We start from the raw sequence: 69,063 nt of genomic DNA, 5'->3' as shown, positions 1-69,063 counted from the left end.
CCCAAGTTTGAAGTGTTGGAAGTCGGTAAGAAGGAGGAGAGTTCCACGCCTCCTCCTACGGTTGAACTTAAACCTCTTCCCTCTTCTTTGAAGTATGAATTTCTAGGAGATAATTCCACTTTTCCCGTCATCATCAATAGTGCACTTGATGACACCCAAACCTCAAAACTCATTTCTTTGCTCAAAAGGTTCAAGGGTGTCCTTGGGTACACTATTGGTGACCTCAAGGGGATTAGTCCCTCTTTGTGTACTCATAAAATTATTCTTGAAAATGAGGATGCATCCTCAATTGAGCCACAAAGAAGGCTTAACCCCATTATGAAAGAGGTTGTAAGGAAAGAAGTCCTTAAGCTACTTGACGCGGGCATTATCTATCCTATTTCGGATAGTAGGTGGGTAAGCCCGGTTCATGTAGTTCCCAAAAAAGGAGGCATGACGGTAGTGCGAAACGACAAGAATGAATTGATTCCTACAAGGACGGTAACCGGGTGGAGAATGTGTGTGGACTATAGGAAGTTGAACAAATCCACCCGGAAGGATCACTTTCCCTTACCGTTCATGGATCAAATGCTAGAAAGATTGGCTCAACACAACTATTTTTGCTTCTTGGATGGCTATTCGGGATTTTTCCAAATCCCCATCCATCCAAGTGACCAAGAAAAGACCACCTTTACTTGTCCATTTGGCACCTATGCATATAGGAGGATGTCATTTGGGTTATGTAATGCTCCATCTACCTTTCAAAGAGCTATGATGTCAATTTTCTCCGATTTCATTGAACAAGAAATGGAAGTTTTCATGGATGATTTCTCGGTTGTTGGGAAAAGTTTTGAAAGTTGTTTAATGAATTTGGAGAAAGTTTTGAGCAAGTGTCAAGAGTCTCACCTTGTGCTTAATGGGGAGAAGTGCCATTTTATGGTACAAGAAGGTGTTGTGTTGGGACACATAGTGTCCAATCGTGGAATAGAAGTTGATAAGGCTAAGATAGAGGTCATTTCTAGTCTCCCACCCCCCACCAATGTCAAGGGGGTGAGAAGTTTCCTTGGACATGCGGGCTTTTACCGCCGTTTCATCAAGGACTTCTCTAAGATTGCGAGACCTTTGACCGAGTTGTTAGCCAAAGATACTCCTTTCGTGTTCTCTAACCGATGTCTTGATGCTTTTAATAGGTTGAAGGAAGGCTTGACAAGTGCTCCAATTATACAACCTCCGGATTGGAGCTTGCCGTTTGAGTTAATGTGTGATGCGAGCGATCATGCCTTGGGCGCGGTATTAGGCCAAAGGAAGGATAGAAAGGTGCATGCAATTCATTATGCAAGCAAAACTCTTGATGATGCTCAAACAAATTACTCAACAACGGAAAAGGAGCTCTTGGCCGTGGTTTTTGCAATGGAAAAGTTCCGGACCTACTTGGTGGGAGCTAAGGTTATAGTGTTCACCGATCATGTTGCCTTGAGACACTTGCTCATCAAGAAGGAGTCCAAGCCTCGATTGATTAGGTGGATATTACTTCTCCAAGAGTTTGACATGGAGATTAGGGATAAGAAAGGAGTTGAAAATGTGGTGGCCGATCATTTATCCCGGCTAATCAACCTCAATGTCGACAATGGGCTCCCTATCAATGATTATTTGCCCGATGACCACTTGTTGTCCCTAAGTTTGGGTGAAGCACCGTGGTATGCGGATATTGTCAATTATTTGGTCTCCGGGATAATACCACATGATTATGACTATCACAAAAAGAAGAAGTTCTTTCATGATATGAAGCACTATTATTGGGATGACCCATGTTTCTATAAGTCTTGTGCCGATGGTATGATAAGAAGGTGTGTTCCAAGAGAGGAAGCTACCTCCATAATGAGCCATTGCCATGACTTACCTTGTGGTGGCCATGCAAGTTCAAAGAAAACGGCCGCTAAAGTACTTCAATGCGGTTTCTTTTGGCCCTCTCTATTCCGTGACGTTGCCTTTTATGTTAAAGGATGTGACAAATGTCAAAGGAGTAGAAATATCACAAGGAAACATAAAATGCCGATGAATTTCATGCTTGAGGTTGAGCTCTTTGATGTGTGGGGGATAGATTATCAAGGTCCCTTCCCATCATCGTTCGGAAATGAGTACATACTTGTGGCGGTCGACTATGTAAGCAAATGGGTTGAGGCGATCCCAACCAAGACTTGTGATGCTAAGGAAGTGATCAAGCTACTTCAAAAGGCCATCTTCCCAAGGTTTGGGGTCCCGAGAGTCCTCATTAGCGATCGTGGTACTCATTTCGGAGAGAGAGCATTGGAAGCTTTGTTGAAAAAGTATGGAAGGCAACAAAGGAAGAGTCTTGCCTACCATCCTCAAGCTAATGGGCAAGCCGAGATTTCCAACCGAGAGTTGAAGACTATACTCGAAAGAACCGTGAACAAGTCAAGAAAAGATTGGTCCTTGAAAATTGATGATGCTTTATGGGCTTACCGGACGGCCTTCAAAACACCGATCGGTACCTCACCATTCCGATTGGTGTATGGCAAGGCTTGTCATTTGCCGGTTGAACTTGAACACAAGGCGTATTGGGCCATCAAGCATCTCAACTATGACTTGAAAACGGCCGGTGAGAAGAGACTTCTTGACTTGAATGAATTGGAAGAATTTAGGCTAGAAGCCTATGAGAATGCTAAGTTGTACAAGGAAAGGACGAAAAGATTTCATGACAAGCGCATAATTAGAAGGGAGTTCAAGGAGGGTGAATTGGTTCTTCTATACGATACCCGTTTGAAATTCTTTTCCGGAAAATTGAGGTCGAAGTGGACCGGACCCTTCACCGTGGTCCGATCTTTTCCTCATGGGGCGGTGGAAATAAGACAAGAAGACCGGACTTTTAAAGTGAATGGTCAAAGACTAAAGCACTATCACGTTGGCAATCCCGTCCAAAAGGAAATGAAGATCCTTGAAACCTTTCTAGTGAGTTAAGATTCTTTTCCGTCCTCATCATGAAAAATTGTTGGCTTGTTTACTTGGTCGAGCCTACGACGTAAAACAAGGGCGCTACATGGGAGGCAACCCATGCAACTTTGTAAATATCATGCATTTAGGTAGAAAATGAGGAATTTTGGACGTATGGTACTTGTCGTTTTGATTGATGTCGGTTACGATTGTTGAAGAATTTGGGATTTTTGTATGAAGAACAAGCGAATTACCATCTATTGGCCTTTATCCGACACCATGAGTCGGGTTTGAAAGTCGAAAACACGGAAGTCGAGGCCAATAAATGATGGGATATGAGATAGGGGCATATTGGTGAAATTGAGATGGAACGTAGTCCCAGCCGGGTGACCGGCGGCCGGTCTTCTGACCGGCTGGGAAGTTCCTGTAACTTATATTGAAATTTTGACATTTTGAAGGTCTAGTTGTCCCAGCCGGCAGGCCGGCAGCCGGTCCACCGGCTGGGAACGCGTATATTGGAAAATCCTTCAAATTTTGACAAAGGAGAGTTGTCCCAGCCGGCCGGCCGGCAGCCGGCCCACCGGCTGGGAGTACGCTTATAGAGGAATTGTGCCAAATTGACTGTTGAGAGAAGTCCCAGCCGGCAGGCCGGCAGCCGGCCCACCGGCTGGGAGTGCGTATATTGAAGGAATTGAAGATAGGTTGTCCTCCCAGCCGGGTGACCGGCGGCCGGTCTTCTGACCGGCTGGGAGTATTCTGTAAATTTCCAAAAAAAATCGAATTGTCACGTTTTCCCAGCCGGGTGACCGGCGGCCGGTCTTCTGACTGGCTGGGAGTCCTCTGATGCTCTAATTTACGCGAAAATCACCTACTTCCTTTCATTATTTCGCATACTTCCTTCTCTCTTCTCTCACTCTAACCCTAATCCCCCTCCTTCATTCCCAACAACAACCACTCCCACCACCCCCTACCACCACCCTACCACCCACAAACCCACAACAACCTCTTTCCTACCCTTAACCCTCCATCAAATCACACAAAATGGCCCCAAAGAAAAGAGTGAGAAAGGGGGATTTGGCACTTCAACAAGCGGAGGCGGTGGCGGCGGCGGCGACCGACATGAGCACCGATCCCGACTTCCCGGATGTCCAATTCACTTCAATCACCATGAAAGGTAAATTTGTATTATTCAAAAAACGCCCCATTGCCCCAACCCGATTTATTGATAGACAATCCATGCGGGAATTAGGGCTAGACCAAGTTACTCTTGACTTATTTGATGGGGTAGGAATGAAATTGATGTACGGGATACATGAGAAGACCTATGCCCGTCTCACTTGGGAGTTTTTGAGCTCCCTTCGTCTTGACAAGCATCGCCAATCCCAAAAGGTAGCCTTTTTGCATTTCCGATTGATGAACAAGGACTATTCCTTGACCCTCCCGACCTTTGCTTCCCACTTCGGGATTGACTCAAGCCCTCCACATAAGGCACCCGAGACCTTTGACCATGGGGCCTTATGGAAGGCCATTACGGGTTTAGATGATGTTCCGGGGGTCAAGCGAGCCGCTAACACTGTCCATAATGCGGCTATTCGGATTTGTCATCGGTATATGGGGTGGACTGTTTTTGGCCGTGAGGAAAATCATAATTTCCGAACGGAGGAATTGGAAATTCTCGGCTCTTATCTTCGTTCCAACCCCACTACCTTCAAAATTGACATTGCCCACCACTTGGCCCTTACATTGCAAAGACTTAGCAACTCTCCGGCCTCTTCGACGACAATTGTTGTGGGTGGACTCATCACCCATTTGCTAAAGAGGCTCAATAGGAGGGTCAACTTGAGTGGCATGAGATACATGATTGGTGATACGATGTTTTTAAAGAACTATATCCACCACAACCTCGGTTGGTTGAAGACCAACCCGAATGATGGCCTTGACTATTGGCAAATTCGGGTGGATGGTATTGACAGAAATTCTATCCCTTTTCCTAACCCCGACAAGATGAAAGTGGTGCCCAACTCGGAATATTATTTGCTTGAAATTGAAAATCTTGAAGATACCTCAATTCCCCAACAACAAAACCCAAATCTTCGGTACACTCGTGGCCGACCTATCATTTCCGCGAGGTCTACCTTGCGGTATGCTCCACCGTCTACTCCTTTTGCCCCCGGGCCCTTCCAACAAGGAGAGGGCTCCTCTAGTCACCAACCAATGCAACCACCCCCTCTCCACGCCGACCTCGTTTCCTTTATGGAGGAAATGAAACTTAATATGGCAAGCGCCGCGAGTGAGCGGCATGGGCTTCAACAAAGACTCGACCGGATTTACTACGACCATTCCCTTGGTCAATTCCCGGTTTATGATGACATGATGAGGCACCAATACAAGCATCCCTCCGGCCTTCACCCTTCTTACTATTTATTCCCGGATGGCGGACATCCGGAAGATGGGAGGATCCTTTACGGAGATATTAATTTGCGGCCCGACTACTATAGCGCCCCGGTCTTTCCCACCCCGCCTACAACTCAAGGGGAGGGACATGACACGAGGTGGTTCGGGGGCGCCCCTTCTATCTTCACTGAGGGCGGGTCTAGTGGTGCCGGAGGGCACCCGGAGATGTTTGTCGGCATGAGCTCGGGGATGGAGGATTTTAGTTCGGATGTCGCTTTGAACACGGACGATTTCATCCGTGAGTCCGATTTCGGGGCGACTCAAGGTGATGGTGATGGTGATGATGATGATGATGGAGACGGTGATGGTGATGACGACTACGAGTAGAGCCTAGTAATGAGGGCTCCACTCCCTCCCTTTCAATCCAAAATGACGAGTATGCCTTTTCCCTTAATCCAAATTACCTCATTCACGTTTAATTTTCCGCATGCATTTAGTTGTTAACTCATTTAGTTGCATTCATATAAAATTGCATTAGATTTAAATTTGTAATATATTGTTACATTTAGTAATTGCATTCACTTAGCATAAATTGCATTGTATTTTAAATATTGCATATAGAATAGAGCATGCATTGCATTTTTTAAAAAAAAAAAACCAACTAAAAAATTGAAAAATGACTAAAACCAACAAAAACATGCTATTTAATTTCTCCAAATTTGCCCTCCCATGTTTATAAATAAGTGTGGGGAGGGCCTAAAAAAAACCAAAAACAAGTACTTTCATTTTTAATTTCCTCCACACATTTATTTCCTTTTGGACTTAATGTAAATAAATAAGTGTGAGGAGGAAATTCCACCAATTTAAAAATACAAAAACATGTTATTTGATTTTAATTTCCTCCACACATTTATTTCCATTTGGAAGTAATGAAAATAAATAAGTGTGGGGAGGAAGTTCATTTATTAAAAATCAACAAAAATATGTCTTTTTAATTTTTCAAAAACAAAAATCACAAAAATATGTTATTTTTCCGTTGAAAAATCTAAAATCCAAAATTATGTTCCTTTCTTTTTCTTATTCACTCCCTATGCTTTTGTCCATTGAGCACAATGTACATTTCAAGTGTGGGGAGGGAAATATCCACTCTTGTGAATATTTGTTTATAATTGTAAATGCTTATAAATTAGATAAAATGCCTAAAAATTGAAAAATTTCTGAAAAATTCAAAAAAATTTGCATTGTATATATATGTTTTGTCTAACCTTTGGCATGGCGCATTGACCACTTGAGGCAAAAAGGAGCTAGAAGACCGCTTGGTATATTCCTTCCTATCTCTTGCTCCTTTTACTATTCTTTCTTTTTGGTATCTTGGATATTTTGAAGGAGAATGGGAATTTTGTTGCCTTGGGTGTCTCCTTGGGAGACCGTTTGGATTGTTGGTGTTGATGTGCTGCTAGGATTAACCAACTTGTTGCACGTTTCATTTCATGTTCGTTTAAATTTCCGCATGCATTTGTTCACATGTAAATATATGTTGTATTTCCTTCATTTTGCATTGAGTTTGTATATAAATTTTTAAGAAAGAACATGGTCAAGGAAGGGAACCAAGTACCCCCATGATGAGCTAATGTGCCCAATTGTACCTTTCCCCTCCTCGTGACTTGCACCCGTGGCCTCTTAGTTAGCCAAGGGAGGAGGGCTTGACCAACGAGTTTAGACCAATCTTGTGAGACCTAGGGCCGTAGACTAGACCTTTGGCTCGACCTAGCTACTCAAAGGTAAGGGTAGAGCCTCCTAGGGTGGGTACATTCATACCCCGCCCTCATCTAGGTTCGAGAGTAGGTATCCTCGCGAGGCGTGTCACATCATTACGCATAAGTGTGTCGCATTGTCCTTAGACCGTGAAATTGCATTACATTTTTGTGCACATGATATGAAGCAAAAGTCAGTTTTTATGAGCCTCACATAGCCAAATAGCCTTGTTTTCTCCCCTTCATCGTTTCCCTTTTTGATTCACCCCCTTTGAGCTTAGCCTTTTCATTTGGCAAACCCACCTAAATAGCTACATTCACATAACCACCCTTCCTTAATCAAGAATTGGTCGGTTTTTGTAGTTGTGTTGTAGGAGGTGATTTGGGTCATGACAGTGGATGGCTTGCACGTCCACTTGGGTCGGATTTCGATGTGAATTTGGTTTTGTATATAAATAAGAGGTTGTAAAATTGTAATGAAAAGCAAAATAGAAAAGTGAAAATGTCGTGAAAAATAAAAAAATAGTGAGTCATGTTGTATATATGTTATAAAGAAAAGAAAAAGGCAAGCAACACCCCTCCTCATCATTAAATGGGGTAGAAAAAAAGCCGTTGCTAAATAAAAAGGGGCAAATTGATGTTTTTCCAATGATGAGTCGGGTTTACACATTTTTTGCATGGCTTGGGAAATCGAGCCGTTGTTACGGTGTAGACGTTACCATTTGTTGAAATAAAAGGAGTTTTATCAAATTTTTCCTACTTGAGTTGGGTTTATGCAATTTTTGTATAGTTTTGGTCATCATTGCTATGTTAGGGCATAGACGTGTCTCATGTGTTGCAATAAAGATGGGATGTGATGTGTCGACGATTCTTGATTTGAGCCCCACATGTCCAAATGGTGCTTGCACCAATCCCGTTTCGACCTTCTCATTAGCCCCGTTTTAACCCTTGCTTCATCTTGTGTGCATTCTACCTTTGCTTGCATTTCATCGGTCATAGGACGGTCTTACACATTAGATTGCGGGCACGTTTTCGCTAGTTGAGTTAGTCGAGTGATTTTGGTTACTATTTGTCACAAAAATCACCTTGTTCTTTCATTGAGCGACGAGTGAAAACCGTGAGGATGTCGTTGCCTTGGTCCCCTTAGTCATGGGCCCTTTGGTTGAATCTTGTGTCGGTTTTGTAATTCTCGGCGGTCTTGCCCTTTCTCCCCTTTCCCCGCTCTTGAATTTGTTTCTTGAGCATTGGTCACGCGAGGGTTGCTTTAGTCATGCTTAGGGGGTTGGCACCTCAATTGGCACTTCTGAGACGGTACTCCCGACCAAGACCGTGTTTTGTTGTTTGAAAAATTCGGCCACTTAGATGAGGAAAGTGGATCATTTTGTTAGATGCATTCTATTTATTGATTACGTGCTTTCATGATGAATGTGTCAAAAGTTTTGTAGCAAGACCCAACTTGCCTTGCAATAGGGCACTCTTCCTTCATGAGTGTCAAATTGCGAGTTGAAGGGGCGTTGAGTACGCTAATACTCGATCGGCTTAGTTAGTAGCGTTGTTGAGTGGCGCTTATATTGTGCACCCACTCTCCGTATTTATCCTAGTTGTACATTGGTTGAGGACTTACTCGGGGACGAGTAAGGTTCAAGTGTGGGGAGGTTTGATATAGGACCCTTTTACGCCTTTTTCCACTCTAATTTTATGCCTACCGACTCCATTTGAGTCGGTTTTGATCGTTCTTTCTCGCATTTTGTGTCCCGATTCCCTTTACTATGACATTATGGCCTCCTTGCAGAAATTTAGGCGGGAACGGGTGAAATGAAGCAAGGAAGACGGGTTGAATGAGCTACGCATGAAAGAAGAAGGAAAACATGCTGAGATGTATCCCCAGCCGGTAGGCCGGCAGCCGGTCAGCCGGCTGGGAGTGCATATGTATAGAACTGAAGGCAAAAGCAAGCAAAGGAGTATCCCCAGCCGGTGGCCCGGCGGCCGGCTAGCCGGCTGGGAGAACACCAAAGCTTAGAAGTCACAAGTTTTGAAGTAAGTTACAGGAATCTCCCAGCCGGTCAAAAGACCGGCGGCCGGCCAGCCGGCTGGGAGTTCCTCCAAAGGCCAAAAGTCAAGTTCCAAGTCAAAGGTGTCCCAGCCGGTCAGTGACCGGCGGCCGGTTGACCGGCCGTGCCTACCTGATGACTTCCAAAATCCATCTCAACTTCCAGGAATCTCCCTGCCGGCCAAATGACCGGCGGCCGGTTGACCGGCCCGGAGCGCAGTGTTGTGTTTTGAAGCCCATTTCAAATCACACCCTAATCTTATACAAGCCTATAAATACCCCCTCCTTAAACCTTTTGTACACACAACCCTAGATCTGAGAATATTTCCTTTTCAAGTTTCAAACTTTGTTAATCATATTATTAATCATTCCCTAATTAGACTAGTTCTTCAATTAATTGGTGATTGAATTTGGGTTTGTAAGAGGATTGAAGGTTCCTCCTTCTTTATTTTTCTATCCAATTTCCTTTCTTGCTAGTTGATTGGTATTATTTCTCTCCCTATTTTCATTTGTTTACATTTATTTTTCCTTCAAGTTTGTTTGATTGTTTATGTTTAATTTGCATCTTTGTTGGTTGGTTGTTGTTGTTTTCACCATTGTTCATCTTTTCATTGTTTCTCTTTTAATTGTTCATCCTTGCTAGTTGTCCTCAAAGACTTAATCTTTGAGTTGATTGTGTTAAAGATTGTGTCTTTTTGCTTGTTCATCCTTGTTATTAGATTAAAACCATCTTTCATTATAATTATTGTTGGGTTGTTGCATGTTTAGAAGTAGAAATCATCTTATCACCATGTTTATGCTTAAAGACTCTATCTTTGTTGTTTATTTTGCCTTTGGAAGCATGATTAGTGAGTAGTCTCCTTCTAGGACTCGGTTCGACCCGATATGGGTAATTTCACTAACTAATTGTCACTAAGGCTAATTTGTGGGGAAAATTGGTGAGGGTAGTCTAGGGGAATTTGCATGTTTGAGGTTTGGTTTTCGGGTAGTGTCGACTTTTGACCCTTGTCCACCAACGGAAGTTGGTTAGGTTGTTAGTCGGGTATTTGGGGACCGACCCTTGTCACCAACTAAGGTTGAGACCGGAAGGGAGAACCGAGGGAGGGTGCCTCTAGGCTAGCGTCCGGAATATGATGAGGGCTTAATGACCTTGACCATTTACTTGACCTCCTTAGGAAAATGCATGTTCTTGGAGTTGTCGGGTTTTGAGTTGGGGATACCGGCTTTCGAACCCGGGAGGGGGGTTAGTCGGAGTAGCTAGTGTCCTATTGCGAGACCGGAAGGGAGGTTCTAGGCGAATTAGAGCCATCTCCCCCTTACCTTTCTACCCCTTTTGATTAGCCGAGACGATTAGTATGTGGAATTACTTATAGCCGTGGGAGAGCCGAGTTCTAGTCCTTCTCTTTATTTGATCTATCCCTTATATTTTAGATTGTTCTTGTCTTGTCTAGTTTATAATCTTTTAATTGGTTAGTTTAGTGCTAGTTTGTTACCTCCTCCTTTGTTATTTATCGACTTAGCTAAGCTCAAGAATATAGACAATTAGTAATCACCCCTACTCCTTGTGGATCGACCCTCTAGAGTGTACAACGATAAAATCGTGCACTTGCGAGGTTTAACTTGAGACCATCAGTATTATATGGCATGTACCTCCTCTTGTACCAGAAAAATAGAATCAATCAATCGACAACAAAATGGACAATAAAACTAAAGAAGAGCAACAATATGCAACAAATAGTAGTACATCTGGCAAATCTAACAGCACCAGAAAGAAGGAGCGATTCATTACATATCAGCGTTTCACTAAGACAGGATCTCGTACTCATGGCAAAGACTCTCTATCCTTTGCCGAATAATATCCTAATTTTATAATAGGATACAAGAAGGAAAAACACTTTCCAAGCCAAAACAGAAATAATTATAACAAAGCAAAACACTGCTACACTCATGTTATAACATACAAATAACAAAAGTAGATTCATCTGTCACTAATGTTCAGTGAATTTCCTTGTCAATCATAGTTGATAACAATAGACAGTAGAAGGAACAAGGGAGTGCTGGAAACAGCATTCAAAATCCATCATCATACTTTAAACCTAAAGAGTCCTAATTTTGAAGACGATAAGTATCACGCATCTGTCAAGCAAAATCAGGTCGGAACCAGTGAGGGTCTTCTCAGAATCATCCATAACACTTACCTCACATTTACTTTGATTGATTCCATATCCATTGCACAATACCAAGCTCTCAAAATATGTCGTCATGTCTACATCATGGCTCATAGATTGTCCAAGCTCCCGTACTTGGCAAGTACGAATATTATATGACTTCTTCCAGTAAATGAGATAGCCACCATCACCCTCACAATACAATACCCTTTGTGTTATTGTTGATCCCACACAGTCGAACAAACCAAAACCCTCACTACTCGAACCACCTGAAAACCTTAGAGACCACTCTCTGCTTCCACTCTCCTGTTTCAACACCCATATTCTGAAACTAACCGGAGAAATGCAGGAAAATGCTAGCGAATCCCCAAGAAGAAACAAAGACCCTGAATTAGTATCTATATCATACAACGAAGTGGGCAATTCCAAAAAGGTGAAACTTTCTGAATCAAAATCAAGGGAAACAAGATGAGTCGGATAATCAAATTGACTACTAGTATCTCCATATAGAGCATTTCCAAGCCAGTGAGCTGCCCCCTCACAGAAATAATACGGCCCAAACAAATGCTTAAAGGACGAATAGTCGATATTGAGGCCATTATCCCTAACAGCCCAGTGTGGATCACTAAGTGTGAAAACTACAACACGCATTTCTGGAACCTCATTAACTTGAGGTTGTTTAAATGCAATTGCGATGATTTTATAATCTCACTACGAGTAGCGAAACCAAGAGCAAAGGTAGGCGTGTAGCCGTCACTGGGACGTATGGGACAAGGAGGAAGTAGCAATGATTTTCTAATAGTCGGATTACATAATCTCATTCCTTTAGACAAGAAATTTTGAGAACGATTTAATAAAAGCAAAGAATGACATATTCCATAAAGATCATACTTTTCAGTAGTCTTAAAAATTTGATCGATATTTCGAAGTGTTCCGGGTGTAATTCCAGAGCAAGTATCGTTACCACCCGTGGCTTGTAGAATAATGTCTTTGGTTGAACCCTTCTCGCTCCTATCGCCTCTCTCGGCCTTTCCTGCAACAATGAACGAACTGAGGGCTTGGCCTTGTGCCAAGCGTACTCACTCCGACGCCCAAGTCAGTGAACTTAGAGGTATAAGTTGTATACTAATTGGCTAGGAATGTATTGTAGAGAGATAAGGGAGATATTACCAGATGAATAGTGTATTTTAGGTTAAGTTGTGGGATCCTTTCCTCAATGAAGGTTGAGGAGTATTTATAGGCTTTCACCTTTTGTCACGTAGTGGCCAAGTGGCCAAGTGGCTTATCAGGTGGAAAGACCGTTTCTACCCTCGGCCGATTGTCCTACGGCAGCCGGCGAGGGTCTTGGATGTGAGTACGCGGATATGTGCCCCGGCTGGCGGGTTGCCATGCCGATACCCTCAGCTAGCGGCCGATGGGTCTGCATCGGCTAAGCGATCTAAGTCGTTGACTTGCTGTGGATATCTTTGACCTTGCTCGGTGTGTTGACTTGGTCGGCGGTGCAATATGCCCCATCAATTTGCCCCCGCCGTAGTCTATGCCGTGGTATGGGCTCCGATGTATCTTTGAGCGCATATTCGAAGTAAATTTCAAAATCTTTCGATCGGTGTCTCCTTGTGTATCGGCGTGGCTCTTGCTAGGCCGTACCATATACCATATCCCCCCTCCACATGGATGCGTGAAGGGTATCCGATGTGGAAAAGAACAAGACGATGGCGAGACCCGGGTGAGAGCGCCGGTTGAATTTGATTGCCCCGGCGTGCTTCCCGGCTTGGTTGATTGGTAGCCGTGAGACTAGGTATCTAGGAATTTGTTTGAAGGAGATGAACAAATCGAAAAGATGTGAATAGGCGTGTTGAAGACGCTTGGTCATCATTGCATTGATTGACATTCAACTGTTGCGACGATTGACATTCCGCGGTTGCATGCTTGACACGTGTGTGTTCGCTGATTGGTTGACGCTTCATGGGCTGTGCCCTGATTGGTCCTTCTTCATGGGCTTTTCTCTATAAATAGGGTAGTTATTCCGTGATTTTGGCCTCCATTTTATTTTCGAAAATTTTTCTCTAAAATCTTCATCTCTCCAAACTTTCAAGGGTTTTCTTCTTCTTAATCTTCGGAGTATTTGATCCGTGAGTGTTTTTTTTAAGGTAAACAAGCAAACTCTTTATTTTCTTTGCTAATAATTTGTTGTGAACCATGTCTTCTGCTGATGCTGGGCCTAGTAAACCTGCGTCGGGGGGTCCTAGGTCTCCTTCTCCTGAAGTTGATCCTCAAATTCTGGAGGAATGGGAGGATTCTGACTCTTTTGGTGATCTTGGTGATGATTTTGGTGATGATATGGAAAGGTCTCGTCCTAGTGAGGGGAGACGGTACGTCATGGATCACGGCTATGTCTGTAAGATCCGCCTTGATCGTGCTTGGTCCCGTAAGCTTGCCCGTTGTTCCGGCGGGAAACTTTTCGAGGATCATTTTTTCTTTGGTAGGGGATACGAAATTGTTATCCCTGGGGAGGGTCAGGCTGTATGCTGCCCTCCGCCGGGCCATACTGGCGTGTACCTGCGGCATTTGGAGTACGGGCTCCGGTTTCCGCTGAATGGGTACGTTGTGGCTATAATTAGAGCCATGAACGTTGCTGTTGCCCAACTGCACCCGCTGGCCATGAGGACCATAATTGGTTTCGTCTGGCTTTGTCTTTTTAAGGGAGAGGCTCCGACGGTGGATTTATTCCGCCGTCTTCATCATCTCAAACCGTCACTCCCTGGCCGCGTTGGATGGTACAGCGTACAAACCGAGCAGGGTTACGTCTCTGTTGACAAACTCTCTTCTTGCAAGGGCTGGCAGGGTCGGTGGGTGTATGTTAAAGTGCCGAATGACTATCCATTTGCCCGTTCCTTCCAAAGATCGAGTTAATTTGCGGTGTGAGACTAGGGCGGAGCATGACGGATGGGTCACTCGGAAGCGTCTTAAAATGGATGCTAGCGGGGTCCTTCTCGAAGGAGGATGAGAAGGCGGCCATGAGGCTCTTTGAGGCGGACAAGAGTGGGGTGCCGAAAAGATGGATTCCCCCGACGCAGATCATTCTTCAGGATGAGCCGCTTTGCTATGTCGGCCTCATACCGGCCCTAGCACGGGGTGAGTGGGGTCGGTGTGAGGCCCACCGCCGCTCTTGATGTTTCTTTATTTTCGAATTTCGATTCATTTCTTCTTCTTGACTCTTGCTTTGTTTCTTTTGTAGACCACTTTGGACCGGACCTATCTGAGGATCTTCTTCGGAGAATGGGGCTGCACAAAGATAAAACCGTCGCTAACCTGCATCCCAAGGCTTCACCGATGATCGCAGGTGTCGCCGAATGAACTTATGGAACAGCGGCGAAAGGTCTTGAGCAAGGAGGAGGCGCGAGCGAGGGTTGTTAGCGGTGTGGTGCGTCGGACGCGAAAACAACGCCTTCGGCGGCGACAATTGCGTCGACACCGTTCCACCTCCCATCCCCTCCCCTAAGAAGGTGGAGGTTGTTGAAATTCCCGATGAGGGGGACTCGATGCGGAGGGATCTCCTCTTATCTCGTAGGAGGAAGAGAACAGACTTCTACCGCTGGCAAGGAAGTGCCTCCTCCGGCCAAGAAGCCCAAACATGGTACCTTTGTGGCCTAAATTTAGCCGAACCATTAGGTGTTTCTGATAAGTCGGTGTTGATACTGATGTTTTAATTGAATTCCTGCAGATCGGCCGCAATCGGCTATTGCTCACGTTAGGCGGCAGGCGGTGGGGTCCTCTCGCACAGTTGGTGATCAAGGCGCCACCGTCAACCCTTCATCCCGGAAGGCTTTCGTCTCCCGACCCGCAGGCTAGTGGCCAAATTGCCACCATCGTCCCTTCATCCCAGAAGGCTTCCGTCTCCGAGCTTATAGAGGAGGGCACGAAGCTTATTAGGGAGCCGGCGAGGTGGAACGTGGCTACCGCCGCTCGTCTCGGGAGCAAGAGAAGGCGTGGCTCGGGCTGTTCATGAGCGTAATGCCGCAAGCGTGGGTCGCAGCGGCGGCGAAGTTGGGTCTCCTTAATGAACAGAGGCTCGGGATAGAAGGCCGAGAAAACGCTCTTGGCCGAGAGAAGACTTAGGGAGGACGCCGAAAAGGAGGTCCTTCTTTGAGAGGGCTAAAGCCGAGATCTGCGGCCGCCGAAGGCTGGGGATCGCCGAGGAAATGTGAGCTCGCTCGGGCGCGCCGACCTCTACCTTAAGCGGAGGAACGAGTCCCGGACCTGTTTAAGGCTCAGGCGGAGGTGGTTCGGGGCAGAGATGCCGTCATCAAGCAGAAGGAGGCGGACATCGAGATGCTGCAAACCGACATGCTTCCCAAACTGTGCGCCAAGTTCCGGGATTTGGCCGAAGATGCTGCTAGGGAAGTTATCGGGGAGCTTTTCCCTCTTGATGGTTCCTTCCCGTGGGGCAGGTTCGACGCGTTGCTTGATGACAAGCTCGAGGCTAAGGAGAAAGCCGCGGTGGAGGAGGCCAAGGAGGCGGTGAAGGCAAAGACGGAGAGGGAGGCGGCCGCTGAGAAAGCAGCTCTTGCTGAGAGGGCTCGTGTGGCTAAGGAAGAAGCCGAAAGGATGAGGGCAGCTGAGGCTGCCGAAGCCGAGGCTGAGGCTGCTAGAATAGCTGCTGGGTTGCCCGCTGAAGAAGATGCGGCTTGATGAGAACAAGTTTACAGCAGATCTGCTTCGGCTGTCCGGGGGCCAGTTACTCAGCCCTTCCTCCCGTTATCTCCTTGTACGTGAACATAATAGTAGTTTTTGTCTTCTTTTTGTACAACCTTGGTAGATTATGTTTCGGCGTGTCCCTATGGGGACGGCCGTCGTCCGTATTCTTTTCACTTGTAATTTGTAACTTATCTTCTAATAATGGTTCGTTTCTTTCGCCTTCGGCTTGGCCGAGGTCTTTATCTCATCTTTGTCAGAATTGTCTTCCTGTAGTCCTAATTGAGCGCCCCTTTTGTTTCCGCCTCGGCTTGGCCGTGGCCGTTTTAGAGTGCGTATCTCAACTGTGTTTCAACGCTTCCAAGACACTTCGTCTGTTTTTGCGAGTGTAGTGTGCGATGGCCGTTACTGTCATGGTATCCGCCTTACGAGGGTGATTGCCGCTCTTGTCGGATTGACAGTGTGAGACGGCGCTAATTTCTTGACAGAGAATGCCGCTCTTGTCGGTATGACAGTGTGAGCCGGCGTCTGTTTCTTGATAGCGTGTTACGTGGCGTCTACCACTTGGAGTGACTGCGACGGCATCAAACCTCTTGGGGTGACTGCCGTGGCGTCTACTACTTGGGGTGACTGCGACGGCGCTAATTTCTTGACAGAGAATGCCGCTCTTGTCGGTATGACAGTGAGCCGGCGTGGTCGTTTCTTGATATAGACCGCCGCTCTTGTCGGTATGACAGTGTGAGCCGCGTCTATTTCCGATAAATAATCGATGGGAAAATTTTGTTTTGATGGAAGGCGCGGGTGGTTTTTCACTAGGTAAAAACATGCGTTGGGGTGTCCACGACTATCTTGGACACCTCCGTAGCTACATAAATTTTACAAGATTACCAATGCCCTAACGGCTCATCACAGGCACATCCCCCAATCAGCCACTAGTCGTATCCATGAGGTCGCCTCCCTGCTGTAAGGACGGGCTTTTTCCTTTTTCGGACTTCTTCGCCTCTTTGAGGGATTGCATGTTGCGCCTCGGGCGGCTATCCGGACGTTGACCACCTCATCCTTCTCGTCTTTGGAGACGAGCTTATGCGCTTCCCCCCGGTCCGAGACATACATCAGTGTTAGGGCCCGGATGGACATCACTGCGTCAGCCTCGCTCAGGGTGACTCGGCCTATGAGAACGTTGTAGGCGGACGAGCCGTCAATGACGACGAACTCAGCTAGGATGTTTTTAGCCGCGTTCTTCTCGCCGAACGTCACCGGGAGTTTAATTGATCCCAGCGGTACCAGCCCGGCCCCAGAGAAAGTCGTATAGGGGTTGGTGCGGGGCTTAAGTCCTTGATCTTCAGGCCGAGGCCGAGAAAGCACTCTCTAAACATGATGTTCGTGTATGCACTGTGTCAATCGAGGCACCTCTTGACCAGGTGGTTGGATATGTCCAAATTGACTACAAGCGGGTCGCTGTGAGGGGCGATGACCCCTTCGTAGTCCTTTCTTCCGATAGTTATATCGGGGATGCTTGCAGAGGGGATCCTCGAGTTGGGCACAAAGTTGATGGCCTGATATAGCTCGTTTAGGTGCCGCTTGTGCCCATGAGCGGACCCTCCGTTCTCGTTGCCCCCGATGACAACATGAATCACGCCTATCCGCTCGAAGACGGACTTCCTATCTGAATCGGCCGGCGTCGCTTTTGGCCTTTTGCAACGTACTTGCCGAGGCTTCCTTCCTGATCGGCTCCTCTATAGCATTCTTCGGTGGCGGCGGTCGTTGGTCAAATGGCCGGTGTGGCCGTGGTACTCACGATCGGCTCGTGTCACCGTCACTTTTTGGCTTGGGGGTCCCTCCCACTTCGGCCCTCGCTTTTGCTCGGGCGAAGACTTCGGCGATACGACGAGAGGGGTTTTTTCACTATACCGCCTCGTGGTACGTTCTCGAATTCCACCCGCACTGCCGAGTCTTGCTTCCGGTCGGATCTGTCCGATCGTGATCTGTATTCTCACGGCGTCGTTGATCGGACCGCGAGCCGTTGTTGTCGCGGCGTCCTTCGTCTGACTCGTCCCGCTGCGACTCTTCTTTTCGATTGCTCGGCTTCGGGGGGATCTTCCCGTGTCTTGTGGTAGTCTTCCACCTTGATGGCTTGGTCGGCCAACTTTCTCGCGGCGTCCGTGCCCAGGCCTCCGCTCTTGATGAGCTCGTTTTTAAGGCTCCCCTTGGAGGCCCTTCATCGATCGAAGGCCGCCACTCGGGGTTAATTTCTCGAATCTGCTGGACCTTTCCATCGAACCTCTTCACATAGCTCCGGAGAGACTCGCCCCCTCCGTCCGATAGTCGGAGGTCGATGTCTCTACGGCCCTTCTCTTATTGCGGAGTATTGGGCTAGGAAAGCGCCCTTCGGTCGGCGTAATAGTACACCGAGCCATCGGGAAGTCCTTTGTACCAGGCTCGAGCCATCCCATGCAAAGTTGTTGGGAAAACTCGGCACCGGACCTCATCGGGCTGCTCCCATACCGACATGTAAGACTCGAAGGCCTCGCGTGGTCGATGGATCACCATCCCCCTTGTATGACAGGGGGCAAACAGAGCTTATTTGGCACCGGGACTTCTAGGACGTGGCGTTAAGGGGCTGCCGACCACGTGCGAACGACACGCGGCGATCGGCTCCTCGCATCCCTAACCTGGCTCCTCCCCCGTAGCGGGAGGGGCTCCTTCTTCGACTCGGACTTCTTCTCCAACTCTGCTGAGTCGGACTCCTCTTGCTCCTTCGGGGTGAGCCTCGTTCGTGCGGCGGGGACGCTGTCCTCCCACGAGTGCGGGAAGGACTTAGGTCTACCGCGCCCACTTTGGGCTCCCGCGACTTGGCTGGGTCGCTTCTCCTAGTGCTCCGTTCAAGTTTCTCGAGTCACGTTTTGGGCCCTGGTCTCCTGGACAGTTTCCGCTGCTCTTGTCGGCGTGACAGTGTGAGCAGGCGTGTTACTAATTAGGTCTAGGAGCATTTTCAGCTTGGCTACGTCAACCATATGTCCCATGATGGTGACCTGGTTGGCTGGCAGCGGCGTGTCGGGTATTGATGGCATCCCGAACTCCGGTTGGATTACTCCACCGGTGGAGGGCTGTATGACTCCAGAATTGTTGAAAGTATCATCTTGGTAAAATGCGCTTTCGTCGATTCTGACCGCATCTTGTTGTTTCGACATTTTCTTAGCTTTTTGGGTGGGTTTTTGTTGGTTTTTTTTTGTTTGGGAATGAATGTGACTAGCTTCTAGTGTCTATCCCCACAGACGGCGCCAATTGTTCCGGGTGTAATTCCAGAGCAAGTATCGTTACCACCCGTGGCTTGTAGAATAATGTCTTTGGTTGAACCCTTCTCGCTCCTATCGCCTCTCTCGGCCTTTCCTGCAACAATGAACGAACTGAGGGCTTGGCCTTGTGCCAAGCGTACTCACTCCGACGCCCAAGTCAGTGAACTTAGAGGTATAAGTTGTATACTAATTGGCTAGGAATGTATTGTAGAGAGATAAGGGAGATATTACCAGATGAATAGTGTATTTTAGGTTAAGTTGTGGGATCCTTTCCTCAATGAAGGTTGAGGAGTATTTATAGGCTTTCACCTTTTGTCACGTAGTGGCCAAGTGGCCAAGTGGCTTATCAGGTGGAAAGACCGTTCTACCCTCGGCCGATTGTCCTACGGCAGGCCGGCCGAGGGTCTTGGATGTGAGTACGCGGATATGTGCCCCGGCTGGCGGGTTGCCATGCCGATACCCTGGCTAGCAGGCCGATGGGCTGCATCGGCTAGGCAGTCTAAGTCGTTGACTTGCTGTGGATATCTTTGACCTTGCTCAGTGTGTTGACTTGGTCAGCGGTGCAGAATATGCCCCATCACGAAGAGTGTCAGCCTCACGAAGTGTCAACAAGCATCCTCCATATCGTGTGACCCCTAATCTCTCCAGGGATAATAACTTACCCGAATTCGATTTACTATTTTTGTAAACTTTACGGTGCAAGTTAACGAAATCAGGGTTATCGATAAGGGAGCACCAAAATTTGCATACGCACCTGAATCTTAATAGGGATTTCACCGGGAGTATTACAAAAATTAGAAACAATATTTCTGGGGGTATGTATACTTTTGAAGACATTCTTGCCATCTTTATGTTGCTGCAATTCATTTTTTTTCTTCTCCAATTGATGTTGATGGATTTAGTGAAAAGGGAAAACTGAAAACTGAAAACTGAAAAGGTTTTTTTGAGAGGTCAATATGTGATGAAAGAAGTCGTAGAGTTTATTATGCCATCTCTATGGTTTTGAGATGATTATATGCAGTGTATATAACCGTAACTGTGGGAGACATTTTTTTTCTCGAGTTTTTCAACAAGTCTTTTCAAATTACTTCCATCGTTTAACTCCACTCAACCCTAATTCAAAATGCACAAATATCATGGTAACATAAATAAGTAATGAAAAATGAGATGGCGCCAGCTGATGGTACTGATTTTGAGTGCCACCGGGGATAATTTTGTAAATTTAATGACATTTTAGTATTTATTTAAGATTAGTCAAACCATTTAGTTAAGGGCAAAAATGGAATTACAATAACCGTATTTTACTAATCTTTGCCTTCAACTAAAGCTCATACTCTTCGTTTCACGCCAGCCGCCATTTCAAACTCTGATGATCGACTACCGTAAGCTAATAATACATGTTTTTGTCCATTGATGAGCAAAACGATGCAAAATACACTCAACTTTTGAATCCTCGTTATTAAAAGATCCTCTTTATTAAAAGAACAACCACAGAGCTGAGGTGTCACTATGTGGTTGAAAGTCAATTATTCAAAGCATCATTTGTCTTCCCTAAATTTCAGGACCACGTTTATAGTCACAATTTAATTAGATGATGATGATTTGTTATTTACTAAGTTTAGTCTAAATTCTGATATACCCCGTATAATTGATCTGATTTGCTCATTAGTTAACTTACTGATATAATTAATACTCCCTCCCATCCAAACCAAAGGTTACATTTGACTTTTTGGCACTATTCATGATTGTAGAGAATCTTTGATATTATTAGTAATGTATAAGAGAAAATATAGTCATGCGAGATCTTGTTTGATTCATCGTCATGAATGCTATAAGAATATCAAGTTTTTATAATTTTTAATAATGTGTAACTAAAGATATTCATGTTGCAAAACGCGTCTCGGCAAGCGTAATGAAGTCAAATGTAACCTTTGGTTTGGATGGGAGGGAGTAATAATCTTTATTATTATCTAACAAAATTAACAAATGTCTCAAGCAGTTCACAAAATCCCCTATCTATAAAAGCTGAAGCCTTTAAAAGCTTCATATTGGCTAATGAAATTGAGAAGTAAAGCAACCCACGTTCAACTCTAAAGATTTAATTAACCTCTCTCCTCATTTTCCCATTTAATTACTCTCTCTCCTCATTTTCCCATTTAATTACTCTCCCCTTATTTACCACTTAATTAACACCCCCCCCCCCCCCCCTAATTATATTATTTGCTTATATTATATGCTTATGCTTTATATATCCGTATATTATATACTTCTATATACCTCTATATATTCTTTCTTATGTACACTTCTTTATGTTAATTTGAAATAACCAAAATTACATAATTACAATCCAAATTACAAAAAAAGACATAACCAAAATTTTACATACCCGAAAAATAAAATTACATACCCTAATCAGAACCAAAAAATAAAAATTGCAATTCAAGTTGCAAAAAAATTCCATTCACAAAAAATAAAATAAAATTACATACCCAAATTTTTAAAATTACATTACACTAAAATAACAAATCTTAAAAATTACAAAATTACATTACATTAAAATTACAAATGCCATAAAAATATAAATAAAAATACATAAAAATACAAATTGCTACAATCTCTCAGGTTGGCGTAACAAAACATTGACCGTTCATCATCGAGATCTGATGAACTAGGTAACGTTAACTTAATGCTGCCTTAACCACAAACAATGGGGTGGCACAATAGCTAAGGTGCCAATAGTCATCATCAACAAAAAAAAATATACCTTTATATTTTAAAAAATTCAACGAACAATTCTTCCATTTTCGGAACTCGGATAACATTAGCTTCCATAGCTTCCATCATTGTTGTACCTGAACCACAACCTTTTGTTATCGACAATTTATTTAATTTATTTACTTAATTTATTGCAATGATTTTAATATTTAACTTACATTTTCATTATTAGGACTAATAGATGAATGGAACTACCATAGACGATACACCGACACACGTGATAATAGATGCATACAATTACCGATTATGTATTTCAAAATTATTCATTGCTCATTACATCACTATAAAAAAAATGGTCTCATAAAACAAGAAATCAATGACACCATAGACGATACACCGGCACAAGTGATAATAGATGCGAAAAAAGCTGAAGAAATACAACAAAGAAAACGCAATGAGCGTCGGCCTGGTACATCAGCTACAACAAGGAAACCGAAAGAAGCAAAAATGAAGTGGAAGATACACATATAAGTGAAACAAATTGTGTGGATGTCATCGCTTTCATTAGAGTACTTAGAAAAATATTTGACTAATTTTGGTATTTTGGTATTTTTTACGCTTAGATTTCAATTACTTTCAGCATTGTTTCTGTTTTAGTTTTAGAAGAAATTTAGAAGAATTATTAAGCATTGTCTTTCGTTTAATTACTTATGTCTTTCATTTCAGTACTTATGCAAAGATTAGTCATTGTTTTTTATTTCAAATTAATTTCCAGCAATTTAATTCAAGCGGTTTTATTAAATTTTCTTCATTTTGCAATTTAATTCTACCAACTTAGAATAATAAGCAGAAAGGACTTAATTAAGTCCACTAAACCAATGATTTCTTAAAATCATGATAATTATGAACGAAAAGTAATCATTTTAACTCCGTCATCTTAGAATAATAAGATGAAAAGATTTAAATAAACACACAAACAACCAATGATTTATTAAAATCGTGATAATTACAAACGAAATATAATTTTATTTAAGTGATTCAAGTAATAATACTAATAACTTAAATTCATAAATAATTAAAGTAATAAGAGCTTTTGTATCCAATGATAACGTATGCAGTTACGACCCGTGCATTTTTTGCACGGGTTTAAAACTAGTTATTAAACTAAAATACAAACTTAATATAAGTGCAGACGTGCAGTATACTACTATCCATAATAATATCTATAGCAGAAATACTATAGTTCAAAAGATACATTAATCAAAATTACAAAATATAAAACATACATTATCAAAGTTATAATGTACTTAAATATAAAATAACCAAAACTTCAATTGAAACAAAAATAATACTCTGATGCTCAAACTTCAATTGAAACAAAAAAGGGATATTCTCTCGTGTACCCCTGAACTTTTTCGTTTTCTAAGGTATACCCCTCGTTTTTCACAAAAAAACTTTGACCGACAATAATTCTCTCTTACGAGTTCAGAAAACGGTAATTTTTTTTTTCAAACCAATTATCTCGTCAAGACCTTGAATTTGAAAAAAAAATCACCACTTTTTGAACTCGTAGCCGGTAGTTATGGTTGGTCAAACATTTTTTAACGAATAAACTTTGACCGGCCATAATTCCCGAGTACGAGTTGAGACGTCGGTGATTTTTTTTTCAAACTGAAGACCTCTTAAAGACGGTCAATTTGGAAAAAAAAAATTATCGTATTCTGAATTTGTAGCCAAGAGTTATTGACGGTCAAAGTTTTTTTGCATGAAAAGAGGGGTATATCATAGAAAATGAAAAAGTTGAGGGGTACACGAGAGAATATCCCAAACAAAAAAAATAAATATTTACAAATATATAGATTTAAGAATTTATTTACAAATATAGTTTGATTAATTGCCATTAATTTTTTAATTAACAAAAAATAATAATTATACATGAAAATCACACCAAAAGTTACAGATCTAGGACATTAAAATCTTAAAATGCAAAACAAATGGAAAGAATTCAAGATCAATTCGGTGGTCTTAGATGCAAATTTTAAAAACCACTGCTTCAAAACAGATTAAAAATATACAAATTTGAAGTTCTTTAAGTTTTCTAGGTAGATAAAGATAAATTGTTGAATTTGCCAGTGTAGAAGCTTGGCGTTATTAGAGAGGAAAAGAAAAATATACAAACTTGAAGATTAAAAATTGCATGGGTCTGCAATTCGGGATAAAAAAAATTAGCTGGTGTAAACTTATAGGGAGGAATAAGAGAAAGAGCTGGATACATGGAGTTGGGAATTAGGCGTGAACGGCAGAAGTAAAATATGATTACGATGGGAGTAAGAGGGTTTAGGGAGTTTTTTTTTTGGTTTAAACCATCCGGTAATCCGAACCACATTGGGCCGACTAATCCGGATTTCGGGGCGTGTCCAAGGATTACGGTATTTAAACCCCTCCCAATCGCAGTTGTGGGGGATCGATCCGCAGACCTTCCTACCAAGCGCAGCCCCATGCTACCACTGCGCCAACCAACAATTGGTAGGGTTTAGGGAGTTAATATACTCCATATACAAGTAGTTCTTAATGTTGGGATTTTGGGCCAATTAGACCAGTAATCCCGAATGTTCATTGAGTTACAACTCACTTAGGGGGTGTTTGGTTCACCCATTATTGGTAAGGTATGAGTTTGGAATGAGCTAAACCCATACCTTGTGTTTGTTTCAACTTTTTTGCATTTTGATACCCATACCTCAAACCCATGAGATATGGGTTTCTCATATCCATGGGGGGAGGTGGGTATGAGATTGATACCTTGGTATCAAAATAAAACAGAGAATTGAAAAAAAAAATCATAAGGGATAAAAAGAATCTCACAAAAATTGTAATATCCATAGAATTAATTATTCTTCTAAGCTCTTTTTTCCCATAAAAAATACAAATAATCATTTTTCTTCTACATTTTCAATACATTTAAGAATAAAACAATCAAAATACTAAAAAAAATTATATACAATTTTTAACTAATTAATATATGAAAATTTAAATGAGAAAATTAATACAGAGTACATAAGTAAACATATCAAAGTCAATCAAATAGAACACAAAATGTTTTGATTCCTCATTCCTAAACTGAACCAAACACAAGGTACCAAGTATGGAGTTCCAAACCCATACCACTCTGGTATGATTCCTGATTCCATACTGATACCTTTATGCGAACCAAACGCCCCCTTAATATTAAGTTTATTAACGATTTCACATGTGGTTCTACGAGGGCTAATACTTCATGAAAATAATTGCTCTTTTTAAAGTTATAGACAGAACCAAATATTTATCCACTTTAAGTATAAGACAAGCAACAAGTTGCATGGTGTGGCCCAAAAATATTATTACTTTAAGTATATTTGACCCGTCTTTTACTTTAGACGTCTATAAACTATAGTTAGACTAATTGTTAAAGTGGATAGTTGGATATATGGATCTTAAAATAAAGGGGTAAAATAATACTCCCTTCTATTAACTCATTTCTTCCCCTTACATTTTGCACAAGAAATAAGAAAATGATTCTGGACCACACAAAACACTCTACCCCACATAGAATTGATTTTGAACCACATAAAACCTTCCAAAAAAGGAAAGAGAGAAGAAAATCCGACTACCACGAAAACGGAAAGAGGGAGGAAATGAGTGAATATGAGGGATTATTTAATTTATATAGATAAGGCAAATATTTTTGTTAATTATAATATTCTCATCTAACATACTTGATCCATTTTAAGCTTAAATAGATACTTCCGTCTTAAATGAGAATTTGTGTTATACAAATTTGTTGAAATAATTATCAAGTACTTTATTTGTTTATTTAGGTAGTGTATATAAATGAATTACGTATATAATTTTTTCATATAATTTTTTTATACATAACATTATTGGTAGTGTGTCTTATATTTTAGTAAAAGTTATGAAGTTATTGTTTACATTTAAATTATTATATATAATTATATGATAGTATCACGGGTTTGAATATTTAAGTTTTTGATTAAATTATTCTAAACATGCACGCGTCACAATTTTTAATTTTATTCTGTTTCACTATTTACCAGATAATAATACTCTCTCTCTTTCATTCATTTTATTCTTTACATTTGCTTTTCACGCCAATTTTTGGAACCTCGCATGTAACTTTGAAGGGTACTTATATAGATATTGTATTTAATATACATATAGCCCAAAGAAGGAAATGTAGAACTTCAGTTGAATATATCGAAAAAGAAAAATGTAAAACAACTAATGAAATATTACACTAAAACTTGGGAGAGACGGTCTCTCACTAAGTTATTGAGAGACCAAATTTTCGTACCCTTTTATTTATATTTCGTACCCTTTTTATTATTGTTCGTGACATAATACTTTCGTACCTATTTACATAATAAATGTACCCATTTTATCATTAATCATGATTTGTACCTATTTTATTACCTTTAGTACCATTTTTTCTTAAAATTGTACAATAGTCTCTCAATAAAGCTTATTAAGAGTCCGTCTCTCAGGAGACCTACTCGTAATATTATATGTACTACATGAAAAAAGGGGTTTAAATTGTCATTTTAAACCTGCACGGGTAAAAATCTCATGTTCTTCGTGCATAGGTCATACAAACGTGCATGAGCTGGACTGAATGAAAAATAGTTATAGCAGCTGCACGAGTTTGCAACATTATTAAGACATGTTCAATTTTAAAACTTTGTATTATTTTTCATCCGAATAATTTTGTCTCATATATAAGTCGGGTTTGTATGAAGCCGCCTAAGTAATAAAACAAAGTAAACTCAAATTTGGTTAAGCAAGACGACATATTGAACTACAACAACTACTTAACCAACTAACCCTAATGGCCTAATACATCATTTATGTTGATTGCTAATAAATTTTATGATTCGAAGCATACTTAAATATGACTTTAATTTAAAATATTTTAATAAAGAGTAAAAAGTTTTTATTAGTTTATTTTAAAACTCTATTTTTAAAGATAATTAACTTTAAAAGAATATAATTAATTTATATAAAAATTACCTATAATGTTATTAATATTTTTATAATAATTATATTAAAACAACATACCCGTGCAATTTGCACGGGTTTAAGACTAGTGAAATATTATAATGAAAACATCTAACGGAAATCAAATCGCAATTCAAAATAAAATTTAACAAAGTTGCATCGTGACGGTTGTCAACGAAACCGACTCCAATAAATTCATGGCTACAGAATTGGCTTGTACGAATTATTAGCTGATTATAGCTCCTTCTGTAATCATGATTAGTTGATTACAACCCATGGCTATCAGTACTCATAAACTTTATAATCAAGAAACAAGCACATAGTCGTATGTAGCTATGTAAATTAAGTTTACTTTTTTGCCCCTCTATCCACCCAATACGCCAAAATCTAAACTAACTTGAATATTTGTTAATATATTTGTTCATAATTTGTTTTTCCTATTTTTTAATTAGGGTGGCGCCGCTATCGCTATCCATAAGTAATTAGGGTGGAGTATGATAATTTGTAGTGGAATAAGAATGACAAAAGTTGTAAATACGAGGATAAAGGGGTCATTTTACATATTTTTTTTAGTAAAGTGGTAGAGTGTAGTTGAATGGATGAAAAATAAAAGACTAAACTATCAATTACACGTACGCTTAACCTACTTTTTTACACGTACTCCTACGTCAATTTTTTTTTTAAATTGTACCCAAATTAATAGCTCAGGTTATAATTTGCACCCAAAAACGATTTCAGATCACTTTTCCGTCAAAATTCAAAATTTTTGGGTTAGAAAATTAATTTTAGGACATTTTTGCCCTTCCTTCCTTCTTACTTGTCACTTGTCAGTTTGTTTTTTCACTTCATTCTCATTCATTGTAATGATGGTCAGAAAAATCAGTCATTATATCAAATTGTTGGAAATACATTAAGGGGTCGTTTGGTTCGCAACGGGAAATGCAATGCCCGGGAAGTTCTAATTACTATGTTATTCTAATTCATGTGAATTTGAAAAAGTTGTTTGGTTGCATGGGGGAACTCCAATTCCATAAGAACTTCCACTTACCTAGGGGGGGCTAGGTAAGCAACTTCCTCCATTATGGAGGAATTAGAGTTCCTAGGAAGTTCCAATTCACATGTATTGGGGCAACCAAACAACTAGTTATTTTCACACTTCCCATGAATTACAATTCATGTGTTTTTGATAGGCAACCAAACAAGTCCTAACTTTCTCAAAACATCATCCATGGTTTCCTCCTTAACGATCTTCAAACTTGACTCGGCTTTCGAACTGCTAGCACCAATATTTCACCCTTATCTTCCCCCAATTTAATTTCTCCCTCATCTTCCTCCTTTATGATCTTCGAACTTGACTGAGATCGCAATGTCAACTGGTGTAGCGGTTACTATCGGTAGCACCAATATTGCTCCCTCATCTTCCTCATCCTCAAGGTAAGTCTCCCTATTGTTTAATGCCAAGAAATTATAAACGTTACAAATCAATTTGGTTAATGCCAAGCAATTATAAAACCCAGAAATTAGGTTAATAATCAATTTGAAAACATTATGAATCAATTTGACAACATTAACACTCAATTCGAAAATATAACTACAAACAAATTCGAGTACTTTTGTAATACCCACAATGTTTAAGGACTCTTTTGACCGACCCTTTGACCAGGAAAGACCTTAGGAGGAGATAGGTGAAAGGCTAGGTGAGGATAGGTGCCTTACGAGAGTGTTTACTCGACCTAGTAGGGACTACTGGGTCGAGTAGTGTGCATACTCGACCGAGTAGAGCTTACTCGGCCGAGTATGGGAGTACTCGACCGAGTATGGTTGCTGTTGACGCGTCAATATAAAAACGCAAGTTCGCAAGTTTCATTTCATTTTTTTCATTTTAGACAGTTCCTCTTCCTCTAACCCTAGTCTATCTCTCTCTCACCTATCACCCCTACCTCCATACACTCTCATAGATATAGCCTAGAACTCAACCTTGGAAGGGGACGGGGCTTGCGTCGGAAGGATGCGTGCGTGGTTGTCGTCCGTGTCGCCGTCGGTCCGCGTTACTAAGTAAGTCGTTGTTTTGTTGTCTTTTCAGTAAATTATTAGGGTAGTCTTATAATAGGATGTGGTTATCGTTGTAGGATGCGTCTCGGAGTCTTGCTTGGCTGTTTGTGGATGCATTTTCATGGTTGGCGTAAAAGTAGGGTTTCCCTACTCAGTTTTCTGTTTAATTGATTTGAGATGTTTGGTTGTACCGTGTATGGTTGTTGTCTGCTGATCATCGTTGGAGTGTTGGTGCGGTGGTGGTGTGGTGGTTGTGATGGTGTTGTGATGATTGTGGTGGAGTCACTTGCGGGAGTGGCTTCACACCCTAGTTCGCCCTCCGTGGAACCCGCCACGAGAAGGGATGTGCACATTAAGGGATAGGATTATCGCTCGTTGATGAGCAGATTTAGGTGGGGATTGGCAGCGGTCCTCCACTGCCGGCGAGGATTACCTTTGAGACCTTGAGGATGGAGGGGTTGTATCACCTGCGAAAGAAGTCCTACCCTCATTTGACCTTGGAGTTTATGAGCTCGTTTGTTTATGATGCGAAGGAAGACTGTCTCTTTTTGCCTCATGAATGAGGATCATGAGTTGACCCTGAATAAGTTTGCTGGCCACTTGGGACTAGAGGCAGAGGGGACGAGGTATCTTAGTGATGTAGCTAAGAATAGTGGTGCACCTCTTTATCTTCCTTATCTGACTGTCCGACCTGCTCCTAGTGCTCTGCTGATTAATGATATTCAACACGTGTCCCTTCGTATCTTCCTTAGGATGATGACCTGTCTTTTATACTCGAGAGATGATGTGAGTAAGCTAAACTCCCATGAGGTTATGTTGTTGATGTCTTACCTGAACCTGCATCGTAAGAAGCCCTTTTACTATAGCGCTCCAGGGGTGGTTTGCGCTAGTTTGGATCACATGGCACGGTCCCCGAACCGTCACATTGCTTGCGGGGCCATAGTGACCCGCTTAGCCCAGCGCCTGCCTAACTTTGAGGCTCCACCTCCCTCGGGGGACGAGCGAGCTTATTAAGACTGTGCCTACCATGAACGCCAAATATTGGTGTAACAGCAAATGGTTGAGAAAGATGGAGGATGTGTCTTATGCTTGGAGAGTGAGAGGATCTTTGTGGATGGTACTTCCTGACCCTACACGCCTTCCCGTTGTTGACCACTTAGCTGAGTGGGAGCTCGTCGGTGGTGTGATTAGACCTGGACCTCAGTACTACTTGATCGATCCCACCATCCTTTTGGACTTACCTGAGCCTACCTCAGTGCCTGAGGGACATCAGGCTCCTCCCCCACCTCGTGAGCGTCGTAGGGTTAGACAGCCTAGGGTGGACCCGGTCGAGACTGAGCCCTCTTACTCCACCCCGGACTTCTACTCTCAGTAGTACTCGGCATATCCCACCGTTCATAACCCCAGGATGCAGATTAGTGGGTTGACTGAGCGGATCTTCACTACCTTGGTGCTCCGCAATATGCATGAGATGACCCTTAACCAGGGCATAGGGACCGAGTTGGCACAGCCCGTTTGGTGGAGGGGACCGGGAGTAGACACGGGAGTCTTCCACAGCTATGGAGTCGACCCCAGTTTTTGGAGGCCACCAGAGGAGGCTGAGTTTGGCTACCTCGCGGGACCATGGGGAGCCAATTACGGCAGTCAGCTATACGGAGGAGATTACTCAGCAGCGGGTTATCAGGGAGCCAGTACCTCGGGAGCTGGAGCATCAGGTGCAGGCGATGATGATGAGATGCAGGAGGGTCCTGGCATTTGATTTTCTTGTATTTCTGGACTTTTTCAGTTATGGATGGACATTTATCATTCTTGTCGTACTTTTTCATTCGGATGACTATACTTGGGCTTAAGGCCGTTACTTGTTTTCGTATACTATGGTTGTGATTTAGTAGACTTGGACATGCACTTAAGTATGGCAATCGTGACTTGTTGCAGGTTAGTTTGTGGGTGAAATTTTGTTTTATTGTTGAAATCGCTCTCTGCCCGTGAAAACTCGACCGAGTATACGGAATACTCGACCGAGTAGAGCCTACTCGGCCGAGTACACGCTTATACTCGGCCGAGTATCAGGGTGCTGCGTGGTATGGTGTTGTAATTCGTTTCAGTTTCTTATGTTTAATTCTTTGGTCTTGTGTATACTATGTTATCATGACGCTTCATGCTTGTGTAGTTCTTTTAAGTAGGATATGTGTGTGCATCGTTTCTTGCATGGTAGTCGTAGGTGAGTTGTGGATCATGAGTAGAGGTGTGTGTGTGGTCGTGCACCAAGTATATGTTTTGTAATAGTTGTCTGGTTTTGGTTGGATGTAATGAACTTCGGGGACGAAGTTCCTTTTTAGAAGGGTAGATAACATATCGCGATACAAAAGTCCATATAAACAAAAGTTAAAACAAATTTCTTGAGTGTTTAGCCTTCTTTCCATATATGCCTTCCTTCTATGTTTAGCTTTCCGGCTATGTTGTCATAAGCTAAATTGTGGTAACTGACAAGAGAATTAGAATTGGTTGATATATTTGGGTAATACGGTCGCGAGTTTTGTAATAGTTGCAGTCTTGTGTAATGAGTGTCTTGTGATAGTACATTTTGTATTGTCTTGTGGTGATCGAGGTTGGTACGTCCTTGTGTTATATCGATCATCATTGAGGTGGCTAACCTCGTCGTTGAGATGTGTGGGCTGAACTTCGGGACGAAGTTCCTTTTTAAGGGGAGAAGACTGTAATACCCACAATGTTTAAGGACTATTTTGACCGACCCTTTGACCAGGAAAGACCTTAGGAGGAGATAGGTGAGAGGCTAGGTGAGGATAGGTGCCTTACGAGAGTATTTACTCGACCTAGTAGGGACTACTCGGTCGAGTAGTGTGCATACTCGACCGAGTAGAGCTTACTCAGCCGAGTATGGGAGTACTCGACCGAGTATGGCTGCTGTTGACGCGTCAATATAAAAACGCAAGTTCGCAAGTTTCATTTCATTTTTTTCATTTTCGACAGTTTCTCTTCTTCTAACCCTAGTCTATCTCTCTCTCACCTATCACTCCTTCCTCCATACACTCTCATAGATATCCCTAGACCTCAACCTTGGAAGGGGACGGGGCTTGCGTCGGAAGGATGCATGCGTGGTTGTCGTCCGTGTCGCCGTCGGTCCGCGTTACTATGTAAGTCGCTGTTTTGTTGTCTTTTCAGTAGATTGTTGGGGTAATCGTATAATAGGATGTGGTTATCGTTGTAGGATGCGTCTCGGAGTCTTGCTTGGCTGTTTGTGGATGCATTTTCATGGTTGGCGTAAAAGTAGGGTTTCCCTACTCAGTTTTCTGTTTAATTGATTTGAGATGTTTGGTTGTACCGTGTATGGTTGTTGTCTGCTGATCATCGTTGGAGTGTTGGTGCGGTGGTGGTGTGGTGGTTGTGATGGTGTTGTGATGATTGTGGTGGAGTCACTTGCGGGAGTGGCTTCACACCCTAGTTCGCCCTCCGTGGAACCCGCCACGGGAGGGGATGTGCACATTAAGGGATAGGATTATCGCTCGTTGATGAGCGGATTTAGGTGGGGATTGGCAGCGGTCCTCCACTGCCGGCGAGGATTACCTGTTGCAATGGGTAATCTGGCAGGGCTACACACTTCGGTGTGTAGTCGGTTGCTGTGTGAGATCGGGAGACCGGAGATGGTAGATGATCAACTGTTTACTTATTGTGCTTGTCTTATTTCATTTGTTCAGTAACTGACCCCGTGTTGTATTTTCAAAACTGTGGTGATCCATTTGGGGATGGTGAGCAGTTGGGTTAGCAGGTACAGTTGGTTGTTGCTGTTGGGCATGGAGGGAATCGAGTCACCACGCTACCGGCATTGATGTTCTGACGCATGAGCTCTAGAGCGATCATAGTTATCACTTGTATCCGGTTTTGTATTTGCTTGTAAGGAGTTAAAGTAATTTATTATAAGTGTTCTTTTATTGTCTATTTGATTTACTATCTCGGGTGACCGAGATGGAAACACCTTCATACACTGCGATGGTCCTTGGTAAGGCATCCTGGTGTGCGGGGGTGTTACAACTTTAGGAGAGCAATCAGTTCGAAATAAAGAAAGTATACACAGAAGAAGATTTATGTGAGCAATGTATCGGCGGAATTGGATCCGAAGAAGTTAACGAGTACTTTGCGAAATTTGAGGAGATTGAGGAGACCACTTGGGATTGATAAGGGGACGGGGAAGTTTAAATGGTTTTGTTTGTTTGAAGCTCGGTTGAGGTTGCTCTTGTGGTAGTGATGTGGTGGTCAGACGATTTTCGAAGTGAGCTCAGGTTGTAATGGTGAATTGGGCTTGTGGTGGCAGAAGATGGCACTACAAAAAAAACGCGGAAAACTGACGGTAGATGTGACGGAATTTGAAGTCCGTCAGATATTTTAAATAACTGACGGACTTGTGACGGAAAATCCGTCAGGAGTCTATTAGTGACGGAATATCCGTCACATGACGTCAGATAATACTAGCGCGTAAAAAAACCAAAGGCGCCATTTCTCTCTGACGGAAAAGCCGTCAATAATTAAGCCCATACTGACGGATCATCCGTCAGAATTGAGCACTAGTGACGGTAATTCCGTCAGTTGATTTCCCTCAATTATTACCCAGTGTAACAATAATTGAGAGGAAACCACTGACGGACATTCCGTCAGACTCGCTTTTTGGAGACATCGACGGAATTTCCGTCGCTTAAGTCAACAGAAATTTGACTTAACGACGGAAATTCCGTCGATATTTCAAAAAGCGAGTCTGACGGAATTTCCGTCGAGTCTTATAAATACCGCATCAGCCATCCTCGTTCTCATCGTAATTATTTTCCCCCAAATCAATTTTTACTACTCTATTCTCCCCAAATCCGCCAACCACCACCACACCACCACCACTCTCTCGTGCCGCCGACCACGACCACCCCAGGTTTGTCATTTATATCTTGTTTTTCCTTTTCCTTTTCCTTTTCCTTTTTCCTTTTCTTGTCTTTATTTATATTATTTGTATAGGTTAACGCCACGCCGCCGCCACCGCCGCCTCCGTCCACCACTGCCGGTCACCCTTCCTTTTTACTTATTAGTAAAATTAAATAGGTATTTTTAATTTCTTTTTAATTAATTTTTTTGTTTAATTAGTTTAATTATCTTAATTAGTATTAGTTAGTGTTGATGCATGTTGAATTAGGATAGAAGCCATTTTGTTGTAGTTTTTTGTGAATTGTTAAATTTTGTGTAGTAGTTAGTAGTAGCTTAATTAGCTTAATTAGTAATAGTTAGTAGTAGTTTTGTGAATTGTTAAATTTTGTGTAATGTTAATGTTTTTAAAATGATAATTTTAATTAATGTTAATTAGATTAGATATTTAAAATGAAAAATTAGTCATGTTACTTAGTTTTTGTTAATTGACATTATTAAGAAAGTAGTCATTGTTGTATGTTTTGTTTTTAATATTATTGAAATTAATGTTCATATTGACTTAGTACCCGTTCAAAAATTACTCATTAGGAGTAATTTTTGAATAGTCCCCGTTTGGGATCGTTTGTACGTTTCAAGTCACTTAGGTAGCAAACATGTATTTGTGATTTGTTAATGAGGAAAGAGCTCGGTGACAATTCCTTTAATGTTCTCTGAATGCATATGTGGAGTTATTATTTATTCTACATTGTTTATTTGGAGAAATAAGGGGAATTGCTGCCGAATTTTTTGCTCATTAATAAATTACAAATGTGTGTTTGCTAGTGACTTGAAACGTACATTGATGGGTTTAGGTTGGAGTGATAAGGACCCAATTAAAAAAAAAGGACTACTTGTTGACAATAGTTATTTGTTAGTGATAATGTTTATTGAGTATTATTTTTGGTTGTTATTGTGTTTTTATGACATATATACAAACAAATTGAATTGTAGATATATATAAACATGAAAAGATTAGAACGACAATGGATGTATGAAAGATTAGACGAAAAAAAGAAACCGAAGCGTAGATATATATAACACATTAATTAACATATTGTTTTATTGATAGTCTTATAGATTAAAGGATCCTTTAATAGTAGCTCTAGCATTAGGTCCTAGTAGCAAGGTGAAGACATGGAGACGATATTCTATCAATGGCTATAAATTTCGAGCTTATAAGGAGGGAGTTGATCTTTCGAAAGCTACCTCAAGTAATGGGGTTTGTGTGAATTCTACAGAAGGTTTGGACTACTATGGAACCCTAAATGAAGTAATTGAACTTGGTTATTATACCGAGAAAAGGGTTTATAGGGTGATATTGTTTAAATGTCATTGGTTTGATAATTCTCAACTAGGACTTAATATCCATAAGGCATACGGACTTGTAGATGTAAATGAGAAAAAGAAGTTTCGTGGACATAACCCATTCGTGGCAGCTTTTCAAGTCGATCAAGTTTGTTATGCTCCTTATCCAACCACTAAGAAAGGTAATCAGCAATGGTCCGCGGTTTTTAAAATCAAGGCAAGATCACATGTTGATGCTCCTGTTGACGAAATTGTCTTCCAAGAGGATGTGGTTGTCAATGATCACGCATCTTCACCAATTTTGGTGCAAGAGTCAGAAACTGAAGATGAATATGAAGTGGTTGTGGAAATGGGTGAAAGGGAATATGACGGGGATGTCGGAGAAGAAGAGGATAATGAAGTTGAAGTTGAAGAAAATAGAATAGAGGAAAATGGGGAAGAAGATGAAGAAGTCGGAATGCTTTTTTCAGATGATGATGAACCTCTTTTGATTCATAGTGATAGTGATAGTGATGAGTGATGGGAGTTGTTGTAATTCTACTATATTAATGTATGAATTTTAATGAAATCATTTTTATGTATGAATTTTAATCGTTGAATCAAATTGAAGCATTTTAATCATGACACTTCATTTTTGTTTTCATTTTTGTTGGACTACCAATTTGCGGTGTTAATTATTTATTTATTATATTGTTCATGACACTCCAATTTGTACTAACGATTTTTATTCAACTGACAATTTCTGTTGTTTATAATTAGTATATGGCAGGTTTCATTCGAAAGATAATAGGGAGCGGTAGTGGGGGAAGTCGCCGTAACCAGGAGAACGATGTGATTGATAATGATGATGATGACGATGTTCAGACATTTAATCCTGAAACGGATAATATGCAGATAATTCTATCACAAAACAAAGCAGGTGGTCAATGGTAAGTGTTCTAAAACTTATTTTTAGCTTTATAAAATATATATCATTCAAATCATTTTATTTAAATTTTCAATATATGTTTGTTTTAATTTTCAGGTGGAATGATAAGTCCATAAAAAAATATGTCAGTTGGTCATTCACAAATAACATTACAGATGAAGAGTACTTCACCAAATGGAGTGAGTCGAGCCAAGCGCAGCGTTTGAAGATGTGGAATTGGTTTAGGGTAATTTAAAAGTTACCTATTATTTACTTTACGTTAATAATTTTTATTTTATTTTTATTAATTAAAGTCATCTTCTATTACTAATTAAATACTTATTTTTGAAATAGAAACATGTGAAGTCCGTCGATAAAGAGTATAACCCTTATCCTGATTGGCAAAAGGTGGTCACGAGGAAGATTACCAAGCTTATTAATGGACTCAAGTATATAAAGAACAAACCCGAGTGGGTACCGCTCTCTTGGTGGGTGAATCTGAAGGAAAGAGAAGAAAAAGACCCTGAATTTGCCAAAAGTTCTAAGACAAATACGGCAAATAGAATGTCGGGTGCTAAGGACGGGAAAGCACTAGGCACTCATACTCTAGGCCGTAAGAGTTGCTCCGATGCTTTCAAGGAATTGGTAAGTATTACACTCCCTCCAAATTTATTATTTTTCACAAATTGGTTACAAGTATTATTGATTGCCGAATATAATCAATTTACGTTTTTATGCTACTTTCAGGGTGAGTCGGCTACACCATACAAGATGTTTAGAAAGACCAAGAAAAACAAGAAGGGGGAGTGGGTTAATCCTCGAGCTGCTAAGACCGACGTAAGTTAATATTTATTTTATATCTCTAATTCAAAATGTTAATAGTTATTATATTTTCCTCATTTTTAAATATAACATCATTTTTTCCTTATTTGACTCTAACTGACGGAATAACCGTCAAAACTAGGCTACTCCTGACGGAATTTCCGTCACAATAGTCAAAAAGTTGTTTGGCATATGTGACGGTTATTCCGTCAGAAGTGGGGTAGTTCTGACGGTCATTCCGTCAGTTGTAGTCAACATTTCGTTGACTTGCCCAGTCACCCTAAAAGTGAGATTATGACGGAATAACCGTCAGTTATGCTCATCCTGACGGAAATACCGTCAGAGACAGTTTTCTGTGACCATTTGTAGTGACGGTGAAATCCTGACGGAATAACCGTCAGGAATGGCCATTCCTGACGGAAAACAGGCCGTAGTGACGGTTTTTTTCCGTCAGTTTTCCGCTTTTATTTTGTAGTGTGGTGAAAGGTCGTGCTTCATGCTGCTGGTGCTTCATGCTGCTGGTGTTGATGGTTGTTCTGGACCGAATTAAATACGGGTTTCATTCCGAGCTCGCTTGGTTAAGTGCAGGTGGTGTGCGAGCCATGTCAGCTGCTAATTGGAGGTTTCACCATGGTGATGTAAAGGGAGCAATGAAATGATGGTGGTTATGGAGAAGATGAGAGGGAAGCGTGAAGAAGAGAATAGATGCAGGGGCAAAATTGTGATTTTAGTATTTTTTTTCACCTGGAAATACCATTGGGTGCAAATTATAACTTGAACTATTAATTTGGATATAACTTAAAAAAAAAAATTGAAGTAGGAGTAAGTGTAAAAAAGTGGATTAAACGTGAGTGTAATTGATAATTTACTCAAAATAAAATTTGGTAGAGTGGAGTTGAATGGAGGAAGTACATATTTTCGTTCAGTCTTTTCAATTTATTGTTCATCTTCCCTTTTTTATCGGGCCTAGAAATAAGAAAACAAATAAGTATTCAATAAAGTAAGATAAAGTAAATAAAATTTGCAAGTTGTCAACATTATAAGAGAGAGAAAATAATAATAAAAAAATAATGAATAAAAAAATAAAATATTTGGGATATGCTCAACCTTTTCAAATTCTAAGGTATACTCTTTGAAACGCCAACAAAGTAGCGGATGCTATCGCTAAATTCGCTCTTAAGGACACTAGCCCTCGGAATAGAAGTTTTACTTGGGCTCATGCCCCTTCTTTTGTAATTGAGTATTGTAATTTGGATTTTATTTCGGCTTGTACGACATTAAGCCCCGACCCTCCCCCGTGATGTATTTGAACTACTCTCTTTCATTTATTTAATGCTCTCATTTCGTCAAAAAAAATGTACACTCTTTTTTCCTTAAAAAAAAATTCTTTGAACGTCAATTAACTCTCGATTCTTTTTTCAAATTGTCTTCAGGAGATTTCCAGCTTGAAATAACTTTACCGTTGTCTGAACTCGTAGTCGAGATTCGAGAATTATAGTTAGTCAAAGTTTATTCGTTAAAGAAATTTTGACCAACCATAGCCCCTCACTACGAATTTATAAGGCGGTGAATGTTTTTTTTGAAACTCAAGGCCTTTATGAGACTAGTCGTTGCGCCGCGCCCTCCCGGGCGCGGAGCACCAATTTGACAAACCGATGACATGATGCTTACGTTAATTGCTTTTAGTTAATGTGTGCTTGACCTTAGAATGGCAGGCGAATTACTTTACAAAGTTGTGCTACACCATTTAGTAGATAGACTGACAGCTTACACTACTACCTTGGGTAGGCTACATGCTATAGTTTAGCGTTGGTGCGAGGACGTACAAGATTTTGAGAAAGATGAACATCTTGTAGCTACCGGGTGCGGAACCACGTTTTAGAAAACAGTTTAGGAGTACACATGCCAAGTTAGTAGCATGGATCCAAAACTTCTAATCGTTTATCCTCAATCTGGATAATCGTTTATCCGACGGTGAGAGGATGCATTTGAATAGAAAGGGATGTTCCCCATCATCTGCCCGTAAGCGGTGAAAAAGCAATCATGGACATGAATGACTAATACGCCCTTATAATTTTTAAACCATTTTGTTCCAATAAATGAAATCTCTCTCTAAAAACCATCAACCAACCACCATATAAAACCACCACCACCCACCCATCAAGGTCCACCACAGCCGTACATGCTTCCCTCAGAACCGCTGCACAACCCCCGAATGGCCAACTCCACGAACCCAAGCCTCAAACCTGCACTCGACAACCGTCAATTTCTTGCCGTCCCTTTTGTCGCCTCCCTGAGTCTAGCCGGAATCAAGCCCTGGCACCACACCTCCAGCACTATAGCCTCCTAAACGCCGCAATCACAAATCCTCCTTCTCGCCTCCTAAATCCGGCAACCACATACAGACCCTACCCCTCGCCTCCTAAACCACGGCATTGTTGTCACGCATCCCTGCCGCCCCTCTCCCTCGGCTTCTGACGCCGGCTAACACACGCCGCCCTCCGATGTCCGAACTCCGTTCTTCCCGTGTTCCTAATTTTCATTAACACACAATTTTATTAACCCTAATTAAGTATATCTCCTAATTTAATATAATTCATTCATAGTTAATTAAATAAACTTCATTATTTGATTAGTTGATTAACATGAGAGTTAGTATTCTAATTGAATTAATTTGATGAGTTTTGGGAGCAAGAGAGATAGAGAGAATCTGGGTTTTTTTAGAAGGGTAGCTAAGGAAACATAATGACAAAAAGTCCATGAATGAGTAAAAGTTGTACATGAATGACCAATGACGATTAGGATTAGTTGTATAGAAACGGTGAAAGTCAACGCTGGAGCAGTAAGCGGTGAAAAAAAACAATTTCTCTTGACACATTACTAATTCTCCGGGCATAGATCTACTTGTTGATTGACAAGACGGACTACGCTTGACCACGCTTCGCCCGCTGGCACTTTTTTTTTAATTAACGTGAACCAAGATTTTCAAAGTGCATATTTTCTTCCAATCCTATGATTTTTCTTTTTCTTTCTAATATCTCATATAAACTTCTTTATCCTGTCTTTTCTTTTTCTTTCATTTTAATAAGAAAATATATAAAATAAAATATAAGCCATTACATAGGTGTACAGCGTCATGTCCAACTCTAACCTCGCTGCCAGGGTAGAACACGTATCCCCTCGGTGCGCCAAAACTGCATTGGCAATTAGCTGTCAACATACATCTATAAAACCTAGTACAAAGTAGTATACAATCAAACTCAAGGTAAACATAGAATAAAAACCCAACTCAGGCAGCCGGGGTTTAGAGTATACCACATGTAAGTTTACGCCTAGAGTGAACACCACAAGTACTACAACGATGTAAGTTTGGTGAAATGCTAAGCAGAAATAACCTGAAATACGGAAACAGAAAAAAAGATGGTCTACCATGTACTTAGAATTGGTGAACCGTGCATAGTAGCCATCACATAGTTGGCAAAGATGTAAGTTTGGTGCAAAAATAATAATACAGTCGCAAAATGGATGGCAAAATTGCAGCAACACTTGGACGTAGTAAATTTTTTTTTTTCAAGCAGAACCATAGAACTGAGATAAACAACATGAGAGTAATATTAAATACACTTCATCAAATGTCTACGCGGTCGCCAGAGCCCAAACAATATACTCCGTACTAAATAGCATGTAGTCGAAATTTCTTACAAAATAGGACCTCTTGAAATATCTTACAAAATAGAGCTTCTTGTGTAAATAATTACATCATCATAGTATTCATTAACCTTCCAGCTCCAAACGATTTCATCACATATTCTAGTCCTATTTCAACTACTATCGTCAGCTAAAACATGTTGTCACAAGTCTAGCCATAGGTTAGATATTAAGCATTTGACACAACAAACTAAGTCGCCTTTTTGGATAAGGTTTTCCGACACATCACCAACTGGTACAATATCTTGAATATTGGACGGTTCAATGTCAACTGCCACTTTTCCTCCAAGCGTAGTGTAATATGATATTCCTTGATAGGAGTTGTCTTCAGACCTACTTCAATCAAGACAAGCAGCAGCAAACCTCATTAGTAGGCATCAAAGTAGAAACGTAAACGGCCTTTCAACTGGTCATAAACGTCGGTATAACAAAGTAGCGCAAGAAATATATCTATGTAAAATACACTTAAAGCACAGCTTGAGTATAATAAAACTTTTGTTACAAAAGTTATTTAAAATGACGAGCAAGACGAATATGAATGCCGAGAACAATAGTGAGCTTTTCTAGAATGACTGTTAGAATTACTAAAAAACCTGGCTATAAAACCAAACCCATGTCTGGATACATCGGTAATAGGGGCTAACAAAGTAATAAATGGGGACCTCGTGATTATGCTGCCAGAGGTACAATTCTATCGAAAACAGCCTAACCGGCACCAACACTATCACCATTCACCACCATGAAAATAGCTTACTACCATTCCAAAATGCCAACTTCTGCCACTAACTTAAACATGAAAACAATGCACAACACTCCCATCATCACCCAAATCAAGACGAATCAATTCAACCACCCATCTTGCAAGCACCTATAGCAGATCTATACAACCGTTTTACAACATGAGACGATCCTTTTAGTACCAATTGAGTATTTTCATACATAAAAGAACCATCTTACAGGTATTACACGATCATTACGGTCATTAGTGGATCATACAACAAAGTTGTTTTTTTTTTTTTAGAAATCCGCAATCCTTCACCAAAAGTTATAATCTTTCGTCAATAATCAATTAGCCTATCAACCACTTAACTAAATTTGACTCAACTAAAACCATACTCCCCGTGTCTCAATCATTTGTTTACCTTTTATATTTTTTTTAGGCTTGTTTGAATCAATTGTACGCAAATGATTGGGTAGAAGGAAGTAATAAACTAATCACAGATCTAATTAATCACACCAAAGATCTAAACCACACTAAACCCCAAAAACTAAACAAAGAACAACTAAACGTAAACTATACATAAATATCAATAAAAAAAAGAAAAAAAGATGAAAACCTTTAAAGAACTAATGATGAAAGGGATTTATAAAGATACTTACAGAAAAGGGATTAACTTCTTGTTCTTCGCCAAAAGGGTTTGGATCATAACATCCTGCCATTTTAAAGATCTAATTATTTTACAATGATAATTATGATTATCCTCTACTAAATAAAGCCTTAAAATTTAAAAAGTATTAAAAAAAATGAAAGTAGAGAAGAAGAAAAGAAAGAAGGAAAAGGGATAATAAGTAAATTAATTTGAAAAAGGTAGTTGATGATAAATCAAAGAAACTCACATTAAAACCTTCTAAATCAACCAGCATTGGAAACAAGTCTAATCAAAAGTTACATAAGCATCTAAACTCATTGACGATAAATCAAAGATATTCACACTAAATCTTAGATCAGTAAAAAGGAATGCGTTTTAATAAAAACAATGAACATGAGAAAAAAAGACGAACAATAACAAATTAGTGGAACTCACAATTATATAACAAATCCTACAATGAAAATACTCGGTTGTGATGCTTGAAATCTAAAGACTAATCAGCGTAGGCAAAAGCAGAAAACAAAATCAAGACGTACAAAGGCTTTAAGCCGTTAAATGTGAAACCTGATAATACTTTGCGTCTAGGGATGTGCATTTCCATGATCAAATATTTTAAATCCACTACTATCTCGCCCTTTCTTTTCCCTCCAAATCCATCAATCCAAACACGCCCTAAATAAATCTGTTGTAGCATCATCCCACATAAGTAACCAATCTTCTCTGATAATAATAATAATAAAAGTGAATTTTGCGAAAAAGAATGGGGAAAGAAACATAGACATGCATACATAATTCCCTAGATTTCAATACCTGAGTACTGAAGACAATAGTTGCAAGATCAATTGTATTCCCTATCGTCATTATCACTGAAAAATTCCATGAGACTTGGATACCAAGAAAACCAGTTTGAGTGTGGTTTCATTGCCGGGGCTTTAGGTAAACAACTCAGACGACCAGGGATTCTCGACACGCGAATATGAACAAAATAATAATCTTAAATTTCAAAGTAATGTCAAGAACTTCCCCGACTATTCTCAATCCAACAATTAGTGCCCAAATATAAACAAAAGACTAATAAAAACTCAGCTAAGATAGACAGGCTTTTAATACGGATAAAGAGAATACCCATATAACTACTCAAATTAAACACAACACCAGTCCTATACAAGATAAGAACACACTTCGGATGACAAACGGCTAGGGACGAAGAAGACGGGTTCGATGCCAGTGTTAGGGTAGTACGAAATAATGAAGCCGTCACCACATGAACTTAAAGATCTATCAAAGAATAGATGAGCATTAAGAGTAGTACCTTTGTCTTTTGGTAGCTCTCTAACCATCCACCAGATCCTTGAAGTGTGTCTTTAATCCTCCATACACCGCGACTATTTTGAACCCAACATCGAAATTGAAGGTACCATTCACTTACCACGCCACTTCAAAGTCACCAATGCAACCAAGTCACCTTATATATATGCACTATTAAATTATTCATAAGTAACAATGAGTGTGGAGTATACTTAGTCGTAGCTCATACGTACTCACTTGAGAAAATGGAAAATTTCGCTTATCTTTCAAGTATGAATCTACACATGCACTTGATTATAAATCGAACCACTTCTGGCTTATATGTCCCAAGTAGCACAAACAGTGTATAAGAAACTAATAGATATATGTACTAATCAATGAAAAATACTGTAGGTCAAAAGCCAATTCACTTTAAAATACATCACTTAGGTACGGTTTTTTTAGCTTCTAGGCTAATTTCAATTACTTTGATAGTGGCAGAATGACTACCATTCACCAACTAACCAAACTCAGATGGGTTTTCACTAATTTGAGTAATTTCACGATGAAACGCCTTAAACACGGCTATTATCTGCTAAGCGTATTGTGCTCAAACTGAGACTACTCAATAAATGAAATGTACTATTCAAGTAACTTTCAATACAGATTCGTATACCTATTTCAGACTACTCAACTAATCAAAATCACTACTCAAATAAAGGTAGGGGTACCAGAAGAATAGTGTCGTGAGAACGCTAAGTGGTGGTGGTGCAAGGATGGAACCTTGAGGCCTTGAGGGTGTCGTGGTGGCGTTAGGGCATGCCTGACTTACATATCAGCGTACCAGCTTTGCTATTTTATTTGCAGTGTATCTGAAGATATTAACTACGGAGTAAAAGATAAAAACCAATAATAATGATTTTCAGATCTATATCAAGCTTTGCAACAGTGTAGACCTATATTATGACAACTGTGATCCATGAAATTTTCCTTTAGGCTGCCATAGATTGTGTGATAAAACTACCCAAGCATTCTCAAGTATCGACGCTTAGACGTAATACCTACAAGAATGCCCACTATATCATTAGACGCTACACTACAATTCACTACAATATTTCCTTTCATATTAGGTACAAGCCGAGAGCAGGTCTTAACCCCGTACTAAAAATTAATATAAACCCCTATCATATTTAGGTCAACACGTCATTCAACACGAGCAATGAATTGGAATGAACAAACGAAGACGTAATTCAGAAGGCCAAGCAGTTCACAACATATTAGAAGAGACATCTTCAACGACAAAGCTGCTCGTAAGCCTTCAGCGAAAACAAGTAAACAAAAGGTACCTCCAAGGAGAAGCAGCATGAGAACCGCCAAACCCGGGCGTGAGCGGAAAACATCCTGCAATTACAACGAGACACAACTCGGATTTCACAAAGCATGGTTTAAATATCAACGAAGCCATTGTTGTCACTTTGCTAAGAACCTTTCGGACAAATAAAAAAAGTCGGAGTCCTAGGCCATGATCCTAATTTCAATCCCAAATAGCAGTACCGGCAGTACTCTAAGCACATTTTATTTTAAAATAAAGTTACAAAATGAGACCCGGACACGTAATCAAGTAACCAAATGAACAATCCAACACGAGCAGTGGGTTGAAATGGACAAGTAAACACGCACCTCATAGTTCAAAGGAAACCATCAACAAAGTCATCGTTGTCACCGATAAGAACCCTTCGGAGAAAGGAAAAACAACTGGAGGCGTAGGCCATGTTCCAAAATTCAATCCCAAGTAGCAGCCCCCGGCAGTACTCCCCCAGCAGTACTCTACGGACATTAAAAAAAAATTAACAAAATGAGACCCGACCACGTAATCAAGTAACCCAATGAACAATTCAACACGAGCAGTGGGTTGAAATGGACGAATAAGCACGCACCTGATAGTTCAAAGTAAACCAGAAGGTAATCAGTAGAGAATCCTTCAAAGTCGAGGCTTTTTTTTTAAATCCTAAACGAAAACAGTTAAAACGCCGAGTTAGATCACCCCAAAAACTAAAAGACCAAACCGCGCACTGTGTCAAAATGGACCATTTTTCCACTAATAGCACCTTTAACCTGTCAGGAAAATAAAAACCAATTCCAGCTCAGGTCTATGGACACAACTCGAACCCCATGAAGTACGAAATCACAATGCTAATAACCTTCGTCGATCAGTAATGGAAATCGTATCTTTCTCTAGTCAGGACCACGGCCATAAGCCCTGCTTCAGAAACAACAACCACGGGAATGAGAGACCCGTATAATAATAAACATTAATAGGTCAGAAAGCAATTATGCTAAAACAAAAACCCGAGAGGGCAAGCGCAAAACACCTTCAAGGACAGGCAGGTTGGAAGTTGGCCTACTAAAGCCGGGAATATAACCACCCGGAATGTACAAACACATGTAATTAATTGGAATGAACGAAGACGTAACTCAGAAATATAACCATTTCGAAGCCCAGCATTTAATTCAATATGGAAGAAAGAGTTGCTGACAAGCGTTTAGCGAAAATAAGTACCATAGAAAAAAGGTACCTTCCAAGGGAGAGAGGCATGAGAATCACCAAATACAAGGTGCGAATCCTGCAACATCCTTCAATTACAACAGGGGACACAAATTAGTAGTCATAATAAGTATGGCTTAAATATAAAATGAAGCCATAGTTGGCGTTGCTAAGAAATTACGGTACATACGAGAGTGGCCAAAAAAAATGAAGAAGCACTAAACAACAAAGAAGCGGGAAATACGTGTTTGTTTTTTATTAATTAAAAGTACAAAATTAATAATTAAGGAAAATACCATTAATTAACAATAAAAGAAAGAGTAAATGGAGGGCGTAACCCGTGGCCCTAATAACAAGCCTAAATTTCAGCGCACAATAGACGGGTTTTTTTTTTTAAAAAAAAAAAAAAAAGAGATGCCAAAGTACTGTAGGTGTTAGACCGCAACAACAGAACGACATCAGGCCCGTACGAGGTGAAACATTATAAGTTACGAGAACATTTGCGTTATAAACAATAAAACAGGGATGGCAAGCATAAAGCACCTTCAAGGAGAGGCATTTTTGAAGCCGGGCTACTGAAGTGCGGCTTGTGGAACCTGGCAACAAATTCTACAACCACATTAGTCATGGAACGGAGCAAGCATACGTAAATACATTAAATAACTTGCTGCTGTAACTGCTTATAACCTTCAAGAGTAGAGTGAAATGAACCACCCTATTTTGTACTGGTAAGAGCTAATAACCTCCTAGTAGCTAAGCGCATCAATAGAATAAATACCTTTTGTAATGTCTGCAATCAAGCAGTTATTAAGAGAGAGCCCTGAAGGAGATGGAGGATGAGAACTACCCTACCAGCAATCCGTGATCTATGAGCCACATCCAAATCCCAGGCAGTCGCACTCTCAAAAGGCCAAACACACTAAAATTAAGCAATAAAAAAAAAAGCAAACATGAAAAAGAAGCCACAATTAAACACGGTAAATTAAAAGGTACGTACAAATAAACAACTAACTTTATCTTCAAACCAAATCAGAACATAATTATCCACAAACCCCACAACACACTATAATTCTAAAGGTCAGAAGCAACGTTTTAACCATACACAACAACTGTTTAATAACTGTAACCTCCGTCCACAATGATGACACGCCATTGAATCTCAAAGATCCTAAATTGAATTATAAAACTAACTAAGCAGGGAAAGCTCAACATAACATTTAAACCCCGAATTGACTAACGACACTATCAATTAAACAAACAAATCGGACATTACCCAAACAAACAAACACTGGACGTACCCGTAAACATAACATTTTCTAAATCTAATTCAACACCAAAGCTATATATTAACAACAAAGAACTCGAATGATAACTACGGCAATAATATCATACACAATCGCGATGCGATTCCGTGACAACAGGCAAATCAAAAGAAATTAAAACAATAACAACAATAATTAAACAAGAGGGATGCAGATCGGGAAGTAAAACAACCACATTTCACAGAAAATGTTAAAATCATAATTCCTATCTGCACATTAAACGCCGATTTCACAATTCCTAATTTCTAAACTAAAAACTGAAGGCGGGAATGACAATGTATCGAACAGAATAGCACGTTAACAACACAACAACAACTTACAATGGTAAAAGGAAGCAATAATAAGTGTACAACAATCAACAAAGATTAGTAATTTTGTAACAGAAATAAATACCTAGGTTTTGCTGGGGTAAATCATCAGTTTATGCGAGAAACCAAAGACGGAGGAGAGCGGTCAAGAGAAATGGCAGAGTAAAAGGGTTAGATTGTGGCTAAGAGTTAAAGGATAAATGGAGGGAGGAGATCTTCCAGGGGGATCCAACGGTAGGGGTGTGACTTGCTTTGCAACTATTCATTGCTACAGTTCCTAAGTTGGGGCTTTTTAAATGGTAAGGATTAGTGGTTTGAAAAAAAAAAGCCGTTTTCTGAATTTGTAGCCGAAAGATATTGTCAGACAATTTTTTTCTTCTAAAAAACGAGGGGTCAAAACGGGTCACTCGGGTCGGGTACGGGTCGGGTCAATTTGGGTCGGGTCATTTCGGGCCTGTCACATATTTCGGGTCGGGTCACTTTCGGGTTTCGGGTCAATTTCGGGTGACCTGTTGTCGGGTCAATTCGGGTCGGGTCATTTTCGGGTATAGGTCATTTTAGGTCGGCTTGCTTTTGAGTTAATGGCTAAGCACTTAAGTTAATACTATTTTGATTAAAAAATACTATTTTGCAAATTTAACTATTTATTAGGGATTATTGTAACCAATGAAACTTTACTTTGATATATATAAAGTATTAATATGAGTTAGTACTAGTCGTTTCGGGTCATTTTAGGTCACTTCAAGTCATTTGGGATCAGGTCAGTTATGAGTCGGGTCTTTTCGGATTGGGTCACCTCGGGTCGGGTCAACATTGGGTCAGACAATGTTCGGGTCGGGTCTGGGTCGGGTCGGGTCAGTTCGGGTTTCGGGTCATATTCGGGTCAAGCAGGTTCGGGTTATTTTCGGGTCTCGGGTCAGACTTTTCGGGTCGGGTCATTCGGGTCCGACCCATTTTGCCAGGTTCGTACACCTTAGAAAATAAAAAAGTTAAGGAGTACAAGTGAGAATGTTCCTGTTCCATCACCCATATGCGGGCACTTCCACGGAAAAAACCCATTGAAAACCGAACACAAAATCTCACTTTAGACGGACACTATCCGTCTAAAGTTATATATGAGTCAAATATGTCATCACTTTCATAATAGTGTTTTTCTAACGTGTGCCATAAGGGCACACATTAATAACATATATGTGGAAATAATAACTTCATAATCTCATTAATTATAGTAAAAATGAGTTTATTTTTGGATATCTCATAAGATTATTTTGTTATTATTTCCACATATAGGTTATTAACATGTGCCATTAGGACACACATTAGAAAAACCCTTCATAATATGACAAACAAGTGGGATGGTAGAGGCTATCTTATTATGAAAGTGGTGAGTCTGATGACATATTTAACCCGTCTATATCTTTTCACAGATATACCAATTTATAATGAGACTAATTGAAACTCCTCCAGACGAGAAACAAATGTAGATACCTGTCTTTCCTTAGAGCAAATGGAATTTCCACTGTAGGTAAAGATTTCCAAATCAAAGTCAAGGTAAACTAGATGAGTCGAGTCATAGCTCAGCTCTCACGTCTGCTGCCCCTTGAAAGATTAAAGCTTTTTGATTAAAGCTTTAGATACCCTTTTCCGATAATAGCCTCTCGGAAACATACTAAAGCTTTAGGTAACCATTATTTTTCAGTCTCCATTGTTCATCATGAAGCGTATAAGCAGCAACAACACACATATTTCTCTAACAGGCTCCTAACTCCTAAGTTCATCTGTGTCGAATGATCGCAATGGTTTTGTAATCCTTACTGCATTTCGCTAAATAACTACGATCAGCCAACATAAGCTGTATTATTAAAAACTCAAGACAATACTATCAACAGCTACTAGTTGGACGACATTGAAAGCAAAAGGCTAAAAAAATAAGTATGCCTTATTTCACAAGTTTATTCGGTTACAATGATACGTCCAAATTGTACCCAAAACGAACATAAGTAGACTGATCTTTTACTGTTGTTCTGTAAATATTATTGTCATTCGTAGTTCCTAACAATTTACATAAGGGAATGCTGGAAACTGCAATCAAACTAGATCTCGATTGAAATGTAAATCTAAGAATCCATCACCATACTTTAAATTAGTCTCCTAAATTCCTAGATCAGACCGAAGACAAATTGTTCTCCTAAATTTTAGTTGATAAATGATTTAAACGCCACAATCGACTGTCATAAAAAGAGCCGCACACCAAAAAAGGATTTGCATACGCAGATAATAGAATGTTTGTTTAGCTTAGTTGATAAAAAAATCGAGGCTGGTGCTCATCATCTAGGTTCAAAGCCTGTGACTCCCTTCCTCATGCTAATAAGACAGCATGAGGAAGGAGTGGCATTTGTTACTCAAGGTAAAGACGTCAAATCCTCGGCTCCGTATCCTTTGCACAACGCCAAGCTCTCCAAATACGTTTCCAAATTCAAATGACTGCTCATTTGTCTACCAAGACTCCGAACTTGGCAACTATCAATATTATACGAGTACTTTCCAGAGAGAAGACACCTACCAGCATCACTCTCGCTATAGAACACCGGTGTTTCCTGTGGGCAATTATCCCAACTTAAAGGCCCGGAAAACCACGGAGTCCACACTTCCTGTTTCATCACCCATATGCGTGCAGTTTCATAAAAAGCACTGAAAACCGCAAGTGATTCCCCAAGACGAAACACAAAATTCAATGCCCATCTTTTCTCCGAAGCAAATGGGAGTTCCAAGTACGTGAATTTTTCCAAATCAAAGTCAAGAGAAACGAGATGAGTTGATTCATAGCTATCAGGGTTATTTGGGTCCTTTGCGATCCAGTATGCTGCCCCTTGAAAGTTTAAAGCTTTTAATACATTTGTTTGATGATAATTATGTGGAAACATATGACCGAAGTACCAACAACTGATATTAAGGTCATGATTATTTCTCACTCTCCATTGTTGATCATTAAGCGTATAAACTGCAACACGCATATTTCTGACAGGCCCCGTCATCCTAATTTCATCTTCTTCGAATGATATAGCAATGATTTTGTAATCCTTACTATCATTCGCGTATCCAAATAGAAACACAACAGGGCAGAACCATGGCTGACAAAGCGGACAAGGGGGAATTGCCAATGATTTTCTAATACTAGGGTTCCACAACCTCAATTCGTTCGAGTACCACATCAAAAGCAGCCCGTTACACTTCCCTAAAAGACGGATTATTTCAGAACTTTTGAAAATTTGAGCAGATTTTCTAAGTGTGTTACTGTGACGAACTGTCAATAAGCATCCTTCATAACCATAGTCTCCGAAACCCTCGATAGCTAATAACTTTTTACTGTCAATATTAGTTTTGCAGAGTTTAAGATGCATAGAAACGAAATCAGGGTGATCAATTATGGAGCACCAAGATTTACAGACGCACCTGAATCTAACGAGAGTTTTCACTGGCAATGTTGCAAATATAAGAGGTAATAATTCAACTGGAATGTACTTCGATTTCAACAATGATTTCGTCTTCTTCCTCTTCTTGGTTATCTCCATGAGATAGTGAAACGATAGTTTTCTAATGAAAGAACACCTAGGTTAATTTTCATAAAATCTTGAGGGGTTAATGACTCAATGTTTAGGTAAATTAGGCCTTTAGTAATTGAGTTAGGCGTCGACCTTGACGAGCTGCTAGGTAAAAGTTTATCCAATCCAAACCGCCTTAAACTTGGCTAGATATAACCCGTAAAATTAGATTAACCGAATCCAAACCGACCTAACCGGAAGTTATACCAGTTAACGATAGTAACCTTTTTTGTCCCGCCCAATTCCCAAACTCGACATGACTGTGATATGGATTGACTCAACTTTATAGATGATGAACCGATAACAAATTACCTTTAAAATATATTCGAAATAACACCAACTTGACATTCACATTAATTATCTTTAAAATATATTCTTCGGTTATGGTACTATACTAAGAGATTTGTATAAGTAAAATATATTCATTGCTTATCGTATAAAAGTCATATAAAATTTACTTTTAAATTATTTTTTTGATTTAAAATATTAAAAGAATTATTTTTCAGTTTATTATTTCAAATAAAATATTAATATATTAATAATATTTTTGATTTATTTTTCACTCATCGGGTCAAACGAGTGGGTTGGGTTTCGACCCTAAAATAATTGGTCATTTCATATTCGGGTTATTTCGGGTCACGGGTCAATATTTACAGGTTTTTTACCTTGAAAAACCGATTCAGGTCGAATTTTCGTGTTGGGCTTGACAATTCTAATTAGGGCGAAGCAAAACCGGATATCCGATACGGATTTCAAAATCGGATCAGATATCCGAATTTAAAATCCACATCCGATCCGAATAATTCGGATATCCTAAAATCTGAAATCCGAAAATTCGGAGATCCAGATATCGGAAACCGGATTCGATCCGGACTTAAATGTACAGTAAAAATTCCACCGAGGCTGGTGGTATTGGGCTATTGGCAGACCAAAACTAAAGGCTATTTCAGTCCATTTCGCATTTTGCAATCCACTAAAAAAGATAACGTCTCCGCATAAATTATAAGTCTCGATCGCATAAATTAAAAGTCTTAATTGCATAAATTACAAGTTTTTATTATGATATTTCAAGACTAGTTTAAAAAACTTATAATCTAAACATAAAGTTTTACTTTTTTTTTCATATAAATTTTTAAAATTCGGATCGGATTCGGATATCTAGTTTTAAGAAAATCACAATCCACATCCGATCCAGTTTATTCCGACAAAACCGGATCGAATATCCAATTTGAATGATATCTATATCTCGTATTTTTTTTCTCCGATTTCGAATCGAATTCGAAAAAAACGGATCGGATATTTTTTGCAGAGCCCTAGTTCTAATTATAACTTCAATAACACAAACGACCCTGTTTTGTTATTTATTCAATACAAGTATACAACTCATAACCCAATTATGACTGAACTCAATCCAATATATGTGACCCAGCTTACTTTGACTCAACTCGAACCCAATATATATGACCCAACTTTCTTGACCCATCCCACGACGAACGTGAGTGACCCAATTTTCATCTCCGGATTTTTATGTGAGATGTCAAAATCTAAGTAGTTGGGGTTTGGGGATTATTTTTGGTAATCAAATTTGGTGAATTGTTTTTTATTTAAGAAAAAAGGAATATGAATTGTTAGTTATCCGTGAAAATGATGAATACAGAGGATGATGAAGAACAGTCGTTGTATGAAGTCATTAAGATTGTGAATGAAGAAGGCGGAGATTGTGAATGAAGAAGACGAAGGTGTTAAATTGTCTTCAGGCCGTCACTTTTAACTTTAAAAATTGGTCTTCCACTGCATAACTTTACACTGGAAGAAACTAAAAAAAGAAAGATTGGCATAAAAAGACAGTAGAATATTTGTTAGCTAAGTCGATAAAGTGACTGAAACAAGCATGGTGCTCGCAGCCTTGAAATTTACCCTACCCGAATTATTCATCAGCTACAAGATGGGGGACATTCAAGGAAAAACACAAAATGACAATGATTGAAATGTTGGAAACGTACTACAATGAACAGAACAGAATGCTGGAAACTACAATCAAACTAGTTCGCAATTGAAATGTTAATCACTTAATCTAAACATCCATCACCAGCGATACTTTAAATTAGTGTCCTAATTTTCTAGCCAAATCGAAACAGACAAAACCCACTGTCATAAAAAGAGCTGCACCCCAAAAAAAGGATTTGCATACGCAGATAATAAAATGTTTGTTAGCTTAGTTGATAAAGAAATCAGGGTGGTGTTCAAAACACGTGACTCCCTTCACAGTACATAAGAGAAACCAAAAAGTAATCAAATAACATATGAGAAAAGGAGTAGCATTTGTTATTCATGGGAAAGATGTCAAATCCTCAGCCCCGTATCCTTTGCACAACACCAAGCTCTCTAAATACGTGTCCAAATCAGAGTAACTGCTCATTTGTCTACCAAGCTTCCGAAAGTGTTCATAATAAAACACTGGTGTCTCCGTGGGTTCGTCCAAGAATTCACAATAATCCCAACTTAAAGGTCCAGAAAACCATCGACTCCACGCCCCCGTTTTGTTCTCTTGCTCCATCACCCATAAGGGCGCAGTTACATCAAGAGGATTAAAAACCGCAAGTGACTCCCCAAGACGAAGCATAAATCCCGATTTTTTCTCCAAATCAAATGGGAGTTCCAAATAGGTGAATTTTTCCAAATCAAAGTCAAGAGAAATGAGATGAGTTGATTCATAGTAGCTATCAATATCAGGGTTATTTGGGTCATTTCCAATCCAGTATGCTGCCCCTTGAAAGATCAATGCATTTGATGCCGTTGTTTGATAAGAATTATCCGGAAACATACGAGTGAAGTACCAACAACTTATATTCAGGTCATGATTATTTCTCAGCCTCCATTTTTTATCATTAAGTGTATAAACTGCAACCCACGTATTTCTAACTGGCTTCTTCGTGCTTGATTCATCTTTTTCGAATGATATGGCAATGATTTTGTAATCCTTACTATCATTCGCGTATCCAAATAGATACACAACATGGTGGGACCAATTATAAGAAAGCGGACAAGAGGGAATCGCCAATGATTTTCTAATACTAGGGTTCCATAGTCTCAATTGGTACGAGGAATAATACATTAAAAACAGCCCATTACACTTTCCGAAAAGAGAATAATCTTTACTACTTTTGAAAATTTGAGCAGATTTTCCAAGTCTGTTACTCTGACGAACTGTCAGTAAGCATCCTTCGTCACCATGGAGTCCCAACCTCTCAAAAGCTAATAATTTTTTGCTGTCAATATTACTTTTGCAGAGTTTATGATGCATGGAAACGAAATCAGGGTGATCAATGATAGAGCACCAATATTTACAAACACACCTGAATCTAACCAGTGTTTTCACCGGCAACGGTGCAAATATTAGAGTTAATAATTCAGGTGGGATGTACTTTGCTGAAGATTTCAGCAATGTTATCGTCTTCTTGGTTTTCTCCATAAGATAGTGATGATGATTGATGAGCCGGGTGAAACAATAGTTTTGTAATGAACAACGTTAAATTTACAAAGGCAGGTTTATGGCCACGCCTTTGTAAATTTTGGAAAATACAAAGCCCGCTTTGTTAGTGGACTGGATCAGGCGGGTTATTTGTTTACTAATTTTCATTTTAGGGTGACTCATTAATTTGTTTACCTTTTATTAGTATAGTTTCGAACAAATGTATGGTTTTTTTAAGATGAAAGTGTTAGAGATTATAACAATTAAATTGTTATTTATTTAACTCCATTAAAAATCTAATAATAAAATAAGGGTACTGATTTTCGCAGTACACATTTTACTCATTACAATATAATATTGACAATTATGCCCCTCTCATTTTTTTCTCTCCCTTTCTCTCTCTTATTTTCTCTAGCTTTTCTCATCTTAATTCTCATCAGTCATCCTCATCTCTAGTCTTTCATCCTCATCACCATCAACCACTATGTCATCCTCCGCCATCAACCACCTTAATTGCATCGATAAATTTTTTTTTTTTACAATAAAGTTTATTGCGAGAATAAATTAATTTTACAGAAAAACACATATATTGCATTTACAAATATAATCATAATCGATTCGATCGTACTATGTACTACGGAGTACATAGATAAAGAAAAAAACCCAAAAAAAACACGTTACAGTTAAACACATTCACCGGTGATAACATCACCCACCACCCTCTTTCCGGTCCAACATCGGCCAACAGCGCCGATGAACAAGGCTCACCGCCGACCTCCAGGCCTGTACCATCGCAACCATGCCGTCACCATTCGCCACTTTCCTCTACGCCTTTCTTCTCCTTGCCCCTGCCCCGCACAGTCACCGGCCGCCGGAGCCTTTATCCCGCGCCTCTCGCCGACGACGCCCACCATTATTGCCGACGACACGCCTAGCAGCAACCAACAACAACCATCCCTACCCTATCAATTAAAACCCTAAATTAATATTAACATAAAGACTAAATTAATGGAAATAAAACCCAAAAAATAGAAAGAACCGTTAATTTAATTAATAATAATACAATTAGTGAATTAAGTACGTATTTTATACTTATATTACCATCCTTAATTAAAAAATATTGGCTTGTTGTTGAAGGAAGTAGAGATGAACGAAAGAGAGAGAATTAAATTTCATGTTTTTTTACTCAGGGGTAAGAAATGGAGAGTTGGTTACAAAATGTACTGAAATGAGTAAAATACGTACTGCGAAAATAAATTACGTAAAAGAACTATTGATAATATTTGCGGTACATCTATATATGATTGTTGTTTTGGAATCTCTTCTATATGAGAGCATTTATCGTCATATTAGGCATTATCACGCCAGCTGGTAAAGGTTATTTGGAGTCTTAACCAAATCCAGAGCTCCGAAACATGTGCAGCAAATTAGGCGGCATTGAGACCAGAGGTCTGTTGTTATGCAAAACAATTGTTGCAGGTCTGTTATTTTTAGCATATGGTTAAGTTTAATCTAGAGTATGCGCACACATTACGAGTTTACACCTTTGAGTCGATCGGAGAATATGAAACCCAAGTGTTGTTTGTTAACTTTACTGTTATTTTATTTGCCAGTGTTACTTGTAATTTTTTTTTTTTTTTTTTTTTTTTTTTTTTTTTTTTTTTTTTTTTGGTAACGAGGAACCCGCAACCGCTACCTTCGGTGCGCACTGGGTAAACCCGCGGCTGTACGTGATAGCCTGCAAACCACGTATACCAGGTAAACTACCCGAGGGTGACAGGCTCGAAATCTATTAGGCATGGACTCAGGCCAAGAATGCTCCACAAGATTTTGCTCTGGGTCTCCTGGGAATTTCACCCAAGTTTTAACCACTAGACTCCACCCTTGCGGGCTACTTGTAATTGTTAGTAGCATGTTTTTTAACTACGATTGTGTATGAACTATGAAGTATGAACTACTCCCGTCATCTTAAACATTTGTGTACATTAGGTTAAAGTATCCCTCCCAAGGAATACTAATGTCCTGTTCATACATTGGCTGAACATAAGTTGTGAAAGTGTTATACTAATGTCCGAGTATCGAATGTTAGACATGGGTGATGGGTACGTGAGGAAATAAAATTATTCAAAGTATTATAGATTGCAAGTTATGCTATTATACTCAGTCGAAATGTTAATCTAAGGATCCGTCACCATACTATAAGTCTATAACCTCAGTGTCCTTATTTTATACTGTACACCGTAGCAATAAAGATTCACGCATCAGTAAAACAAAAATAGGTTGGAGTCACCAAAACAACTGAGGGTCTTCCCACAATCATCGATCTCGTTTAAGTTGGTAACAATTACATTCGGACGCGTTGTTTACGCAAGAAAAATCATATCCTGAGTTCCTTTTCCTTTGCCCAACGCCAATCTCTCAGAATACATTTCTAAACGTTTCGAATTCTCCATAATGGCTTGTAGATTTTCCAATTGACAGGACTTGGCAAGGAGTAGCAATATTATACTCCGTAAGTCGTAAGACTTGTAAAGTTAGATGTTTGGGCAAATGTACTCCTTTAAAACACAAATTATATACGGAGTATTTGCTAAACATTTAAGTATTACTATCAATAAACAATTGTTTTTATATATAAAAGAATCGTTTAATAATGTGAGACGATCTTAGAAAATAACTATATATTGACTAGAAGTCTAAATCATCGTCTCACAACTCACAAATAAACTCTATTTATTTACGCTCCAAGTATCTAACCGAGTCTCGTACGGTACAGCAACACGGCCCGCATTTATCCATCTTAATTACATCTCTATAAGAGAGACTTAATTGATAAAACTTATATCCTATAAAACGATTTTATAACAAGTTATAGAAAGATTATTTATCAATTCAAAGGGAAAAAACTCGCAAGTCCTAAAATTAAAGGGTGAACAAAACCGGTTAATCGAACAAAAATTGAGAATTTCCCTTGATTCGGAGTGGAACAAGCCTCTAGACAGTGACATCTTCGACATTCAGACACATCTCTAGCATGGAGTAATTCATTTGCAATGGTTTTCCTTGGCAAGTCTCCTTGTTTCGTCCTATAAATTTTGTTATCATCGCTTAAAACATGTTGGGAGAATATTACGGTATATCAATATAGTATACCGTAATGTTCTCCTAACAAAACATAAGTCAGTTAGTGACAAGAAACAGCAGCACATAACAAGAGCATTAAATAGAGATAGACCTATCTTTGAATATGTTATTTACCCCAGCGAATTGGTGAAGTCGTCGTATCCTCAACTCCATATCCTTTGCACAACACCAAGCTTTCATAATAAAACACCAAGCTCTCTCCATACGGTTCCAATGTTCTGTAAGGATTCATAGTCTTTTGAAGCGGCTCCACTTGGCCCGTAGCAATATTATAGGAGATCTTCGCATAAATAAGATAACCACTATCACCATCGCCATCACCATCACAATATAACACCCTTTTTGTTCTTGATCCTTCATAGTAGAACACATCAAAACCTAAAGCACTCGGACCTGAAAACCATAAAGTCCACTCCCTCTTTCGGCTCTCCTGTTTCAACACCCATACTTTGAGACGTTCACAGGAAATGCAAAAATACGCTAATGACTCCCCATGAAGAAATAGAAACCTTAAAGTTATTATATCTTCATCCAACGCAAGTGCCAGTTCCACAAAGGTGAAACTTTCCGTATCAAAATCAAGAGAAATAAGATGAGTTGGTTTATTATCTTGATTACTAATACTATCGTTGCATGGAGCCCATCCAAGCCAATGAGCTCCGCCATCAAAGAAATAATAAGGCCCGTACAAATGATTAGGAGACAAACCGTCATCACGATCCCTGACAATCCATTGTTGATCATTTAGTGTGAAAACTGCAAGACGCATCTCTGGAAGCGGTACACCTCGAATACTCAAAAATGAGATTGCAATGACTTTAAAGTCATTACTCTGAGACTCAAATCCAAGTACATAGGTATTGTTGTAGTCGTTCTGTTGAAAAAGAGGGCAATGCGGAAGTAGCAGTGATTTTCTAATACTAGGATTACATATTCTCATTCCTCCGCCATCATAGAAACCGAGGCTTATTAAAATCAAAGAATTACAACTTCCATGAAGAACGTAGCGTTCAGAACTATTGAAAATATCACGAGTTTTACGGAAAGTGTCAGCCTCACGAAGTGTCAGCAAACATCCAATTAATCCACCATGTTCTAAACACTCGAGCTCTAATAATTCAATCGAATTTAAGTTTTTGTTTTTGTTTTTGTTGTTGCACCGTTTGGAATGCATGTTCACAAAATAAGGGTCGTCGATAATAGAACACCAACATTTACACACGCACCTGAATCTTAATAGGGTTTTTGCCGATAAGTTTGCAAGAATTCGGGTCAACACTTGAGGGGGTATGTATACGTTTGAAGATGGTTTCCTGGTATTCATCTTGGTCTTCTTGCTCTTTCTGTTATCGAATTGATCTATCGATATGAACGGAGTGAAAAGAGATTTGGGCAAATGAACGCCATTAGGAATTTGGAGAACTTTTGTAGGTATTTTGGTACAATCTTACGTTCTCACTATATACCTAAATATGATGTTGGAGGCGTTCGTGGGCTTCATGTGGTTCCCGCTTTGGAGCCGTGTGTTTGTTTTGTTTCCTCTGTATATTTATATTTGGGCTAATCCCGCTACTTCATAAAAATGTTGAAACTTCGAGTAGGATTAGATCATTAGTTTCCTCTGAATATTTATACACATTTAACATAAATTCTTAAAGTGGGTTTATTTCAAAGTATTTATTGAAAACAAATCCATATAATACAGGCTTTGATTTATTCTTCCAACTTCATTTCTAAGTCGTTGAGTTGCTAAATGAGTTAAGGGGAAGATATGGACCTATACTTTGCTTTTCTTTTTTTTTTTCCAGTTAAGGATCTCAACTTCTAAATTTTACAGTTAAGGGATTCTAATAACTCCGTTAGTTTTCCCTGCTAACTTGCTTTCTTAACAGTTAGAAATTTATCAATTTAAAAGACGAATTTTTTCTCAATATAGGGTTTAAAACCAAACTAATTCACGCTTTAGGGCCCATTTCAAACTATTTACTCCCAATGGGTCCACGTCATTGTTTTTTTATTTTTTGCAAAACTTAGCCAAATCGCTACCCCAACTAGCGATTTGCACCAAGCCAACATAACATTGTTGCTTCTCTTTCTCTTTGCCATTCACGCGTCTCATTTTCGATACAACCGTTCTCCTTTATCTCTCTACCGTTTTGCGTGATTTTTGTGCGGTTAGAATCCTCTCGCGGTAAACTACAAACTAGTAAAATAATATTTCAGTTTCTTCATCTTCAGCGTGGGTTCCTCCGAAGGCTTTAAAATTGTAAAAATCAAGGGTATTTGCACTCATATCTTACAAAATTAGTAAAATTTCAATCTCCATTAATGACGGTACTTTCAATGTGTGATTAGGCATGTCTTACCTGTAGGTATATTTACAGATTTGTGAAGCTCTTTGCCTCTTTCTACGAAAAACAAAAGAGAAATGTCATATACTCATATCTAAGGAACACAAACGAGTCAAGTAGTGTAAGCCACTTATACGACTGATCTCTCTCCATAAAAAAACTTGCAATGAATCGTTATTGTATGTGTTGCCGTAATGGGAGTAAGTAGTGTAAGCAGCACCCCATTTAATTATGTTTACGTGGTCCTCCTAAGATCGTCTAAACGTAAGTCCTTTTAAAACCTCCCTTCATTTCCGCATCTATTTTAGTCGAGTGTGAGAACCGTTTTAAGTTAAAACAAGTCTTAAATAAGAAAACAAATGGTGAGGCACACACATTGTTTACCATACAGCAATAATCATTTTGTAACATATTAGTTACGACGATTTCATAAGTTGAATAGTACTCCACTTCATCATTAAGCTCTATTTAGTTTTCTTCATAGAACTTTTTGAATAATACTGATTAAAATGGCTTAAGATTTTAGATAATAAAAGTTAATTAACGCAAGACTTCGGTTAATGTTTGATTTTAATGAGAACTTGCAAGTTGAGAATTGCTTAAATAGGTGATCCAACACTTTGCTACTTGTCGTGACAAACAATTCTAAAGCCCTTAGAGGAACCCACTGAAGATGAAGAAACTGAAATATTATGTTACTAATGTGTAGTTTACCGTGAAAGGAATCTAACCGCACATAAATCATGCAAAACGGTAGACAGATAAAGGAGAACGGTTGTATCGAAAGTGAGACGCGTGAATGGCAAAGAGAAAGAGAAGCAAATGTTATGCTGGCTTGGTGCAAATCGCTAGTTGGGGTAGCGATTTTGGCTAAGTTTTGCAAAAAATAAAAAAAATGATGACGTGGACCCATTTGAAGGAAATAGTTTGAAATGGGCCCTAAAACGTGAATTAGTTTGGTTTTAAACCCTATATTGAGAAAAAATTCTTAAAAGACGGTCATGTCTTGCATACTTACTAAATTAATCTAAAAGAGCAAAAAAAAAAATACTACAGTATTTACTTTCTCCACCGTTTTCCTATTTACCATCAGCTAAAAGCAAAATTTCACCGTTTTGGGTTTAATAATTGCGATTTTATACCCAGTATGGGGTTATCTGGTGGTATCTGGTTATTTTGGAAAGAATCTATTTCCATGACTTTTTCGCTAAATGTCATCTTTAAATCGAGTAGATTTATTGCGTGTGAAGTATGTGACTTAAAGAATAATTTGGTTTTTTGCCTTATCTTCGTTTATGCTCCCGCTCAACCGTCTGAAAAGGCGGATTTTTGGAGTGAGTTGGAAAATTTAGTTCTAAACCTTGAGTTGCCTTTCTTATTACTAGGAGATCTCAACGAGATTAAAAGTCCTAGTGAAAAAGAAGGTGGTGCAAAAGTTACCAATGCGCGTTGTGTGAGACTAAATAAGTTCCTAAACAATACAAATTGTGTAGACCTCCCCTTTTCCGGTAATTTTTTTACTTGGAGAAAAAAGAAAAATGGCCCTGGAAATGTTTTTGAAATTCTTGATAGAGCCGTAGCCTCTCCAAATTGGATTAATAGTTATCCAAACTTACAATTTATGCACCATGCTTTCACTAGCTCCGACCATTGTCCTATCTCCGTGAAATTTCATGAGCAAGCTCATAAAAAAGCGCCTCCGTTTCGTTTTGAACTCATGTGGACCCTTCGAAATGACTTCACTAAGATGGTTAAAAGTAGTTGGCAGTACCAATTTCGTGGATCTTATATGTTCTGTCTTTCTCAAAAATGCAAGTTACTAAAGCAAAAGGCTAAGAAATGGAATCAATCTACCTTTGGAAATATTTTTAGACAACTTTCAATTGCTGAAAAAAAGTTAGAGAATATTCAAAACCAACTTGGTTCATCCCATACTACGGTTTTAGAAGTTGCGCAATTGAAATGGCTCAAAAAACGAGATGCTCTACTTGACTATAAACGCATTTATTGGCAACAGAAAACTCGAATAGATAAAGCTAAGTTTGGAGATAATAATACCAAGTATTTTCAAAACCATGCCACTATTAGACGTAGTAGGAATGGAATTAAACAGTTCATAAATAGGAACGGTGCTTGTATTACTGACCGAGAACTCATTAAACAAGAAATATCTGACGAATTTAAAATTAGGTTCACAAGAAATAATCTTTGTCTTTTCGACAAAAATGAAGACTTTAAGTCGATTAGTGGATTAATTACTGACGAAGATAACGAATTTCTTACAAGTAATGTTAGTATGGAAGAGGTTAAACAAACAGTTTTTAATTTAGCCGCTAATAAATGTCCTGGTCCGGATGGTTTCCCTATAGAATTCTTTCAAAAATATTGGGATATTGTAGGAAATTCGGTAACTAAAGCAATTCTAGCTTTTTTCCATTCGGGTAAATTATTAAAAGAAATAAATCATACTTTCATAGCATTAATTCCTAAAATTGATAATCCTCAAACAGTAAACCATTTTCGCCCTATTAGTCTTTGCTCAACATTTTATAAAATTATTGCGAAAATCTTGGCCACTCGTCTTCGTAGTGTCTTGCATAAGATTATCCACCCGTTTCAAGGTGCTTTTACACCTAATCGTTTTATTCAAGATAATATCCTTCTTGCCCACGAAATTTTCAACTCTTTTAAGCGTAAAAAAGGTAAAGGTGGCTGGATTGCTATTAAACTTGATATGGAGAAAGCATATGACCGACTAGAATGGAACTTTATTGAGGAAACTTTTAGACAAATGGGTTTCAATGATATTTGGATTTCATGGATCATGGAATGTATAAAAACTGTCTCGTTCTCTATGTTAGTAAATGGGACGCCGGGTGATGTTATTACACCCACTAGAGGCATTAGACAGGGAGACCCACTCTCGCCTTATATATTCATTATGTGCGCCGAGATTCTAGCAAGATCTCTACAAAAAAATAGTGATCTTAGTTCTAGTGATATTGGTATTAGAATTGGATCTGGGGTGGAGAAAATCCCTTTTCTCACTTTTGCGGATGATACTATCATTTTCGCTAAAGCATCTAATCAGAGTTGTAGAACCATTAAGTCTATTTTAAATAACTTTTGCACGATATCAGGACAATTTATCAATTTCGACAAATCCATCTTTCAATGCACTAGAAATATTGACCGGCCTCTTCGAGAATCCTTTAGAGGTATTCTTCATATGAACGAGGAAGCTCACCTAGGTAAGTACTTAGGTTGTCCCATAATTGATAGTAGAGTCACTAAAAATACTTTCGACAGTATTATTCTTTCTTCTCATAATCAACTATCAAAATGGAAAGCGAATTCTTTATCACAAGTAGGTAGACTAGTCCTAATTAATGCAAATTTAGCCTCGAAAGGAACGTTCCAAATGCAAAGCTTCTTGCTTCCCTCATCAATCCATAAAAGATTGGACAAGATTAATAGAGATTTTCTCTGGAACAAGAATCCCTCTCAACGATCCCCTAATTTGATTGGATGGCAAAAAGTCTGTTTACCGAAATCTTCGGGTGGACTAGGAATTAAAACGTCTGAAGCAGCTAACAAAGCTCTCCAAATGAAACTCTTATGGAAAATTCTCATGGACAAGGAAAATATATGGGTCAAAGTGATAACTAAAAAATACTTGAGAAATTGTTCAATTTTTGACCATAAGCCAAACTCAGCATCCTCTTGGCAATGGCGTAAGCTTATGAGTCTTCGAAATCTCTTTAGAAAAGGACTAAGATGGCAAGTAGGTGATGGTAGCAATATTAAGTTTTGGTCTGATAATTGGGTTTTTTCACACCCACTTACAAGCATTATGATTGATGATGATAGTAACCGTGACCCTAACCTTTTGGTTAAATATTTCATAACCTCAGACAAACAATGGGATGTGTGTAAATTATCCAGTTTAGTGAATAACGATATAGTTAATCAGATTACTAACATTCCGCTACCACATAATGATATTCCAGATACCCTCATTTGGGGGTTGTCCGCAGACGGAACTTTCTCTACCAAGACAGCAACTTGGTTAGCGCAAGGTTTGTTCGATCAAGCTCTTGACAAATGTGATTTTCAGTGGATTTGGAAATTGAATATTCCTCCAAAATTGAAATTTTTTCTTTGGAAGACCTGTGTTGACGGTCTCCCAACGAAAAGTAGACTTCTTAAGAGTCATATTGATGTCCCATCTCATTGTATTCTGTGCAACAATCCTATTGAAAGCAAAAATCATTTCTTTTACGAATGTCCCTTGATTGGATCTGTCATCCAAGACCTGAACATTATTAGTTTCGATGAGTTTTTGTCAAAATATGATAATATTACAAGTCAAAGTTTTCTAACGAAACTTAATTTTCTCAAAGATTTAATTTCAAGTGATGATTTCACTAAGATTATCTTTATTTGGTGGAATGCTTGGTTTCATAGAAATGACATTATCTTTAATAATGTTAACTTAAATATCAGCAAACTTATTACTTTATGTAATAATAGCATTAAGACCTGGAATGTGACGAGATTTAAGGATCTCAACAATCCCGAGATAGAAGAGTCAGCTAGAAACAATCCTAGGAAGGAAGAAATTTGGTGGGGAAAACCTAGAAACGGTTTCCTAAAGCTAAATTTTGACGGATCGAGAATAGAAGGTAGTAAAGCTGCCTTAGGATATTCAATAAGAGATCACAATGGTAAAGTCGTTTTGTTAGGAGCAAAAAAGTGCGGGTCCAATAGTATTCTTGTTGCGGAAGCTCTCGCTTTAAAAGAAGGCATTTTAGCAGCTAAATATTTAGGAATCGCAAAGTTAATTGTGGAGGGTGATAATTTATGTGTGATTAACTCGATTAGAGGAACCTGGCAAATTTCTTGGGAAATTTCGAGTATTATTAAGGATGTGAAATTAGACCTTCATTTTTTCGATGAAGTGATAATTAAACATTGTTTTCGTGAAGCCAACGAGGTTGCTGACTTCATGGCTTCTATTGGACATTCATGTCCAAATCTTTCGAGGTGGTTTGATAGCCGGTGGCTTTAACTTACCTCCCTCATTCGAAAGGATGAGATAGGTTGGTCCTACCCCAGAGGATCAACCTAGTTTTCTTACCTTATCAAAAAAAAAAAAAAAAGCAAAATTTCCTTGGCCCATATTTTAAATTTCAATTGAATCAAAACATTTTTGTACATGCACAAACCATCTTCATCACTTTCAGAGATAGGTTGGTGTTACCCTAGAAGATCAATCTAGTTTTCTTACCTAAAAAAAAAACATCTTCATCGATCACTTTACACTCCATCACTCATGAAACTAGATATAAGTAATCTATGCTCATACGCTGGTTTGCTTGAAAGGCTATGTTTGTAGCCAAGTTATCCCCTAAAAATTACTCCTATCTTCTAATGATGAAATTTAAATTTATAATTTGTTTTGTTTAGAGAGAGATACTCATATACCCTTTACTAAAGGTGGTAATCGGGTTGTTTATAGGCACTACAAGTCTACAAGAAAGTAGGAGTTTTCCGACCGCCTAGCTATAAGGCTATAACGATCAGGTCGAACACTAATTACAACAACTCGGTCGGGTCAAAGCGGGGCTGGGTTGTGTTGGATCAATAACTGGTTCCATCAATCGATTAAAGGTCATGTTGGGTCATCAACAAACCTGTCTACTTGTCGATTACTTCAATAGTGACGAAATATGATAATTTTTTCGTTTTAGACTTCTAGTTCTAGTTCTAACTAATTTTAAGACCAACTTAAACCAACATTGATGATATTCAACGTATAAAGTTCGAATGTAGGTCATTGACCACGCCCATTTTACCTTGGCTCGAAAGGTCAACTGATTATAGTGCTTGGATCACCACCTCTAAGTACATTTAAGGACTAGTGATATAAAGAGAAGGTTAATCACTGGTTTATTGAATAATTAAAAAAAGCAAGTTACCGGGAAAACTTAACGGAGGAGTTAGTAGAATCTCTTAACTGTAAAATTCAGAAGTTCGGGTCCTTAACTGGAAAAAAAGCAAAGTATAGGTCCTTGTCTTTCCCTTAACTCGTTGCTAAATGAACCATTGAACCCCACTTTAATACGTAATATACAAGATACAAATACAAGAAAAAATTAAGTCAATCAACAGCTTTACTACGCTAACAAAATTTTGTTTTTACTTGCATTAAACTGTTGAATGATTCAGCGACTTTTCTTAAAAGATGTTGAACAATTTAGCGGCTGTCATTGGCCCATTTTAAGGAACATTTTTCAATGGATCAACATTTTGATTACGAAGTATTTCTTTATTATTGAGCATTACTTTGGAAAAAAAAAACTTCTTATATAATTATACTAAAGGAGGTCAACTGGGCAAGTACTTTTATTGTTTTAATTAGGTGGATTTGGCAATGATGCAACTATCAATTATTTTGTCGAGCTAGCAATGGATCCTTCTGACCGTCTGTCTTCGAATTTTAAACAGCCAAGTAAGGATGTTTTTATCCGGTGAGTGCAGTGGCTGTAACGATGAAGTGGGTGACGCTTAATATTGATAGTGCATCGAAGAGAACCCTGGCCCTTCAATTCAGGAGCAGGTGGAGTATTTCGTGATGCTGCAGACTACATGATTGTTCCGTTCTTGTAAAGATTGGGGCTTGCCACAGTTACAAGAGTTGAGCTGATGGCTCTTCGACGCAGCCTGCTCCTTTCGAGGGAGCGTCTATTTAATAAGTTAATCATTGAAATTAACTTTGAGGTCATTGTTCAAATACTTGGAATTCCATTATAAAAACTCAGGCATGAAACATTCTGTCACACTTCAATCGAGTTTCTGCAACATCACCTAGAATTGTAAAACCCGTTATCATAAAAAAAAAACAGAAGTATTTTTGCGAGTCATTATTTTACTTTATTTCATCAGGCCTAAGGCTAAGTAATAGGAAAATCTTCTACTCCGTTGAAAATAGAAGATTCAAACCGTTACACAGTTTTTGATCAGTCGCGAATGTATGCAACAGTTCTTGTAAATCAGAGTCTTGTTTCATAGCATTGCAAGTTATGCCTTACGAGTAGGCGACTGACTGTGTTTTCTATTAGTCCTTTATTCAAAGTTACAATATCCTAATTTCCGAGTTGGTAAAGTTTCCCTTACCTGTTAGAGACAACAATAGGACATAAGAAAAATGCGCATTTGCAAGCCGGAAAACACTCAGATTACAATATCCTTTGAATGAGCAGAAACTACAATCAAATTAGTTCAATATTGTTGAAATATTAATCTAATCACTCCATTATCATTCGCCAAATTTACTCCCTCAGTTTCATTCATTGGTTTACCTTTTATATTGTTTGTGAGGAGTGTTAAAATCAACAGTAAACAAATGATTGGGATGAAGGGAGTAATAATAGCGACTACATTCACATCACAAATAAAGGGCCATAAGCATAAGCATGATCAAGAGCAACAAATAGAGATAGACCTATCTTTGAATCCAGTTATTCACCCCAGTGAATTGGTGAATCCGTCGTATCCTCAACTCCATATCCTTTGCACAACACCAAGCTTTCATTGTACCACTCCAAGCTCTTACTATACGTTTCTGATTCTAGATATGGATTCATAGGCTTTCCAAGCCACTGAACTTGGCCTGTAGCAATATTATAAGATTTCCTCCCATAAACGAGATAACCACCATCAAAATATAATACCCTTTTTGTTGTTGATTGCATATCATAGTGGAACAAACTAAAACCATCATCACTCGAAGGACCTGAAAACCATAAAGTCCACTCCCTCTTTCCACACTCCTGTTTCAACACCCATATTCTGAGACGTCTACAGGTAATGCAAAAATACTCCCGTTTACAGGAAATGCAAAAACACGCTAATGACTCCCCAAGAAGAAACAGATTACTTGAAGACATTATATCTTCATTATCCAACGCATGTGGCAGTTCCAAAATGGTGAAACTTTCCGTATCAAAATCAAGAGAAACAAGATGTGTTGCTTTATAATCTTGATTACTACTATCCTCACATGGACCCCTTCCAAGCCAGTGAGCTGCGCCATCACAGAAATAATAGGGCTCGAACAAACACATAGAAGACAAACAGTCAAAGTTGAAGTCATCACGATCCCTAACAATCCATTGTTGATCATTTAGTGTGAAAACTGCAAGACGCTTCTCTGGAAGCATTACACCTCGAATATCCTTAAATGAGATTGCAATGACTTTAAAGTCCTTAGTCTGAGGCGCGTATCCAAGAACATAGGTAGTGTAGTAGCCGAACCATGGAAAAAGAGGGCAATGGGGAAGTACCAACGATTTTCTAATACTAGGATTACATATTCTCATTCCTTTACATAAGTGGTTTGGATCGAGGCTTATTAAAATCAAAGAATTACAACTTCCATGAAGAACAAAGCTTTCAGAACTCTTGAAAATGTCCCTAGTAATACAAAGGGTGTCCGCCTTACGAATTCTCAACAAACATCCCCTTTGTCCAAATATTTCTGAACACTCGAACGCTAATAATTCACTCGAATTTAAGTTTTTGTTTTTCTTGTTGGACAGTTTGGAATGAATGTTCACAAAATAAGGGTCATCGATAATAGAGCACCAAGATTTACATACGCACCTGAATCTTAATAGGGTTTTAGCCGGCAAATTTAAGAGGATTTGGATCAACAATTCAGGAAGTAAGTATTCATTGAAGGATGGTCTCCTCATCTTCCTGCTCTCCAATTGTTAATAGAAAAGAATGAAAAGAAGGAATTTTGTGATTGGTAAGGTTAGAGGTTTCGGCAATTGAACTCCTCTATTAA

The 69,063-nt window shown here is 39.4% G+C and overlaps 4 protein-coding genes across 4 annotated transcripts; all 4 read right to left on the bottom strand.

Annotated features, from left to right (window-relative positions):
• Window positions 1–50,042: 50,042 nt before the first annotated feature.
• Window positions 50,043–51,212, bottom strand: LOC141587658 (F-box/kelch-repeat protein At3g23880-like). Its single transcript, XM_074409132.1, has one exon. The coding sequence runs from the start codon at window positions 51,210–51,212 to the stop codon at window positions 50,043–50,045; it is 1,170 nt and encodes a 389-aa protein (XP_074265233.1).
• Window positions 51,213–53,571: 2,359 nt separating this feature from the next.
• Window positions 53,572–54,714, bottom strand: LOC141587657 (F-box/kelch-repeat protein At3g23880-like). Its single transcript, XM_074409131.1, has one exon. The coding sequence runs from the start codon at window positions 54,712–54,714 to the stop codon at window positions 53,572–53,574; it is 1,143 nt and encodes a 380-aa protein (XP_074265232.1).
• Window positions 54,715–57,964: 3,250 nt separating this feature from the next.
• Window positions 57,965–59,032, bottom strand: LOC141587656 (uncharacterized). Its single transcript, XM_074409130.1, has one exon. It carries the CDS (start codon window positions 59,030–59,032, stop codon window positions 57,965–57,967), a length of 1,068 nt encoding a protein of 355 aa, XP_074265231.1.
• Window positions 59,033–67,732: 8,700 nt separating this feature from the next.
• On the bottom strand, window positions 67,733–68,593 carry LOC141587655 (uncharacterized). The gene has a single exon (XM_074409128.1). The coding sequence runs from the start codon at window positions 68,591–68,593 to the stop codon at window positions 67,733–67,735; it is 861 nt and encodes a 286-aa protein (XP_074265229.1).
• Window positions 68,594–69,063: the final 470 nt, after the last annotated feature.

The sequence above is a fragment of the Silene latifolia genome, chromosome 6, assembly GCF_048544455.1.
Source record: "Silene latifolia isolate original U9 population chromosome 6, ASM4854445v1, whole genome shotgun sequence".
NCBI lineage: Eukaryota > Viridiplantae > Streptophyta > Magnoliopsida > Caryophyllales > Caryophyllaceae > Silene > Silene latifolia.
The sequence above is the reverse complement of the archived record's forward strand: the minus strand, read 5'-3'. Positions and strand labels throughout refer to the sequence as shown.

Excerpts from the sequence above, each read along its gene's own strand:
- LOC141587657 (XM_074409131.1), bottom strand. The coding sequence starts at position 54,714 with ATGGAGAAAACCAAGAAGACGATAACATTGCTGAAATCTTCAGCAAAG.
- LOC141587656 (XM_074409130.1), bottom strand. The coding sequence starts at position 59,032 with ATGCATTCCAAACGGTGCAACAACAAAAACAAAAACAAAAACTTAAAT.
- LOC141587655 (XM_074409128.1), bottom strand. The coding sequence starts at position 68,593 with ATGAGAATATGTAATCCTAGTATTAGAAAATCGTTGGTACTTCCCCAT.
- LOC141587658 (XM_074409132.1), bottom strand. The coding sequence starts at position 51,212 with ATGGAGATAACCAAGAAGAGGAAGAAGACGAAATCATTGTTGAAATCG.